At 48.0% G+C, this 71,423-nt stretch overlaps 1 protein-coding gene and 1 long non-coding RNA gene across 4 annotated transcripts; one reads left to right on the top strand and one right to left on the bottom strand.

The window, feature by feature from the left end:
* Positions 1-35,519: 35,519 nt before the first annotated feature.
* Positions 35,520-62,773, bottom strand: HS3ST1 (heparan sulfate-glucosamine 3-sulfotransferase 1). Of its 2 annotated transcripts, none has more exons than XM_090267070.1 (2): positions 62,386-62,773; positions 35,520-36,903 (listed from the first exon to the last, which is right to left on the bottom strand). In XM_090267070.1, the coding sequence occupies exon 2, from the start codon at positions 36,792-36,794 to the stop codon at positions 35,868-35,870; it is 927 nt and encodes a 308-aa protein (XP_090123196.1). In that variant the 5' UTR covers positions 36,795-36,903; positions 62,386-62,773; the 3' UTR covers positions 35,520-35,867. The 2 variants fall into 2 exon arrangements, with proteins under 2 accessions (XP_090123196.1, XP_090123197.1); XM_090267071.1 differs by lacking the exon at positions 62,386-62,773 and adding an exon at positions 61,818-61,934.
* Positions 37,266-40,932, top strand: LOC150020354 (uncharacterized). Of its 2 annotated transcripts, none has more exons than XR_016509127.1 (4): positions 37,266-37,475; positions 40,070-40,144; positions 40,590-40,653; positions 40,786-40,932. It is a non-coding gene; the product is annotated as an uncharacterized LOC150020354 (long non-coding RNA). The 2 variants fall into 2 exon arrangements; XR_016509128.1 differs by lacking the exon at positions 37,266-37,475 and adding an exon at positions 38,680-38,830.
* Positions 62,774-71,423: the final 8,650 nt, after the last annotated feature.

Below are 71,423 nucleotides of genomic sequence, written 5' to 3'. Positions count from 1 at the left end.
CTCTTGCTGCCCCCAGGACTCTGTCTTTACCTTTCACCTTTGGCATCTCAATCATGATGAGTCCTGGTGTGGTCCCTTCTGGGTCCAGCTTGCCTGGGATCCTCCGTGCTTTCCGGACCTGTATGTCCATCTCCTTCACAAAATTTGGGAAGTTTTCCTTATTTTTTTCAATTCTTGCTTCCTCATTCTGCACTGGTTGACTGTTTTTTTTTCTTCCTTATATTCCCAATCATTGATTTGAACTCTGGTTTCCTTCCCTTCATCATTGGTTTTGTGTGGACTTTCCTTCATTTCACTTAGCATAGCCTTCACTTCTCTTATGCGTTTGCCGTACTCAAGCATATCTGTCAAGCCTGTGACCATCTTTATTACTAGTGTTTTGAATTCGGCATCGGTTAGGTTGTCTATCTCCTCATCTGTTAGGTTGTCCATCTCCTCGTTGCTTAGTTCTCCCACTGGGACCTTGATCCATTCCCCCTTTTGGGCCATACTTCTCTGTCTCTTCATTCTGACAGGCTCCTGGGTTTGTTTGCCTCTGCATCCTGGGTAGAGCTGTCACTCCTGTAACGTTGTAAGGGGCGGGGCCTTAGGTTTTCTCGTCAGTAGAGGGCGACCTATATCACCATGTTGTGGCGCTGTGTGTGGGGGAGGGGTCCGAGAGGGAACAATGCTGCCTGCCCAGCACTCACCCCTTTTCCAGGCACCTCTCCCACTTCTGCACCAGACTGGCACCCCTCTAGCTGCGGCCCTGGCTGCTATTCCCAGAGTAGGTGGGTCTGCGGACTCTTTAGGACAGTGGGGGCCCTTTAAACAAGCGGACTCTGCTGAGACTGGCGGTGTCTGCCTCTCCCCCCAACCCCCACTGGTCTGCACAGTCAGAAGCAATGAGGCTTGATTTTCCCCTGTGCTGGGACCGTGAGCTGCGAGGTCCACTGAAGAGCTGGGAGCGTTCCCCAGGTGTCCCTCCTGACTTTTTAAAATGTGTGACTGTGCTTTCTGCCAGCCTGCCGCTGCCACTGCTACCACCACCACACCGCATACTCTCCGCCCCGGCTCTGCCCCTCCTACCTGTCTGGGTGAGTATTTCTTCTTTATATCGTTGTTTGTTGGACTTCCATGCAGCTTGATTTTCTGGAACTTCTGGTTGTTTCTAGTTTTGAGGTAGTTGTTTTTCTTCTTAGTTGTGGAGGGAGATGCAGAGTGTCTGTTTACACCTCCATCTTGGCTGGAAGTTTCTCAAATGTAGCTTTAAAGCATATAAAACAACAGTAACTAAGAGCTTTACATGTGCATGAAATGGACTAAGATATTTAAATCCTCGCAACCCTATTGGACAAATGCTGTTAATACCTTGGATTCTACCATATAGATGTCAGAACACACATCCAAGGTTGGACAGCTGCTAGGTCTGAGTGAAGCCTGAGGCTTGTCTTCCTCAAACGAAATCCCTTACTCTTAACCTATGCATTTGGACCTATGTCTTTAAAAGAAATAAATGGAAATATGCACCCAAATAATAATAATGACTATTTTTAAGAGATGGGATTTGGGATGATTTATTATTATTATTGTTACTATTATTATCATCATAATCATCCTCAATATCATCTTATCTTCTTGTATTTTCTCAGTTTATTTAATGATTATGCATTCATTATTAATTAGTTTACATTTTAGGAAAGTGAACAAAATTGAGAGAAAAGTAAGTTTCTGGAAGGAATTCAATTTCTAGACATATGAGGAGATTTACAGAAAGTATTTTACTTGCTCATGGGAGAGATGAGGTTAGTATCGTGACTCTCGGGTCTAAGGTGACAAAATTGTCCACCTACATAGATTCACCCTGTGCCTCACTTTCACGCCTCCTTTCACAGATGTAAAATGAGGAGGTTGAACTAGGTTATGGTTGGGCAACCTTCCAACTATGTCATCCCAGGATTCAAATTGTTTCATTTAAGTGCTAATACTTATTGTCCCTCATAGCAATTCATGTTGTGCCCCAATCATCACATAATTATTTCTCGACAGTAAAAATCTTCACTTCTGGAAAATGAGCTGGGGGTTCTTATGCCAAGGCGTTTTCCTCTGTGTGTTCTGTAAATTAAAACCTCAGTCACAGAAAGGGATGGGCCTCCAAGTGTTGATTCATTTCTCCCCCCCCCCACCTCAAGTGCCCATCGGGAAGCTGCCTGCAAGGCCCTCTGTTTCGTCCTCACTGGGGTGACTGTGCTTCCAGGATGGGTTAGAGAGTCTTGTGGGATGTAGTAGCTTCCAGGTCGGTCAGTGCACAGCACTGTGCTCTTATTAAGGACCATATACTATATGCTTGCCCTGGCTGGTTTAGCTCAGTGGATTGAGCGTCGGCCTGCGAGCTAAGTGTCGCTGGTTCGATCTTCCAGTCAGGGCACATCAGAGAAGGAAAACTCTGACTCCAAAAAACCTCCGCTGCCTTGCGGCATACCTCTTCAGGGGAAAGGCTAAGGGAGTAAACCCCGACAGAAAATCCGGAGCCGGAGTCCCTAAGGCGGTTTGACGTTGTAGTCAATACCGGCAACTCCTGCGGCGCACCTGAAGCCAAGCTGTATTGACTCCGTCTTTCCATTGGACCCTTCAGCTGCGAAGAGAGGGGGGGTCTGCTGCATGGGCAACAGCAGACCCTCCATATCACCCTGCCCAGGCTCTGTAGCTTCAGCGTCATCACAAGATGTCGATTCAACACGGGAGGAGACAGATACCATGTCACTCCCGAGTCGGACTGCACAGCCATTCTCGGCGGTGCAGATAGACTCTTAAGAAGCTACACCATCGTCTCTCGAGATGGACGGCTGCCGCCGCCGACGACGACTATATGCAGGGGCTGGAAGACATTTTCAAATATGCCTTGGACATGTCTGTGAACTTCCTGCCCCTGAGGCCCCCTTAGTGTTTTGTTGACACATCTTTCTTGGCGTTGAATGTGCAGTGGGCTGTCAGGTGTCATCTGAGCTTTGGAGAAACAAACCCCTATTAATGACCCCAAATAAACTATTTTTTGGCATTTGGTAGGATCTTTTCCACTAAACTATTACTGTGAGTTCAAGGAACTTCCTTTCATCTTTCTACAATTACTGTAAATGGGCGTTCAGTAAAACAGACGCCCTAATGTTGTCAGTCATGCTCTGCTGTCCCTGTTTATGGAGAATGTGCATTGAATGCCAAGTAGGAGAATAAAGGATCCGGAGCAGGTTCACAGGGGAAGGCTTGAGACCTGCTTTGACCATGCTCAGCATGAGATGCTTGTGAGAAAATCCAGGTGCAGAGGTTGGGTGGGCAGTCTGGAACGCTAGGTTCAGGTCTGGGGTTGTCAGGATGTGGGTGGGTGGCTTTTGGGACTGGTAGTGGATGAGATCCCCTAGAGGAAACATACAAAGACAAAAGTATTCAGAAAAAAAGTCTTGAGAAACTCCAATATTCAACTGTGAGATGCAGGAGGAGGAGGCACAGAACGTGGACATAGAGAGGGCAATGGAAGAATATAAAAGGAAATACAGCGGTCCCTCTCTCTATCGTGATTCACTTATCGCAGCCTCACTGTAGCGCGGGATTTTTAAAAATATTGTATTTAATTATTTATCGCGGATTTTTCGCTGTATTGCAGGATTTTGCGGTACTGTATATGTATGTTGTTAAAGTTACGTAGGTTTAAGAGTGTAGAATATGTTTAAGAACATAAGTAGTGTTTATAAAAGTGGGGAAAGGTTAATAAGGGAGTGGGAAAGGTTAATAAGGAACTGAGGGTGGTTTATAAGTGCGTGGGAAGGGTTTATAAAGCCTTAAAATATATATAAATACTAAAATAAATGTAAGGTTCCTACTTCGCGGATTTTCACGTATCGTGGGGGGTTCTAGGACATAATATCTGTGATAAGTGAGGGAATGCTGTATGTCTCAGCCTCCAAAGAAAGGCAATATTTAAAGGGGATTTGGTTATTTGGGTCACTATTGAGAAATCCAGTAAAATGAACCCTGAAAGGAGTTCCTTAGGTTTTGCTACAAAAGCATTATCAGGGCCTGTGGTAGAAAACTACTGTTTTTTTTTTTTTTTTTTTGCACTGTCTCCCTCTTTCCTGGGAACTGTTCCCTTCACCCTGGCCCTTTGTGAACCATCTCCTTTCCTCCCTAGTCAACCTGGATGTCCCTCTGGGACTTGTTCCCTGGTACAACTTCCTCCCATCTCCTGGCCGCAGTTCCTCCATGATGAGTATCTGGCCCAGAACATGTCAGTAAAGATACTTAGCTGGCAGTTGGATATTAAATTAATATTCAATATAAGCTTGGTTTCTATAACTTACGAAAAATTGAAAAATCTTTATTGTACTTTTTCCATTATCATTTAGTCCCCTTATATTCTGCTCCCCCGAGCAATCACCACACTGTTGGCCACGTCCATGAGCAAAAAGGAAAAAAGGTTCATGGTTTCTGTCTTAAACTGAGAAGAAGTAAGCCAACAATGTGTTGACTAGGGCCGCGTTTGCTCCATGCAGGCCACAGGAAAGAAAAAGCCCGTCTGCATAAAGAAGAACGAGTTGCGGTGTGTGAGCGCGTGTGTCCAGTTTTCCCCATGTTCTAGCTTCATTCTGGTCTTAGTTTCCATAAACTCATGCCATTACAGTGTATCCTTCCTTTTGCCTCAGTGTGTTCACATTTGACTTTGGTGTTTGTAAAAATATAGTATTTTGAACAAGTAAATGATTTTATGCTAACACATATTATTAAAAATGTCTCACACTGTTTAATCTCCTTAAATCCTCACAATGAACCTATCATTAACTCCATATCATAGATGAGGAAACTGAAGCACATGGCGGCCAGGTAACTTGTCTAAAGTCATACAGCCTATGGGTAGTAGAGCTAGGACTTAACACATGTACTCTGGATCCGCACTGAAAACGTAATGACTAAAAACAATATAATTTTCTGGTTGTTTATTCTGTAGCTTGGTAATTGGGGCTGGGTTCATCCAGATGATTCTGCTTGGTTGAGCTGCTCTCACCTAATATGTCAGTGGTCAGCAGCCAGCGGGTGGTCTGCTGGGGATAGACAGTGTAACATGGCCAGATTTCACGTATGATGCCATCTAAGGTGCTAAGACAACTGGACTACATGCATGTTATCATCTAATAGGCTTGTCCAAGCGTGTGACGTTCAGGTTCCTAAAAAAGGGAAGAAAGCAAGCCCTAAGGTGGAGGCATTTTTCAAGTCCCATGTGAGCTGCAAATTTTTGACCAAGACAAGCCATGTAGTCAAGCCTGGACTCGGAGTCATTGTAGGGAGTGCCGTTGGGAAGACATGAACAAGGAGGGACCATCACTGAAGCCAATCTACTACAAGAGACTAGTGAATGAGTAGAGAAGAATAAAATGGGATAACTGTTTCAGGTGAGTATATATAGCTTTCAGGTCCAATGTAGCTTTCAGTTAAAACAGAAGGAAGATTTGCTACGAGTTCAACAATTCAAAAAGCATCATTTTTGGGGTATTTCAAATAAAATGTCATTGACTAATGCAGTCTTTCATTTTCTTGGACTCCAATCATTTATTTCTCAGGGAAGGATTACAATGCTGAGAAGTCTTCCCTTTTAGAAGCCGGGTTGGCCCCGTGTGCTCTGCTCAGCTCCATAATGACTGTTGTGTTGACAGAGGTTAAATATTTATGGAGAATGTGCTTTTTTAAATCACGCAGTCTAGTCTTTAAAATTTTTATTGAATTCATTGGGGTGACATTGGTTAATAAAATTACATACATTTCATGTATACGATTTTATACTACATCATCTGTGTATTGTATTATGTGTTCACCACCCCAAGTCAAGTCTCTTTTCCTCACCATTTATCCTCCAAGTCTCCTCCCATCACCATTTACCCGCATTTACCCGTTTTTAACTCTCCCCATTCCCCTTCAATCACCATACTCTTGTCTGTGTCTGCACGTTTCTTTTTCTTTGCCTACTCTCTTCACTTTTTTCACCAAGTCCCCCAACTGCCCTTTGCTGACATTCAGTCTTTTTTCTGTATCTGTAAGCCTGTTTCTGCTTTGTTTGTTAGTCTCTTGTGTTCATTAGATTCCACATATGAGTGAAATCCTATGGTATCTGTCTTTCTCTGACTGGCTTGTCTCACTTAGCGTAATAGTCTCAGGTCCATCCCTGCTGTCACAAAGGGTAAGAGTTCCTTCTAATTTTTAAACTCAGATCGTCTAATCTCATTGAGGTGTTAACAACCCATTAAAAAAAATTGTTTCAACTTTCCTTTAGGTTTTTTGACAGGAGTAAGAGATCTTTTTGTTCTCATTTATTTTGTAAAGGATGACATCGTGGTGGGCATGATGACTGCATAAAAGGTGTTGCCAAGAATGGGGAGTGGAAGAAACGGACAAGAACCTACTTTCAATCCACTGAAAGAATTGTTGTTTCATGAGACATATGTTGGTTAGTTAGAGCAGAATAAACAGTACTAGAGAAAGGATTTGCATAGATTAATTATGACAGTAGGTCTGCCTTTTCTTACCATTGTGACCTTTGACAAATTAAACTTTCTGAGACTTATTTTCTTCATCACTAAAATAAAGATAATTTTTTATACTTGGTTCCATGTGTTAGCTTCCTATTGCTGCTGCAAAAAATTACTACAAAGTTACTGGCTTAAAACAACACAATTTTATTATGTTATAGTTTGGGAGGGCAGAAGTCTAAAATGGACTGACAAGGGTGGTTCTTTTCTGGAGGTTCTAGAGGAGAATCCATGTTCTCGACCTTTCCAGCTTTGGGATGCTGCCCACATCCCTTGGCTTGTGGCCACAGATCAGTTCAACCTCTGCTGCCATGATTCCTTCTCTAATTCCATCCGCCCTTCCTCTCTCTTATATAGAAAGACCTTTGTGATCATATTGGGCCCACCTGCATAATCCAGAATGTATTCCCTTCTCTATATCTTTTACTCGATCACATTTCCAAGTCCTCTTTGCTGTGTCAGGTCACCTATTTATATGTTTTGAGGATTAAGACATGGACATCTTTAGGGGCATTGTTTTACCTAATAGGTTCCATATGGTTGTTGTAAAGATGGCAGCATCCTTGGAAAACATTTCACACAGTGCTTGACACACAGTAAAATGCAAATAAACACTGCTGCCCTGCCTTGCCCCGTGGTTATTCACCGAATCCTCCTGCATCTGCAGGAAACTGTCTCAGCTTCCTGGCACAGCCCGGAAAGTGCTTAGAGACTCATCCTGATGCTTGATGTCTTCAGCTTCATGCTCCTTTCACCCAAATTTGATTGTAGTCCATTTTACTCCCTTTCTTAACATTAGAGTTTCATGCATTTGTTCAAACTATCTCCTACCTCTACTCACAGAATAATCTTCCCATCTTGATTAGATGGTAAATTTTTATTAGTTCTACAAAACTCAATTAAGGCATTATGTTCTTCAGGAAGCCACCCTGAAGCCCACATGGAAACTATATTCTCTTATCCAGCTGCGCCAGGCCAGGTGCCTCCTCTGAGCCCTATAGACTCCGAACTCTCCCTTCCCTTCTGTTTGTTGTAGGACTTCTCACACTGTCCTGTGATTGTTGATTACAGGTGGCCATGTTCTCGGTGAACTGTGTTTTACTGGGGACAGGTCATCTCTGCACCCCCAAGTGCATTTCAGTGTTTGGTGCACAGTTATCTCTCAACTCAAGTTTGTTTCTATTAACACCCTCAGGGCAGTGATGTGCTATGCTCTCCAAGCCACACTCTAGACAATAGAACGGTAGCAATGGTTCTAGATAATGACAGAGACAGCACTGGGGATCTAGACAGATTCACCAAGCTCTTTAGTACTGAGACAGAAAACCCAAAAGACTAAAGCCAGGCAATATAAGACATAGGGACTGCAAGAATGTTGGCTGAGAGGCAGATCACCTTCAGAATCACTGGGTCAGTGAGGAGGATAGATGGTTTTAGACACAATGTAAGTCAGTCTATGGATGAACAAGATGTGGTTGAACACTCAACAGTATATCCTGCTTCCCAGGTAGGCAATCTTTGCCTTCCAGGTGTCTATTGCCCCATTGAAGAAAAGAAATATGCATGCATTCCGATGGCAAGCAATGGTCCTGTGGTCGATGCAAAGTGTTTACAACCTTAAAAAGGGCTCTTCGCACTCCCCAGGTGATTATTCTCTGAGATGCAGCCGGAGAGTCAGGACGCGGGTTCTGAGCCTCCCACGAGGACAGGGGTCTTTGTGTTTGCCACACTGCTGTGCACAGGCATGGGAAAGGGCAGGAAAGGAAATTAAATTGCATTCCAAGTGTCCGCCTCCTGGGTGCACTCTATTTTCTAGATTTGGAAATGCGAACACAATTAATTCGCAGAACAACCCCATGAAGGGGACATTTTCCTGTGGATGATTATAACCATGATGGATGATGAAGACAATGATGACGATGATTCATGGTGATGGTCTCCATTTTATAGATGAAGAAGCAGATCCAGAGGTTTTTGGCGCTCAAAGAGATAAAGTCACCTGCCCAAGTTCATAGCTACTCAAGGCAGAGCCCAGGCTGGAGCCCACAACTTTGAATCACAGGCTCTCATAAAAACCTCACTCTGTTTCAAATGGAAGTCTGCTAAATCAGTGAGTGAATGATCCACCTGACAAAGCCAAGTCTCTGACATCTCAAAACACCTGTCCTTTCCTAGCCAGGTCCCCGGACCCCTGCGCGGGACTCCGTGCCAGTGAGAACAGATGAAGATGCTCAGCAGGAGGGCGAAGAGTGTGCAATGCCATTTGTTTCTCTAACGGTCCTGTGGCACCAGTTTCTCATTTTCTCACCGAGATGTTTCCCATTGTGTCAGCAGAGCCACGAAATCACTCACACTTCTGTTAGGAAGGGAGCAAAAGGGGGTTCTTCACTGACACAGTTAGGGGCTCCTGCCAAGGGCAGACAGCATTGGATGGTTACTGTTCCCTCCGTCATCCATCCTCCCCTGTCCCGCCCTGCAGGACAGGCCACCCGCACTCTCCTTTTCCTGCTTTCAGTGAAGAAGACAGAGCTCTGTCCTCACCCGTGTGCATTCCTGGGCAAGTCACTTCCCTTCTCTGAGCTTATTTTTTCTCATCTATAAAATAAGAACAACTATTTTAGATAACGTGATGATGTTGAGGGTTAAATAGGATGACTGATAAGATGCCAGGTAGAAAGTTCACTCAGTCATGGTGCTACCTTGTCGATTTGGGTGATTTTTGTTGCAGGCATTAGTAAATAGGGACATGAAGGGAAAACTATGGGCTTAGAGCCAGTTCCGCACCAAGTTAAGTTCTAAATCTCACTTACCAGGTTGGTGACATTGCCACCTGAGACTTCCCATTTGTCTCAAGGGAGCTACAGCATGGCCAGCTCTGGCCCCTGTTGTCCTGCACTTCCCACTGTGAGAACTAATGGCTCTTCCACCTAAATACAGGCTCACCTCCTGGCAGGGTCCCCCCTCAGGGTCCAGCACTGGGGCAGCTGGATGGGGCTGTGCTCTAACCCGCAGCCCACTGGGTCCCGGGGTTACTGCAGCGTCCCCTGTGACTCAGCTCATCAAGCACAGCTCCCCCTTCCCCAGAGGGTACAGTCCTGCCCGGCTCTTACTGTCTGAGGATAATCATTGATGAGCTCATGGGTGCCAGTCACGGGGGTGCAGAGCTTGACCAAACGTAGTGCCTGTCTTCAAGATGATCCACTGTTAGGGGAGGAAAGTAGAGAGGAAAAATGGCAGCTGTTCACTGAGTGCTGACCGCAGGCCAGAGACGAGGCCAGCCCGTCCCTCACAGCCAGTTCTGACACAAAGCCCATTTGGCTTTGTCGGGTGTCCGTGGATGCGTTTGGACACCACGGCTGCATCAGGGAACACTTTGAGCGGGATGCCATTTTTGTGCCTGTTTAGCTGAATCTCGTCCACAAGAAACACTGGTAGACAAACAAAGAGCCCTGCACCCGCGTGAATGGAGGCGAGCAGGAACCCTCCAACCGTGCCCGTGCGCACAACAGCTCACGCGACTCCCAGCCACCTGGGCCGCCGCGCGTGTCAGGGCCCCCGCCCCCCAGCACCCCGCGTTATAGCTCTTCACCCAAATTCATGTCACTCCTGCCACCACTTCACGACTGCTCACGGGCTACAAACTCCAGGTCCTTAGCGAGGCCAAGGGCTCTATTTACCGAACCACTTTATCTCTCGGCCACTTTCGTGGAGACCGACACCAGCCTGAGTCAGTCCCTCTCTGTTCCGCTTCCAGGGTGTCCGCGCTGAAGTTTCTGAGCGCTCTGCCCACAGCTCCATTCCCCCCTTGGGCCCAGCCGTACACAGTGCGATGCTTTTCAGCAACTTACGTGTCACGTTATAGCATAATTGACGGTACGTAATTTCATTTCATTTCACTTACTAGTGGCAGATGCGTCTTCTGTTGGTATTTACTACGTGGCGGTTATTTTTGCTGATTTACGGATGTGGGAACCGACGCCCTGGTTGATCAGGTCACCGTCCACGACACAGCAGAGCTAAAACGAAAACCTCAGTCGGTCTGATTTCCATGGGTAGCTCTTAGCCCTGGTGCTTCCAGAACTAACGAAACCTACCTTTCATGGCTCAGGACATGCACAGCATCAAGGCCAGCTTTTCACAGAGCACGTGAAGATTTCCAATGAACAGTGTTCGCGCTCGGATGCACCCAGGGAAATTTAAAGCGTGACATGGCCCGCTGCTTCGGTTTAAAAGCAGTCGGCACCTTAGGGAACAGAATCCAGGTTTCCCACCTAGAAGAATGGAGGTGTTCATTAGTTTCTTCCCCCAAGAGGTTCACTGTGATTCAGGCTCTCAGATGCTGAAGGAAGCGAGCGTCTCCTGTGCCTCCCTCGGGAGGGGAGGAGGAGGAGCCAGGCTCCAGGAGAGAGATACCAAGGAAGCTAAGAAAGGGACCCTTCACATCAGGAGGAGTTGGGTAAGGTCAAAGGCTGCTGGGCCCTCCTGGGAAGGAGATGCCAACATGCAGAGAGCGTGCGTGAAGACGGGGGTGGGATGCTGGAGAGGAGACACCGAGGCAGGCCGTCTGGGAAAACCCTTGGAAGCATTGCACTAACAGACAGAGAAGTGTAACAGGTGGGGGCACGAGGTACAAGATCTTTTGTTAGAATAGAGGGAAATGAAGCTGTGTCATTGCTAACAAGAAGAAGGAGACCAAAGTCAGTGGAGAGCACAGTCTGGCTGGGAGAGCAGGACAACACCCTGTGAAGGTGGAGACCGGGGTCCGGGGGATGCTCTGGGAGCCGGAGGCGGCCGGCAAAGCACCAGGAGATGAGAGTCGGGCATGGAAAAGTTCTTTCTCACAATCTTTGGAAGGAAGCAACCCAGCTGACACCTTGACCTTGGACTTCTGGTCTCCAGAACTGTGAGATAGTAAATATCTTGTTTAAGTCACTCAGTTTGTAGCTACTTTGTTATGGTGGCCCTGGTGAACTAATACGGCAGGATTCAATCGCAGCTCTGTCTTGAAGCCCAGAACTCATCACCCACCTACCAGCAGGATAAGAATAAGAATCGGTATGGAACACGCACACACACACACACACACACTTCCACACCCTTTAAATTGCCAAGAAATTTCAGCAACTAAGGTTCACATACAACTCTCAAAGGACTATGAATCAGGCCAGCAGAAGCATGTGTTAAGTTTTATTTTATTCACAGTTCTAACCAGTTTGACAATGTATTATCCAATCAAGGAAGAGATTAAAAGGAAAATAAACTAACACGGGCCAGGTATTGCGTTTACAATTTATGGTTCCCAGGGACCATTTCCATTGGGCAAACGTCTCTTACTTCTATTGCTCACATACTTTAACATGCATGATCTCTCCACTATCATAGAAAACATGAAACCAACAAACAAACAACTGAAATTCCAAAAGAATAGAAGCTCAGAATGACCGGAGGTAAGGAGCTGTTTCCATAAATACATCCTTGGGGTCCTACTGCATTTTAGCGCTACACGTGGACATGAACATCATTTTCCAAGAATCCTGTCATAGAACATAGGAAAATGTGCTTTGTCGCTCCAAAAGAATCCATCAAAATATATAATTCTAAATGTGAGAGCTTAAATGAGCCACATTTTACTAATTTCAAGATATTTAGTCACTCTAGAAAATATAATTCCCTGGGATTCAGGAAGGTAAGCACTGGGTGAAGTTACCTTACCATGTTCACGCCTGTGATATTACTGAGTCATGGCCACCAGGTAACAGGGTAAGAAAACATAAGCGACAGTGCTTCAGCTAAGGAAAGTCTCATGTTCCAAGGTCTCCAAGATACCGGAAAGGGCAGCTCCTTCAGTCCACGTGGCATTTGGAAATAAAACATAACCCCAGTGATTCTCTTTTACAAAGGTTTTTTATTTGACGAGTTATCAGAAACTACCAGTAAATGCAAAATCAAATAGCAAAGACCGTGTTGATTGCTTTTCCTAGAGCTGTTTCTCGACGGTTTGTCAGCTTCAGAATGACCTTTCTCTTAAGCCCCTATTGGTGCACACATTCTGAGGAGCAACCCTGTCAGGGCCAGTAGAACTTTCCGTGAGTTTCTTGAAGATTCCTTGCTCCGACCTGAGCTCTTTGCAAGGGAGATCCATAAGTGCTCATTAAGAGCCTGCCCCAGGGCAAGCGCTGTTCTGGGAGTGGCTGAGAGCGAGACCCAGGGCAGCTCTGGCAGGAAGATGCAGCTGGTGCTTTGGAAACAGAGGAGGAGACTGGATTAGGGTAGGTATGGGCAGGTTGGGACAAGATCCATGAGCCCTGCTGTATTAGTTTTTGCTAGGGCCATTGTAATGAAGTTCCACAGACTGAACAGCTTAAATAACGTAAATCTTTGGTTTTGTAATCCTGGAGTCTAGAAGCCCAAACCCAAGGTGTCGGCAGGGTTGACACCTTCCCAGGACTGTGAGGGAAGGATCTATTCCAGGCCTCTCTCCTTGGTTGGTAGAGGGCCCTCTTCTACCTATGTCTCTTCACATAGTCCTCCCTCCATGCTTATCTGACTCCAGATTTTCCCTTTTTGTCCAGTCACACTGGATTAGGCTCCCCTAGTGACCTCATTTTAACTTGATGTCCTTGGTAAAGACCCTATCTCCAAAAAGGTCCCCTTCTAGGGTATCAGGGCTTAGACTTTAACATGTGGATTTGAAGGGACACAATTCAACCCACAGCACATAGTAAGGAGTGTAGAAGTTGGTCTAGACTTAGTAGGGATACACTAAGAGTCCAAAGTGCAGGTGTGAAGGGTGGACAGGAGGAGATACAGGAAGATGAGAGAAAGGTCATCTTTTTTGAAGGAAGCATTTATGATAATTTTTAGCATTTAAAAAATTTTGAATTCCCATCAGTTTTGTCTGGATACTTATCACACTAAAGTTATGCATGTTATTTTCTCCCACAATAATTGCGAAATTTACAAAATACTCAAAACTCAGTTGAGTGAACTGAAGAGAAATGGAGTGAAATCAAGTGGTGGGAACAATTTCTTACAGACCACAAACTTGGGTGCAAAAATGGAAACTTACTTTTTTTATAACTCAACTTAATTTATGTACCTTTGTACCTGGTGGCTAAAAATTCAATCCGGCACTTCCACGTAAACACTGTTGTATTAATTCCCTGTGGCTACTTTAACAAAGTACCACAAATAACAGAAACTTATTTTGTTATAGAGGCTAGAAGTCCAATGTCAAGGAGTCAGCAGACCTGATTCCTTCTGTTGGCTGTAAGGAAGGTATCTGTCATGGGCCCCTTTTTTTTTGGCTTGTAGATGACTTGCTTTGATAACTGATCACCAAGATTCATATGCTGAAGTCCTAAACTCAGCACCTCAGACTGCGACATAAGGTCTTCAGAGATGAAGCCATATGGTCGACCCTGATCCAATATAATTGAAAGAGGAGATTAGGAGACACACACACGAGGAAAACCATGTGAGGACACAGGGCGAAGACAGCCATCTCCAAGTCAAGGAGAGTGGCATCCAAAGAAATGAAGCCTGCTGAGACCTGCAGCTTCGACTTCCAGCCCCCGGAACGTTGAAAAAAATAAATCGCTGTCATTTAAGCCACTCAGTCTGTGGTGCTTTGTTACAATGACTTTAGCAAATTAATTTGGCATTTCCTCTCTTTTTCTCTTCACATGGCTCTCCCTCTGGATGTGTCTGTCTCCACGTCAAAATTTCCCTTTTTATAAAGACACCAGTCATATAGTATCAAGGTCTACCCTAATGACCTCACTTTAACCCAATTCCCTATACAGGTCTGGTCTCCAAATAAGGTCTTGTTCTGAAGTATAGGACTTAAGACATGTATTTGGGGTGTCACACTTCATCCAATAACAGCTGTTATTCCCGCTTTAGGCATCGATGCAAGTATTCCTTGTTTCAAGCAACTCAAATGGGCCAATAAAAACCCTAGGAGGGAGGGTTTTAGTTTCCTTATTTACAAGGAATCGAGAGGCGTGAACATGTAGATACTGAGCTCTGAATTTACGTCATCCACAGCCACCTTTGCTTTCCTTAAATGCTCGCTTTGCTCCTATTCTAGAAAACCAATCCAATTGTTTCCAGTTAGCGACAAGGAGATAGCCCTTAAACTTTAGTGCAGGGCAATTCTAGTGCGATCAAGCCGTGTTCATGTTAGTGTGTGGCTGTGGGCTACTCAGTCTGCTTGCTCATGAAATGAGGACGATAAAACACCCAAGAATGGTGTCACCAACAGCAGGCTCGGGCAGCAAGTCTGTGACCAGAGGCGAAGGCCTACAGGACAGATTTGTCTTCTGAGTTGGGCTGACGCCCATCTGTCACGCCTGCTCCCACTGTTGATGTTGGTGCCAGACAGGGCGTCGGTGTGGGCGGCCAGGCTTCAGAACCAGACGCCCTTGGCCAAGCCCTTGATCTCCAAGCAGCTGAGGGCTTGTAGCCCTGTTCAAGCCAATTAAAACAAGTTAATGACGCCTAGCCCCACCAGGGTTCCTATGACAACTAAGTGAGATATATTTATTGATATTTAGTAAACATTAAAAACAACCCCTCCCCCAAAACCCCAGCAAAACAAAAAAATGTGTGTTCTTTCCCTGCTGTGCCATTTGGATGAGAGTCTTCACTGAAGCCTCTGTATACCCTGAAGGCAATAAAAAGGAAAGGAAAAAACACCTTCCTTTCCTCCGCCGTCAATGTTCCTATATTAATAGTCTTTAATGAGGAAAGATCAGTATAATAAGCCATTTAGTGAAATTCATTTTTAATGTCAGGGAAGCTGATTAATTTGTTGCTGGATGAGTGTGCTCACTGGGTAATGATTTCGCAGCACGGTTACGTTCTGTACCTGCGCAATGAGGTTTTATTTTACGTGTGTTCACTGAGCGCATTCATTTAGTAAATTTCGCTTTATGAATATGTATTTAGCAGAGGCTCACGTCTCCACATTTCAATGTATTCCATGCCCTTATGTGAATTTTGGGGTTCTGTGGGAACCCGTAAGAACAGAAGCAGTGACGCCTGCTCTCTCCAGACTCTCAACATGCCCCAAACCAAAACCCGGGCCCAGGGACCGCATTCGCACAGTGACTGCTACGGGGATGAAACAGTGAGCACTTGCAGGGGACACCAAGGTGGGGTTCTTAAAAATCAGGCCCAGCATGTTGTGTACAAACTTTTATGTATATAAAATTCAGGTTGCACGTATATTAATAAAAATTAATACCGCCCATGGAATTTCACTGAACATGTAACATGAATTAACTCATGTAATCATTACACACTGCTAATGATGGCACGCGAGCCCTTTTATGGAAGAGAAGTGGAAGTTACTGATGAAATAAGTTTCCAAATTCACTAAGCAGTGGTGAAGCTCAGCATGGCCCCGTGAAGGCCAATCCAGTCTGCGGGCCATTGCGTTTTGTACAAGAATGGGACAGGCTTGGAGCAGAGTCCATGGGTTTTTGACTCAATAATGTGCAAAATGGAGAAAAAAAAAAGATAAGTTACATTTATTGAAAGTTTATTATGTGTTGGGCACTTTACATGTAATGCCCTGGCTGGTCCTCCAAATAAGCTATTAAAATAGGTATTATCATTCATTTTTACAGATGAGGAAACTGAGGCACAGAGACATTAAGTAACTTGCCCACGTTCTAAGAGATAACAAGCAATGGAGACAGAATTCCAGCATCACTGACACTCAGCTAACCTCCCCCTGGGGTCGGGCGCTGAGGTCCTGACACATCTCTGCCCTGAACAGAGGTCTCTCAGACACAGCGACAAGTCTTGTCCTGAAAGAAGTCCTGGAGTCCCTTCAGGAGCTGGGATGTTGGAAAGGCAGTTGGAGGCCTGCGCTCATGGATTCTTCACAGGACCCTGACATACCATCTCATGTGCCCTTTAGTTTTTTTGCTTTGTTTTGTTTTTCGGGGAAGACCCGTGTGGAAGGGAAGTCTAAAATGGCACACCATGGTGTGTAGAAAAGCCATTAGCACAAACGTATAGTTCACGAAAGACCCCAATTATATCAATAGCACAGCCATGAGGCCATCTCCCCGTGATGCAGCCACCTACTCAGGGGCCACCCCCCTTAGTGATAGGAAGGGATCGAGATACATCAGCTGCTCATGCTTGTCAGCCTCAAAGCTGGTCATTCCAAGAGGCACATTACAAAGTGAGCTAAACTCTTCCGTGCTGTTGCAAAAGGTAGGATTTCCTTCTCTTTCTTTTATGGCTGAGTAATACTCCATTGTGTAAATATACCAGCCTTTTTAAATGCATTCATCCACTTACAAGTACTCGGGCTGCTTCCAGATCTTGACCTGGAGAATACCGTGCTAGGTGAAATAAGCCAGTCAGAGGAAGACGAGTACCATAAGATTTCACTTCTCTGTGGCATCTAATGGACGAAATGAACTAACAAACAAAGTAGAAACAGCCTCATAGATGCAGAGAACGGACTGGCAGCTGTCAGAGGGGAGGGGGCTGGGGGCTGGGTAAAAAGGTGAAGGGACCACCCCAAACAACAACAGCAGCTCAGACACAGACAAGAGCATGGTAATGACTAGAGGGAAAGGGGGGGAGGGTGAAGAGGGTAAAGGGGGGATAATGGTGATGGTGGGAGACACCTTGGAGCGGTGAACACACAGTGCAGTGTACAGATGGTGTGTTGTAGAATTGTCCACCTGAAACCTGTATAATTCTATTAAACAAAGTCACCCCAATACATTTAATAAAAAGAAAAGAAAAAGGAGTGAGCTAGAGAACAAAAGTTAAAATATTTTTAGAAATAATGGCATATTCAACAAAATCACTATTAAGAAGATATTTCAATATGGTACATTGTCCGTCAGAGAATAATACAATCCTTCCAGAACTCAGAGTAACGGGAAACAGTACCTGCTGTCTGTATTTCACAATGCGAGTCATAACCAAGGGAAAGTCCAGTGGGACTTTCCAGGTGTTCTAGCATATTCCAACAGAGACCTTTCCAGATAAGCAAGGAAATAAAGTCAAAGGAATATTATGCACGACCTAAAATTTGATTTTTCCACAAAACCTGTATTGGATGAAGAGAATAATTCTTTTTACTTAAAACAAAACAAAGAAATTACGAAAAGGGACAAAAACCTAAAGCAGTGTCTACTGATGATATTAAATCACGAATGGAACTTCTAAGCTCTAACACACCATCCTAGACTTCACCCAAAGGGAAAAAGAAAAACTTCTCTACTATAAGTTCTTGAAAAACCTGAAGAGCTTCAGACACTCATCATTCTGGAAAGGGGAGAGCAGGCCTGGGTAACCAGCGGATGAGAAGACCAGGCTCGCACATGCGCGGTACTCATGTTGGTTGCTGAGGTGCTTCCGCCTGTCTGCAAGGGAGCACTTGACATCCTAATTTCTTTTAATCTTCACCACAAGAAAGGGAAGGTCACTCCCATCCCCCCGTTGCAGGAAGCAAACACAGAGAAGTTAAGAAAATTGTCCAAGACAATGCAGCTCATTAGCAGCAGAAATCCTCACCTGTGTTACTCTAAAGCAGTGGTTCTCAACCTTCCTGATGCCGTGACCCTTTAATACCGTTCCTCATGCTGTGGTGACCCCCAACTATAAAATTATTTTCGTCGCTACTTCATAACTGTAATTTCGCTACTGTTATGAATAATAATGTAAATGTCTGATACGCAGGATGTATTTTCATTGTTACAAATTGAACATAATGAAAGCATAGTGATTAATCACAAAACAGCATGTAATTATATATGTGTGTTCCGATGGTCTTAGGTGGTCCCTGTGAAAGGTTCGTTCGACCCTCAAAGGGGTCGCGACCCACAAGTTGAGAACCGCTGCTCTAAAGGTTATTCTAGTCCCAGGGTAGTACACACTTTTCATTTACAAAAAAAAACAAAAAAAAAACTTTAAAAATTGCTTTTTTCTTTTATAGGTGGATTCAAATAACGGATGATTAGATATAGTTGAAAAGAGTGTACTTTGTTGAAGATCAGATTGTAATAAGAAAGAAAGACCTTCTTGGCTCATTTCTTTTTCTTGGAGAAAGCAGCTTCTGACCGAGGCTATGATGATAACACAGGTTCTAGCTGGAACTTGACTATGAAGTTCATGAAAAATTCTGGGAATGAGATAACCAACCTGGGAAACCACCATGTTTTCTCATTCACATGAAGCAATGTCAAATCTAGGCAGAATTTCAGAATGGGAATGTCCAGATATGTCCACCAGAAATCTCATGATGGGAAAGGACAAGGAAAGGCCTATCTTGACACATGAGAGTATTTCATGCACTTCAGAGCAGCATAATCATGAACACCTTCTACAAATAACTCAAAAGGTGGTTCCAAATAGGGGTGGGACATACTATTTATAAAAGGCTGCATGTACTCCTAGGCTCCTAAATGCTCACTTGGTCCTCCGAGGGACCCGCCGGTTAGGAATGGATATCCCTGTTTTATACACAATTACACGAAGCCTCTGGGCGAGCACAGGGTCTGAGGTTTTATAGCCAAGGGATATCAGACCCCATTTCCTCTCACATCTGCCCGCCTTGCCCCAGGAGAGTGAGCGGTGAGAGCAAGGCAGCATCCGAGCTCTGGGCCACTGCGAGGACTGAAAAGGTCCAGAAATGTTTGGCTGGGGTGAGGTCTTGGGATGCCACAGAGGTCTGACTTCCAGGTAGGCAAAACGGAGAAAAGCCAAAACGCTTCGCTTAAGCGAGGAAGGATAGGTGTTCCAAAAAAGTGCTCCTAGGCAAGTTAGGCTAGTCAGCAACGCCGAGGGCCGTGTAGCTTAGTGAGTGAGCAGGCAGAGCCCTGAGTCCCGCTGCCTTGGCGTGAGCCCCGCTTTGCCACGTCCTGGGTCTGCGAACATAAGCAGACATCGGAACTGCTGATGGTGCCCGAGCTAGTTTGGGTCCCCTGAGAACCAGGTGCCAAGGTGGGACTGCCCAGGTGAGCATGGGTTAGCATAAGCTTGAAATACCATAACAAAGTCCTACAGGTTGGGTGGCCTAGAGAACAAAAAGTTATGTTCTCCGAGTTCTGGAATCTGGGAGGTCCAAGGTCAAGTTACCAGGCAGTGAGGTTCCTGGGGAGAGTCTGCTTACTGGCTGTCAGATGGCAGCTTCCTCACTGTGTCCTCACCTGGGGAGGGAGAGAGAGAGAGAGAGAGAGAGAGAGAGAGAGAGAGAAAGAGAGGTCTTCCTCTTTTTATAAGGCCCTCATTTTATAGGATTAAGGTTCTATCCTTGTGACCTCATTTAAATTTATGTATCTCCTAAGGATCCCATGTCCAGATGCAGTCACCTGGGTGTTAGGGCTTTGACATACAAATGAGGTGGGGGGGCCGGCACCGTGCGCAGCGGGGAGGAGCTGGAGAAGGTCAGCAGAGCCTCCAGACCTCTGTGTGGGTCTGATATCTGTGAGAGGAGACAAGGCGGGCAGGAGAGTAGAGTAGGAAGGATCTGTGATGGCAGCCCACTTTCGAGCAAGGTTTAGCCAGGCTCATAGGTGTTCCTGAGTGGCCACCCATGAGAGGGGTCCTCATCTCTCGGGGCCAGGGGTGCAGGGCCCTGCCAGTCTCCACCATTGGGCTGGGAGTAGCCTAAGGAAGTTGTGGCTTTAGCAAACATGGTAACGGGTGCAAAGGGGTGGCAGCTGGGACCATCAGCATATTGTGCTTCCTGCAGCAAGAGATACGAGCAGTGCATGTCCCCGGCTGCTTCTGGGCATAGACAAGGAGATATGGCGACTAGTCTATAGCTCAGAAGACTCTTGGCAGGATTCAATGAGTTAATATAAAGTGCATGGCTCGGGGCCCTGGCCCATACGAACGCTTCATACACATGAGCTCTTACTACAATGTATTTCTCCTACACCTGGTCTCAGGGCGACAGAATGTAGAGGACTCTAATTACACATTCATCTCAGGTGCGTTTGTTGATCGTCAACACCCTTACTTCAATTAAATATACCATTGGTTTTATTGCTTTGTAAAAATCTTTCACAGATAATCACTGTGGATGCTTGAAAGGGTTATTGCTCCATAAAAGGGATAAAGTGCTCCGTTTTCCTGACTCCAGGCTGGTGCCCGTAATCCGCAATGGCAGTTGCCTTGCTTATTTATATGTTTCCGGTTCAGCGGAGCTACCTTAAAATTACAAAGTCTCAGATTTAAATGGAAAATTTTAAGCCATCTGGTGCAAACTCCATGCTCTACCTGGAAGTTTCCAAAGAAATAATGCTCCGGCCTCCCTTTAGCAATAGTCAGGCCGGCAAGCGCACCGTTTTATAAGGTCAGCTGTCCCTCGTCTGGACCGTGCTCGGTCCGTCTTCTTTCTGACTCTTGATCCACACTCCGTTTGTCTCTGCCCTACACCTTCCTCCACGCGGCTGACCTCTGTGGACTACGTTCCTGCTTCCGGCTGCATTGAGCCAATGTCCAGCAGGATATGGGTGGATGGGAGGAGAGAAGTCAGGTTATTTATTTCCTTGGGTCTTGTAGGACGGGTGGGTCCCTGAGTGAAGTCATTGCTTCCCTCAGGCAAGTGGTTGCTGCTACCTGTCTCATCTTATTCATTTTATTAGGCCGGGTGTTGGCATTACCTTTGTGGCTCTTCTACAACCACCCAGAGCTTTCTAGTTAGTTCCATCGATAAGTCCGTATAGAGTCATCCCAACTTCAGTTTGCCATCCGTTTCCGGTCCATGCCCTGACTGTCACAGACCACTCCTAAGCAATTGAAAAATCTTCCTTATCAACAAAACAGGACCCCTTGTTTCATCCCTTGGAGTCACACAGACAAGTCCCACGCCTCCCTCCAAGGAGTAGCCCTTTAAATGTATAAAGTAGATCTTAACAGAGACCTAAAGATCTGGACACAGCCAGATCTTTTATGACAACAATGAAGCTTTTATGACAACAATTTTGAGAGGCATTCTGTGGAAAATGTAATTCAAAAGCCTCGTGTTTTCCCTAAATATTTGACTGAGCTCAAGAATCCTTTAGACACCTTCCATTGAAAACAGTTCTCCAGGTCCTTTCATAACCTGCTTATACTTTCAGTCCTCACCTCTTCCTTGGAAAACACACTCTTTCTGTGCCTTCCTTTTACAGTACGAGATGGTCTCTCTGAGTGTGTTGAATGAGGTATTACAGCCTTTAGTTTGTCCTCAACTGACTGTGCTCAGGCTGCCCCTGAAGACTCACTGTGCGTCTTTAATGCTAGTATGTTTTTATTTGTAAGTGATCAGTGAAAGAGCTGGGGAGAAGGAGGTGGAGTAGAGGGGAAAACGGAGAAAAAAGGAAACACAGAAATCTGCAGCCTCACCCTGCAAACCGCCAGGTCACAGTTTTTTATGAATAATTTATAGTCTTCTTAGTGTACAGAAGCATATTTTTCTTACTATGGTAATTATATACCCCTCTTTAATCCTACATTTTCCAATTTACATGATACACACTGTCTCGTGTGCTCATGTAGCTTTCTGAGAGATCCTATGTTAAGACTGCACGATGTCCAGTTCCATACCATTGCGCGTCTTGGCCACTCGTCACCTGACCACACCCCTGGCATCTGGCACGTAGGCTGCTCCCGTTTGATTGGGTGATAAGCTTTGACTGTTATTATAAATGCCGCTGCAATGAATATCTTTGGATGTTAAGACTTGCCGTTGTCATTGCCCTTTTGAACATTTTTCTTCCTTAAGTTTCATTCTCGGAGTTAACCCTAGATGTCAAAACATTTAAATAATCGGTATCATGGAGTGTGTAAGAATGTCCGTATAGCTGCATCTTGGCCAGCGAGATGCTGTCATGGATATCATCCCCACTTGTTTCAGTTCTAACCCTTCTGACGTCATTTGTGGAATCGTTCAATGCTGAAGCAGTTACATAAGTGATTATTGACCCAGAGACTTATAATATCCAACATGAGAGAGTGTTTCCCTCAGACCAGGATTCGTTCCTGACTTAATGCCAGAAGGCTGGTACTTGTAAAATATTAAGCGAGCTCTGTCATTCTCTATGTGTTAATATAAATAACTTTTTATTCTTATGTAGAAAATATAGCATATATGTCCTAATAGATCGTTTTGTTGCTTTCAATATCACTTTTATGATATAAGTACGACAGTATCACCTGAATGCAACCTTTGCTCATAAGCCTCTGCTTCAGGTATTGCAGTTTCCTTAAAAAAGATTTATTGCAGCAGAATTAGTGAGCAAAAGACCCGAGTCATTGTTAAGGACCTTGATACGTATTGTTCAATTGCTTTCTAGAACGTTCTTACCATTTGAACTTGAAGTATGACCATGTCTTATTGATAAATGCTTATATCGGTGTTAAACATTATGCACATACAGATTACATGTATATATATTTAATAATTTAATAGGTGAAGTAGTCATTCATTTTCCTTACAGTTAACTTAAAATATTCTTAGCATCTCTGAGCAATTATCTTTTTTTTGCTCAGTAATTATTTTACCTTTTGGGAGTATACATCTTTTCTCTCCTGCTCCAAGTATTCTGGGCCTTGATAAAAAGGATCCTTACTCTGCTCATACATTTCTTCAATTTGACCACAGAGCCCCTCCATTTCTCACTTTTCAAAATGCAGAAAACAAATTTCATGGGCACAGCGGAGGGAGGGTGCCCAGCTGGCATCTGGTCCCTGGTACAGGTGCGCCCTGCTATAGTTCCGGTTCCCGCCCCTCTGAATTGTTTGTGGTTCTTCTTGTGCTGAGCCAGCTACAGAAATGGCTACTGACCCAGAGATTCCAGGCCTGAAGGGCAGCCCGCTCTGTGAGATGCCTTGCAGGTGGGTCTGATACTTGCAAAATGTTCAAGCAAAATCTCACATCTATCGATCAGAGTCCCCGAAAGTGCCTATGACAAGTGGGCCCATGTTTTCTGAAAGGCATATGCATCTAGGGACAACATGAGATGCAGAGAGGAGAGATTTTACTCTTAAAAATTCCTGTTAAAAGCTACTTAATTATCTTCCTTCGCCTCATTTTCTTTAACATCTAGCACTGTACGGAAAAGGCAGTCTATGTGGAGTGACTTCCACGCTGCTTAGCATCTGCTCGGCGCTTAGGGATGGGCATCGCCACTGCACGACTGCGTGAGCACAAGGAAGAAGCTCAGCCTTTCTGCGCTTTCACTGCCTTATGTGTTACATCCAGGTGCCAGGTGAGGTGATGTTGGTGAGCTCTGGGACCCGGACCCAGGAGCAACCATGGCACAGAATGCTAAGGCCCGTCCCACAGATGATACCTTTATGAAGTTGGGATGCTGTGGAGGTTCTTGGCTCTACCTCTGAGGGCCAGGGGATGTTAAGTCCAGGAGGCAGTGTGTCGGCTGGGCTGTGAGACTCACGGAGGGCCGCTGCCGAGCAGCAAAGAAAGGAAAATGTTGTGAGCAAGTCACGGAGGCATAAAAAATTGTGACCTGTTTGGAAAGCCAGGCTAGTGGTCCAGCAGTACTTTTGTGGCTTGAAATGTGGCCAAAACGTTGAGGAGTGGAGGAAGAGGACAGGAAAGTGAAGCTGGACCACGTTTGCAAAACCAAAATCCAGAAGGCAAACTTGCCTGCTGTCCATGGGCAGCCATCAAAGCACAAGTGGGAGTGCCCTTCCCTGTGAAGACCCAGCCAGCCCCACAAACCTGAACTTGTGCCCACACCAGCCAGCTACAGAAGCGGCGCGCCCAACGTCACCCATATGCTTCCCACATTGACGTCCCCATCCTTTTTTAACTGCCATGTATCTTACCCTCCAGGAAACATTCATCTTTATTAATGACTGACTAGAGCACGTCACTAGTGCGACATTTAAAAACGTGAGGTTGTTTGAATTACAAGATTGCCGAAGACACAAAAAAATTCACCCGCTTATGAAACGCTTCCAAGTCCACCAGCCCCCATGGCTTCCACACAAGAGCTCAAAGGGTTTTCAAACTCCGAGCATTTTTTGTAGGAAGCGGAACCAATCAGGAAGTGTTTCAAATATTCACTGCTGTTTTGTACACAGAGAACATGTCAAGGTCTTCCACAGGAAAGGCCCATTACGTCTCGTGTAGTGAGAGCCAAGTACCTAACGTGATATGACTGGGTGTGTATTAAAACGCTGCACAGGTGGGCACAGGGACCAGCATTTTAATGTGTGGTTAGGGGGAACATTGGCCACAGCGTGAGACAGTCCTGGACTCAAACCCCAGCCTGAGGTCCAGCCCCCACCCCAAGGACTCATTGTTAAGGCCCAAGGAGATAAGAATACACTGAAGACCCTAACACTGTGTGCAAACAAGGTCACATGTGCAGTTAATCAAAAATTACAGTGTCATCAAACCCTCCTAGCTTGACAGCAGGGTCTCGGGTTCCCTCATCTTCTCAGTTCCAATTCTTTCTTGGGTCCCCCTAAGGTGTATGTCATGTGCCCACAATGATCAACTTGTTGTCACTGCCTGTGGGTTGTGAATCTGGTTAAGTTCAGGGTGCTTCATACAACCTAAGGTTTCTACCATAGCACCACCCCAGAATATTAAAATCTTCGTACTCCAGAATTTGATTCTAGCTCACACAAAATCCACAGAGACAAGGTGACCTCAGCCAGCTGTCCCCAAGCCACCTGCCCCCACTCTCTGTATGGCTGCTGCACTGGGAATTCCACAAACTATCTCCTGAAACCAGCTCCCTCCGCTCCCCCTTCCCTGTCTTCTCTCTCGGACGCAATCGGAGAAAACGAACTTTCAAAGATTATCTCCATGTCTACAAGGATGACGTTCAGGTTTCAAAATGTCCTAAATCAGCCTCGTCTCAGCTGTCCCTTGCCAGGCCCCAACTCGAGACCACGACCACCTGACTCAGTGTAACGTGTGAGGCACAAAATGGGTTTACACCGCTGAGCCCCTCTGCCTGAGCGGCCGGGGCGCAGGGGCTGATGTCCCAGAGGTGAGGTTTGTAGGCCGATGGCCCCCAGGGCAGAGGAGACGTGGCTGCAGAGGAAGCCCCCGGGTTTCTCCCATACGAACATCATGCAACGGTTACGGCTCAGAAGGGGTTATTTCTCTGGCTTCTGCCCAGAACAGCCTCAAACACTTAAGGTATTCATTGCAGTTAGAACAGCCTGTTACTCAAACTGTTGGCACATTGAAAGGAGAAGAAAGAAAAAGGAAAAAGACAGAAAGGAAAATGGAGGAAAGAGGGAGAGAAAGAAGAAGGAAAGATGGGAAGGAGAAAAGCAAGAAAAAATTTTCCTTTTACTTTTTAAATTTTATTTATTTTTTACCTAGGAGAAGTTACAATGAACTTGCCAGGAACTTAGAGGTCATCGAGCTCTATGACCGTCTTCAGAGAAGGGGGTCTGAGGCTCGGAGGTGAAGATATTTGTCTAAAGCCCCCCGCTAGCAAACAGGCAAGCTGGAATGTTGTGCAGTGCATGCGCTACCCACGTTGTCTAGATAAACGACCGCTTAGATGAGGGGAAGGGCTTGCTGGGCGACTCTCTCTCCCAGAGACAGAAAGCCAGAGAGTTCAGCCGCCGACTCATACAAAGTTACTTCGTTTCTGTGAGGAGAGACTCGAGGCTGTTTGAGCATCTGGACACCTTCCAGAGAACCGGGGCTCTGGACAGAGCTCCGTGGGGATGGGTGGGGGAGAGCAGTGAATTGGAGGGAGGCTCCCAGCTGGGGGTTGGGGGGGGGTCCTTGGCTTTCCGCTGAGGAACGCGTAGGACTCCTTCACAGCACACAACTGAGAAATCCCTCCAGGATGGTCAGCAATGGCAGGTGCCCAATTGCTGGCCAAGGATAAAATACTGAGGTGAGCAAGAAATCAATTGAAGGCCCTACTTTGCTTCTCTTCTCCCCTCCCAAACCTTCTTCTCTTTCTTTTATAAGCCCTAGGTGGTATGTTTTTTTCAGGTATCTAAACCCCTGGGTGCTCAGAAACCCCAGCGTCCCTTTTGCACGGAGTGTGTGGTGCAGCCCACGGTGTAGAGACTTTGTACGTAACTGAGGAATTTGCTGACCCTCTCTTACTTCGTCTGGTCACTAATCAGTGTGTGCTATTTATTCTGGACAGATAGAGTAGACAGAACGTGGAACTGGTGGTCCGACAGACCTGGATTAGGATTCAGACTCTGTCCCTCTCTGGCTGTGTGTCCATGAGGAAGTTACTTGATGTCTCCGAGTCTCATGTCCCACAGCTGGCCAGGGGGACAAAGCCCAGACCATAGGGAATCATGAAGGTGACATATGAGAAGCATTCCATCACCAGCTCTCTGTCAGTAAGAGACCTTCAAAGTTTACCTTTCTTCTCTTCCCGGTGTCAATTTCTATGCACCAAATAAAATGATCATCTATTTATTCCCTCACTAAGTTTTGATAGCATGTGCCGGGCACTGTCCTGGGCTCTGAGGATTCAGGAATGAACTGAAGAACACAACATCACTATCCTCATGGACCTGGAAGTCTAGTGGAGAAGATCAAAAAGTTAAGAGCAGAAGAAAAGCTTCATGATGGAAAGAACTTTGTCAGTTTATTTGTTGCTCCGTATCCAGTCCATGAACAGTAGTTGGCACATAGTAGGTGCTCAGTTAATACTTATAGAACGACTGAACAAATTACATTTGGCAAAAGAAATTGGAATAAGGGGGAAATATTTTTTAAATGAAAATTAGTTATATGAAGAAAAATAGAGTAAAAGAAATAGGACATTATAGGGTAGGCAAAGCCCCTGCTAGGGAAATGATATTTGAATAGAACTCTAAGTTAAAGTGAGGGAGCAATGCAGTTAACATTTATGATCCACATAATTAAGCAAGCACAGTTCTTAGAATTTACCGTGTGTTAAATTATTCAGCTCTCCAATTGCCCAGTGAAAGGGTGCCTTTGTCACTGCCACTTTAACACCGACATCACGAGGCTGCGGGAGTTAAGTGACCTGTCCCCGGTCACACAGAGAGAAACAAGAGAGCTGTGCCTTCAACCAAGGTGGGTCACTGCCTCGATGCCATCAAGTGGGGATATATCCTCACACCTTGGAGCCCTACATCCAGATTTCAGAACAAAGGTTCAATCATTCTGTGTGTTTCAGGAGCATTCAAAACTTTTTTTTAGATTCCTGAGACCCAGCTTCACCCTGGTGCATCAGAATCTCCTGGAAAGGGAGCCTGACTGTGCTTCTCCGTAAGTCCCTCTGGTGATGGAATGTATACACAGTCATCATTGAGAAGATCTTACAGAGCACATTCTAGACTCTACTGAGGAATAGGGGCTGCAGCCAGTGGTGGGAGGGAAGCCACCTCAGGTCAGATGTCCCTGACCTGCCATGCCTTCCCGGGTCCCGGTGACCACAGGCCTCCTTGACCCTCCCGCCTCTGTTCACCGCCCTGTCAGGGCCTGCAGGATGAACCTCCGCCTCCTTCGTTCAGCCACGCGCTCCTGCAGGAAGGGACTGTCTGAGCCACTGGCCTCTGTTCTGTGCACATCAGAGGCCTCGGGCACGTATTGAAAGAACATCTAGGAAGGCACACATTAGATTTCGGGGGTGCAGACAGAAAGACACAGAACAGGGAAAGGGAAGACCCGGAAGAATGATGTGGGAGGACAGAGACTGAGGGAAGACCCGCCTGACTTTGCCAGCCCACCTCTCAGAAGCTCTGTATTTATTAAATAGCACTCTTCATTACCCTCTCCCTCTCCAGCCCCCGACCACCTCTAATTTACTTTTTGTTTCTATGCTATTCTTCTAGATAATTGGAGTGATATAATATTCATCCTTTTGTGTCTGGTTTGTTTCAGTTAGCATGTTTTCAAGGGCCATCCATGTTGTCGTGTGTGTGTGAGAACAGCATTTCTCTCCATGGCTGAAGAATGCTTGCTTGTACGGATGGACCATATGTGTTTCTTCAGGCATCTGTGGGAGAACAAGGGTTGCTTTGACCTTTTGGTGACTCTGAATAAGAATAAGTTTGAATTTTAATAAATGGATGGGCATGGCCAAATTATTTCTTGAATTTGAAAACTCTTTTAGGTTTCCTTTTGCAAAGTTGCTATAAGCCTGGGGGAAGGGGAGGGAAACCTAGTAAGACATGGTACATTGAGAGAGGAGAGAGACTGAATCTTAAAGGAGTAATTTTGTTAAAAATGAGAGAAATCACAGCAAATTGAAAAATAGTCATTTTATGTCCTTAGAAAACAGTTAGGAGCCTTCTTTACCAAAACAAGAACATTTGCAAATGATTAGTAGAAATTTTCTTTCTATTCAAATTACCTTTAATCAGCGTCTGTCATGGGTAGAGAAGAAAGGAACAAAGAGACTATTCAACCTTTTCTTCTTCACTATTTGAATATTTCAGAAAAACATAAAGATCTTTATTATCCAGATAACTGTCTCAAAAATTGTTTGTCAAAGGCTTGGAGTTAAATGAAAGTTTATGTTTACAGGCACACACACACGAAACCTCATTGACGTGGAATGTGCTGGCCTTGACATTCACAATGGGCGGTGATAGTTGAAGGACTGTTCTAATACCAGTAGTGAGTTCCTACTCACAGACCCTGTGGCTCTGTCCACAGAAGGTGCACTTAAAAGACATGAACGCACATGTATTATGTGCCTGTGTGCTGGCTGCGCAGATGTGCAATGATTCCTTAAATAAAGTCATATTCCCACCTGACATGTGAGTCGACTGACCCTCTGAAATGGTTAATCAAATGTGTCCAGTGTTACCTACATTTTAAGTGATAATGCCAAGATTCAGAACGCAGCTTTCTTACTAGGATGCAGATAAACAGAAAAAATGCAAATTACAGCGGAATCGGATACTTGAAGTGTAAATTAGAACTAGGTACAGTCTTTAATTGTGTGGAAAATGTAAATTGCTGCTAAAGATAGAACTTCCAAATTACAGAAGGCAGAAATGGAATCTGCCAGGCATTCTTTTTTGAACTCCGTACTCAGCTTTTAATATGCAGTGGAAAATGTCTCAGTCACGTTCTTTCATGTCTGACGAATTATCCAAGAGGTCCTGTAGGCCCGCCAGGTGTGTGCCGACGCAAGGCAAAGTTTGCCAAGCGGACCCCCGTACAGTTATTTTTCTGACAGTACCTTTTTCTCCCATGGTTTGGGTGGGCTTGGAGAAAACACAGGGAAAGCAACACAGGGTCTGTGCCTGTATTTTACTTACAGAACAAAAGATGTTTGCAAAGTCACGTACTCACCGTCACGTATGATCAAGTGATTGGACTGAATACAGTCAAATGCCTTAGGTCAAAAGAGTTGAAATTACATAGCAGGCCCAATGGTTTATGATAATAATAGCTTACATTAGGGTAATGGACTCATGAGAGCTTACACCTGTATTAATCTCTTTTTCAAGCATGTCCATCAGCTGGATGTTCTGTCCATTTTATTGTCAAGGAACAACCAAGTATGGGACCTAGTCTCCCAGGAGGGCCCCCTGGGGACTACATCTCCTATCATTCAGGCCTTCACGAGGTCCTTTCCCGCACTGAATCTGGGCTGCCCCCCTATGTAACACTTGCGACCTCCGCTGTGGGCTTTTGGAACATTCACTCTGGGAAAGCTAGTACCCATATTCACAGTGCCACCACGACCCTAAGTCGGCCATGCTGTGAGGAAGCCCAAGTGGGCCACGTGGACGGAGAAAGAGAAGATGGTGCCTAGGCGGCCCCCAAGTGTTTCAGTCACCCCAACTGAGGCATCAAACATTTAATTAAAGCGACCATCTTAGACACCCAACCCAGCTCAATCTCGAGACACCTTCAGTCCTAGCTACCATTTGGCTACAACCAGGTGAGCACCCAAACAAGACCTGCCTACCTAGACCCAGTCCCCCACAGAACTATGAGACAGTAGGTTGTTACATTAAATCACTGGGTTTTGGGATGGTTTCTTATACAGTCACAACTAACTGGAAGCCAAGTTTACCTAACTTTTATCATTTCCCCACTGCACCAAATACACTGCTAAGTGAGGGATATGACTTCAATCGGCACTGTCCACTGGTATTTTTTATATGCAAAGAGCCACTGATTGCTACCTGGGGAGCAAACTGTCCAGTGGGGAGTTAGTAATTAGATGACAAATATATAGCATAGAAAGTATTCAGGAGGAAGCTCTGAGTCCTCATCTCTGACATTCAGGGAGAATAAGACATTTTTGCAAGTTGACTATCTTACATTGGTTGCCCTAGAAGCAAAGCCTGTGATGTAGATCTGTGTTCTTGGGCAAGTCATTTGCTGGAAAGAGGATTACAGGAGATATGGGTAAAGCAATAGGGACCTGGCAAAGGAGAATTCTAGCCTCAACCTGACCCACAAGGAGCTCTGGAACACGGGTTGTACCACAGAGGTTGTCCCTTCCAGACACCAGAAGGTGGGGTCACTGCTCCACAGCCCAAACCCCCATCTCCCCATTAGCCACAGGCAACCTCAAGGAGGTGGAGGACAGGGTAGGCATAACTTCCCAGGCACGTCCAGGTACGGCAGCCCCTGGCAAAGAAAGGAAATTCCCCAGAAAACAGTACAGGGTGAGCCATTAGCCGCCAACTCTTCTGGTGGCAGGCTGGCTGGGGTCGCTTCCCTGGTAAATGGAATCTGGAAGGGACACTCCTAGCAATGACTGCAGCCCCATAGAGCTGGGACTACATGGGGAAACAGAGGCAGTGGTTGCCTGCTCTCTGGTTCAAGACCAGTTTAGGTCCGTCTGCCAAAATCCTAAACCCTCTTAACCATGACATCACATACCCAACAAGTTGACAGTTTCTACCTACTTGAACTTATTTAATTTCCCCCCAAAACAGAGTTAAACAAATATCAGCCCGTTAAGATTGACAAGGAAATTGAGGTTCTGAGAATATGAACTTAAGGCCCCACAGTCAACAGTTAATCAGTAGAGTCGGGACGCACCCCCAGGTCTCCTGGCTCTCCTTGCTTTTTCTCTCAGGCTACCTAACTGGGAAGGCAGGAGACCATGGGTCCTGACATCAGAGTGACGAACTAAGGCCATTTCCTACATCAAAATACTTCCCTAAAGCAACTCAATCAGAGTATCTGTAGCTTGGTCCTCCTCGTTGGCCCTTTGGAGAGCTCAGCTGTGTTGGCCTGCTCTCTGGCCCAAGTTTGGGCTTCCTCCGTGAACTGCTATGAATAAGGAGTATGCTTTGTCATGCACCGGTTGTATCCAGTCCTGGCCAGTTTTGTGCTTGAAGACAATGTGATTTAGTACAGTCCTTTCTGTGCACCCCCACACCCCAGCTATCATTTCCCTTGTGGGCTCTGGCTAATAGACAGATGCTCATGTAATCCTTCTTCCGCCCCTCACCCATGGGTGCATAGACTCTATGGTAGCAGGGCAAGGACATTGGAGACTAAATTTCCGTTATAACAATCAAAGGCTCTGCCATCATGTCCAAACCCTTTGATTTCAGATTTTGAGTTTCTGTCTCTGTAAAATTAGTACTGTGGCATTTCCTATTTAGAACTGTCATGGGGATTAGAAGCCCCATATTTAAAATACCAAGCACATAGCTGGTGTGCAATGAGTGATAGTTATTTTTATGTGACAAACACACCTGCACAGGAGACAGAGACGCATGGGTGCCTGTTAAGAAATCTGCCACTAATTGGAAAGCAGATGCCAAGGCCACAACTCTTTGATTCTTAGTGAGGTCTCAGTGCATTCAACCTGTTTGCTGCCCAACAAACCAGTCTCCGGACTGCAGGTCCCCTTCCTCCTGTCCCCTCCCCACTACCACTGTATTGATTCTTCAGCCTGTTTTTGTCCCAGATGTCCAGCTCTGGTTATATCCTTTGCTCTCCGTGCTCTGGCTCCCTAGCGCATCCTGCAAGCAGCTTTCCTGTGGCAGTGGCAGGGTCTCTGTGGCCCATCAGTTCTCAGTGACCTGGGTCACAGCTCTGCCATATGGCCTTTAAGAAGTTTGTTCACCTGTTACTACTCCTGAGTAATGGCATTATGAGTGACGTCTCTGTCACCTCTCGCCCTCTGTTTATGATCCTTAGTGTCAATATTCATTCCCCATTTCCAGGACAACACTTCCTTCAGCATAAGTAGCAGTCCTCTTTCTTTGAAATCAATCAAAGTAGGTCCATTCCTCATACCTCAGTTTCCTCCTCTCTATAATGGAGCTAGTAGTTTCTAAATTAAATGAGAAAGTACTGGCGAGTTCACAAGATCATTTCCCCTGCCTTTCTGTGTTTTTAAAATTCAAATCCAGAACAGTTAATAACTATTAGTTCTTCTTGTTGCATTTTATTTTATACCCTTAAGGGCTTAATAACTAGTTAAACACAGAGCAGGAGCTCAAAAGAAAACTCCATTGTTAATGACCGTCTATACGCTTGGTCGTGACCTCTGATGATTTCCCTGTAAGTCGCCTGGCCGTTGATTTCTTCTTCCTACTCCTCCCTTTAGCCTCCTGGGATAGAAAGAGCAGCACCCTGCACTCAGAGGCTCAGCATCATTTCTGCTGGACTTGCAGATTTCATTACCAGCGTCAGCAGGGTTTCAGCACTGATTCCCGGAGGAAAGGGGGGTGCAGGGGCTGTCTTGATTCAGAAACATCAAGTTACAAATGGAATAGCTGAGGTTCCACACAATTGCTCTCAGCCGCCTCTCCCAGAGGACCTCACCTAGCGGCCCCTTAGCTTGCCCTTAGGCTTGGACCAGTCTGGGCAGGAAGCTCGCTCTATCCAGCCGGCACCTCTCTTTGTTAATAGAATTTGTATTGCATGTGTTTGGGGAGGGACCAGGTACCGATCTGGCTCCTGAGTCATGGCATTTGGGCGCAGGTCAATTGCAGGGCATCCCCTGAATTTGGCAGTGTCCATATGAGATCTAAGTGCCTGGGCTAGGTCTAGAATGGACGTTTCTTATTCCTTGTACCTCCTGAATAGACATACCCACTAGAAGAGACCTCCCCAAACACATCCTTAGTCAAGACCCTACATCCCCAAATCAACAGTTATTGAATTTACACTCAGTGCTCCTTTTACACTGGGCCACCCCTCATCCACTGCGCCAGCACAGCCGTTACATCATGCCCCTGGTGCTTGGTCCTTCCTCCATTCCCACCTGCCTCTCGCCTTTTGCCCCAACACTCCACGCCTCAAGTATATCATCCCCATCAGGACACAAACATTCATAGGTCTTTTGCAAAAGCCTTCCTCTTCAGAGTCAGAAAACTCACACTGGGGTCTCCACTTTGTCACCAAATTCCTGGGCAGTCTGGGAAACTCGATTTAACCCTTTTGGGCTTCTCATTTCTTCAGCTCTTCAGTGAGGGTGATCAAAGAAAGATCCGGTGCTGCAGGAGGAAGTCTTGTGCAGACTGCTGCCTGGGGGGGCCGCCTGCTTCAGGGGTTTCTGCCATGCCCTCCGGGGCGCTGGTTTTTATTGACAAGCTACAGGGCTTCTAAAGAGTAAGGTCTCCTCTCTGCTTTCCAAACAGGGCCTGGGGTGGGGCGTGGGCTGGGCCAAGGTCAGGGCAGGCTGCAGATGCTGAAACAGAACCAAGGTGACTCACCGCCCCCTGAGCCCTGCCGAGAAGGCAGGCTCATTCTTGCCCGGCTCCTCTGCGGCGGGCACACCTCTTGGGGTGGAAGACCTTTGGCACCAGGGAAGGAATCTATCAGGTTCAGTAGGGAAGAACTGTCTCTGAGTCTAGGCCTTTTATTTTGGGTTCTAAAAGAGTTGTGTAGAAAGAAACAAAATATGTGCTTTCGCTACACGTGGACTCCAAGCCCCGGCGTACTTTTAGTCAAGTTGAACTTAGGCACGTTCCTTATCTTCTTCATGCCTATTTCCACCTTTTTGAACTTGCCATAATGATCTCTACTTCCTGAGGTTGCTCCGGGAAAACTTTCAATGCGTTCTTGTATGGACAAAACGATCAATAACACCCATTTCACGCCTCTGCCCTAAGTACAAACTCTGTCAGGGAACGGCTTTATTTTGCTTGTTTGTATTTTTCGTTTTCCCGTAATGAACATGTTTTGCTTTCCTGAGGAAAAAGTCCAATTTATTTAACCCTGTAAAAGGCTGCCTGAAGGAAGACAGCTTGAGAAGACTGAGGCTCCTCCAGCACAGAGCGCTGTGTGGTGACGGCCAGAGGGAAGGGGGTGTTGGGTGGGGGCGGGCACAGGAGACGACGGGGACATCTGTAATAGTGCCAACAATAAAAATAAAGTTACAGAAGAGCTGAAATAAGCCTGCATATGGCATTTCTTGTCTATAAATGCATACTGAGCTTTCAAGACAGAGCTAAACAGACACCAGCCAAAGCAAAAAGGTTTCCCCTGTAGTCAGCTTTTCACAGAATCTATAAGATGCCGCCACACATAGATTTCGTAATTCCTCCTTTCCATTCTAAATCGCTCTGCGGAGACCCATTGCTGCCTGGGGCAGTATACACAGTCCCAAGGTCATTCTGAAGGCCAGTGCTTTAAACCCCTTTATTGCAGGATGTGCCCCCCTAGATTGCGGGGTCTGGCCCCCTGCTGAGATCGGGAATGCATGCAAGCACTCTCCGAGGCACTGGGGTATCACGGGGCGCTTCCCGCCGGTTATTACCTGCTCCTCCAGTCTTAACATTGCTTTGCCCACCTTGAGTTTCCGTGGGGTTACAACCCACACTCAGGTCCCTGCTGAAGGTGGGAGGGGGCGAAACTGTCTCCTCCAGGAATAAGAGGGGGTCTCAGTGAAGAGAAGTCTTACAATGCGAGAAAAAAATAAACCTGATGACCACAGCGAGACATTAAAAGTTAGAAAGAACACTGAAGAGTGAGAGAAAGAGGAACATAATAGCATGATTTTTGTTTTTTTTTAGTAACAAAGGAATATGGATTCTCCAATGAGTGTAAGTAACACAGACAGCTCAGCTAGTTTGAGTCAGGGGCAAATTATATTTAAAAAAAGACAGCGTCTCCAGAATTTTTTTTTCTTTTTTTTCTTTTTTGCAGTGAAATCTTTTAGATCTTTTAGTTCCTTCATATAGAGACATATTACACAATGTTAACAACCATGAAAAACAATACAAAATGCCCTCCATTTAACAAGTAGAAAAATATAACTAGTATATATGGCAATTGTGAATCTAATACTGTACAGAAGTAATTTATGGATTTTACAAATAAATTATAGCTTAAATGCCCTTTTAAAATTACTCCCCCCTCTAGATGTACCCCAGAACTTACAGCAGGAAAGGCTCCGAGCCTAACCCGACCGCACCTCAGTGCCAGTCAAATGTTCTGCCCACAAGCTCAAAGAATTTCTTATTTGGCTCGTGAAAATATTCGTGCAATTTGTGGAGGAGTTTGGGGTCCACGTGCGGGTGCGCCCGGCCTTTGGACTCGTGCAGACAGCGGTCCCGCCCGCTGTCCCGCAGGCAGTAGAAGCCCTTGGTTTTGTTGAAGTAGAAGTTCGAGGCGCTGATCTGCGGCGACAGCCTCAGGAACCTCTCGACCTTCTGGATCTCGGGGAAAGGGTCCCTGATGAGGCGGTCGCCGTCCACGATGTGGATGTGGCGCAGCGGGAAGAAGCGCAGCCATGCGCGCATGTGCACGTGGTAGAGGCTGCGGTTGAGCGCCTTGTAGTCCACGTTGAGCCGGCCGTCCCGCACCAGGAACTCCTCGATGGACGGGTAGGGCTTGCGCTTCTGCACGTGGTTGTACAGCACTTGCGTGTAGTCCGACAGCACGCGCTCCGACGGGTCCCGCAGGATGAGCAGCAGCCGCACGGCCGGGTTCATGCCGTGGACGCGCTCAGGCACTTTGGGCGACGTGAAGTAGGCGGGCGTCTTCTCCACGGTGAGCTGGTGCGGCGCGGACAGGGGCATCTGGCGCAGGTACCAGCCCAGGCCCTGGCTGTAGTGCTCCTCCCAGTCGAAGAAGTGCACCTCGTTCTCGGCGGCCGCCACGTCGGGGTGCAGGCTGAGCATCTCCAGCAGGGCGCGTGTGCCGCCCTTGCGCACGCCGATGATGATGGTCTGCGGCAGCTGCTGGGCGGAGCCGTTGGGGGCTACGCCATCCGGAGCCCCATCCTGGAGGGCGGCTGCTTTCCGCACCAGCCCCTCCTGGCCTGGCTCGGCCCGGGGCTGGGAAGGCACTAGCTGGAGCTGCGCCACCAGCAGCAAGGCGCCCAGGAGCAGCGTGGCCATGCTGGACACCGCCGTGGCTTCCCTAGGCTGGACGTCGCTGGGTCATGAAGCGCTCCCGCAGGAAATGCCTCCTGATCAGTGACACATGGGTGTGGCCGGCAGCCAGTTACTAGGAAACAAAGAAGGGAAAATATTAGCCCCAAATCCACAGGCTTGGGGGGGGGGCATGCACCTCCTGGGGTGCTCTCACTTTCCTGATCCAATAAAGCAGGTGGGGAGGTTGGGGGGGCGGGTAGCAAAGTTTTTGTGCAGGGCCAGTTGGGAAAGGTTGAGGCTTCAGGGACTTAAGAGTCTCCATGACAACTCGAAGTATGCAGTTCTGCTCTAAAGTAGCCATAGATAATACACAAAGGACTGGGCGTAGTTGTGTCCCAATAAAACCTTATTTATGGACACTGAAACCTGAATTTCACATAATTTCATGTCATTAAATATATTTTTCTTTTGTTTTCCAACCATTTATATGTTCTCTGCAGAGACAGACAGACGATGGAGAGATTTGGCTCTGCAGCCATAGTTGGCCAAATTGCTATAAAGGAAAGGGTTGCAAAGGTCTTTTGGACCTCAGCAAACATCAGTGAAATACCTACTAGCTGTCAGCCCCAGGCGGAGGGGCAGGTGATAAGGAGCAGACATTGTTCCCGACCCCCTCTCCCAGGAGCTCCTGATCTAATAGCACAGGTAAACCTGTATGAAAGATTGATTGCTTGGTTCCAATTCTTCACCCCACCGTGCATCCCGTCCTTGCTGTGGTCTCATTGTGAAGGGAATGTGCTTCCCAACCATTTGACTTGTGTTTGGCCAATGGCACGTGGGTAGAAACAGTAATGCACCAGTCCCCAGCCCAGGCCTTAAGAGGTCTCATGTGTCTCTGCTTGCCCTCTTGCCGTGAGAGGAACGCGCCCAAGTCAGCCCCTGGTCCCAGGGGGAGGATGAGAGACAGGTGCACTCGGCTCATGGATGAGCATGCATCCTGGTGGCCTTCAGCCATTGAGTTTTGGGGTGGATTGTATAGCAGCACGAGTTTGGGAAAGGCTCACCGATGCATTGACACAATGCAGGTTATGATCATAATTCAGGCAGGGCACCGTGAAGGTGTATGTTCATTCATTTATGTTCATTCATTTTGCCTGAAACAGTTGGGGAGGGCTTCACAGAGGAAATGTTTGAAGCGGGGCTAGAGGGATAAACAGGTGAGGTTCCCGAAAGCAAAAAGCCTTCATGCGTGCAAAGCCTTACTATTTATAAAGTGGTCCTGCAGTCTGCTCAGGTGACTTGTCACCACAGCCCTACAGTGTAAGACAGGAAGGCGGGACAGTTACAGATGAGAGCCTGGCCTAAGGACACCAAAGCTCAGTCCATTTCAAAATTCAGAGCCCACACTCAAAACTCTAAACTCGGGGCTGTCTTTCCACCAACCGCCTCCCCTTCAGCCATCTGGGGTTTAGCACAGTGTGTAGGCACTGGGTCCCTCCGGCACACGGGCACTGCTGGGCAGGATGGCGCGGGGTTCCCAAAGACAGACGAGTTATGGTTCATGTTTTCTGGGTGCTGAGGAACAGCCCACGTTTGACCCTCTCCCAGAAAGAGGAGATTGGAAGCTGTCTTTTAAGCAATTCCTGTCCAACTGAACACAGTTTGGGAGGCTCAAGGCCAGGCCAGGCTTGCGGACTGTCGGATTCCCAGAACCAGTAAAAATATTCTCCTTCAAGGGGGCCTATCATCTTCTTTAGACCAGGTTTAAAATTTATTCAATTAGTTTAAAAACTGGTCCAGAATATACTAAAAAAAAAGAATCACATCCAGGGCTTCCATTTTCATGATTAAACCAATTGATCTATTTCCCTCAGAGAGCAACCGTATTAACTGCTTGGGAAAAAAAAAAAGTGCATTAAAGAACAGGCAATTAAATAGCTGGAAACTTTTTGAGAATCACAGAATGCCGGCGAAGAGACTGGCAAGACCGAGTGGCATAATTGTTTTGGGAAAAAGAGGGAATGTTGGAGGATGGCTGGCCGAACAAGATGCGGTTCAAGGTTGGTTCTACTGACTGGATGAGCTCAATTTAATGGGCCGTTAGCTTTAGTCAGTTGAACATTTCAGTATGTTTCAGGCAAATTCCATTTCCTTCTCAACTGCTCATGTGGGTCTATGGAATGGACCAGCTGTGCTTGCCTCGTCCATGTCTTTGTGTGTGTGCACACGTCCATGTGCATGTGTGTGCCTGTCTGGGTTTGTGTGTGTGTGTGTGTGTGTGTGAGCATGGGCACGTGCATGCACCTGTGCAGGGGGTGGGGTGGGTGAGGTCAGGGACAGGGTGGTTATGCCCCTCCTACCTCTCTGTGGCGGGGGGGGGGGTGCTGCCCCTCCCTCGGTGCTCTCTACCGAGACTCAGGAAACCGTTACAGGTCCCAGTGCCTCAGCACCAGAGGAATGGAGCCAGGCCAGGGTCTCAACGCCTTATGGTCTGAGTGTTCCTCTCACTCGGAGTGTTCCTCCCACTGGTGAGCACAGTGCACATCTGAGGTCTTTTTTCTCTCACAGAGAGGAGAAACTAAATATAGTTTGTCCTTTCAAAAATAGAAATAAAAAAAATAAGCTGGGACGTTAGTAGTTTAAAAGCTCATTTCTACATGAAACTTTCTAAAAATATATTTGCTTATTGTCCACTTTCTGCATTCCAAAAATATTTAATATTTGAGCTATATGGAAAATAAAAGCTTGGGAAAGTCTCATATAGGGAGAGAGACAGACAGACAGAAAGGGAAACAGAGAGAGGTAGAGGCACATGTATATGTATGGGCCATGTAGAATGAACTACATGTATAACATGTGTATGTATGAAACTTTAGCTATGTTATACACACACATATATATCGTGTGTATATGTACACACACATATGCATGTCTAAATGTATGTATGAAATATATCACACACCCACACTCATCATGGCCATCAAGAGCCAGCTCTGTCCTGTGGTAGTCTGCTAATTTGAATTTCTCAATGGCATAGTCAGAATTTCTGGGCCTTTCAGTAACACTCGCAGAAAAGCAAAGCTCTCCAAGCTCAGGTGAACCTGTAAGCCAGGACATCTGAGCCACATGGATCTTGACAATGGAATTATGAGCATCAAAGCAAAAGAGGGTCACTGAGTCCAAAGGTCGGTCACAAAGACAATCCAGGCCTAGAACTTGTGGCTCCTGAATTCTAGTTCTGTACTCTTATCTGCTGTAACCGCTGCCTCCAACTAATGGCAATGTTTTTGGGGTCTTAGACAAGAAAGCTCCCCAAACCTACCCAGCAATGACAACCTCCTGGCCACCAACTCCAGAATCAGCTGATACACGGGGTACGTACAGCATAGTGTCAAACTCATTCATTTGTTCTATTCACTAGAAGAGTCAAAAGAAATTACACATACCACAGAGCCAGGAATCCTTCTCTAGGTGTGACTTAAGCTTTCCTAGCTCTGTCCTCTTATCCGTAAAATGGTAAGAAGTCTACTCCCTCAATGATTACCTTGAGGCTGTGTCTCAGTGAGCTACTGTGTACCAACAAGCTCTGTCCAATAGAAATACAGTGTGAACCACGTATGCACTTTCTTCACTTATCAAACAAATATTAATTGAATTTATGGTACACAACTAACATTTTAGCTTAGCATGACGATGAATTCCCCATTTTTGCCAATGCCTTCTCTCTCCCGTAATGCCAACCACGGCTTCCCCCTTAGCAATGACATAGCAGATGAATTGTGTAGATAAACATATAACACGGTCTTTGTACTTTCTCAGAAAAACCCGAATCTTCTCAGCCAATCAAGAGACCCCATGAAGGTAACAGCAAACCTCCCCAAAGGTAACAGTAATCACTATTTATTTATATGTCTCTGCTACTTAGTCAAATCTTGCCCAATGACAAGTCATGTATTGTTATCACTTTTATTATAAATGTTAAAATGACCCACATATGCACTTTAAAATTTTCCAGGACCCACACTAAGAACAGTGCAAGGTACAGATGATGGATTCTAAGAGTGTACCCTTGAAACCTACATAGTTTTATTAAACAATGTGACCCCAATAATTTTTATTGCATTTTATTGCTTATGCTACTACAGTTGTTTCTGTTTTTCTTCCCAATAATTTCATACAATTTAAAAAAGAAATGTGTAAGGAAACCCAATATATCCAAAATTTATCACCAAATAAAATTAAGAATGTTTTGCATTTTGTGTGTGTGTTAAGTCTTTGCATCCAGTATGTACACATCTATTCTTCCAGTCCATCTCGAGGCCACGTGTGGTCGGCAGCAACCGAGGCGGACAGAACAGAAACACAGAGCACCGCGCAGAGCGGGGATTAACCTCGAAGCCCTTAGAGTGTGCAAAGTGCTCTCACACAAGCCAGATCCCCGACCCCGTCACAAATTAGGAGTTTCCCAACCAGGAAAAGGACCTGGGAGGCAAGTTTGGGTCTGCAGGCGGCGCACAGATAAATTCATTATTTTCCCTCCAGAAGCGAACCCGGTAGTATTGAACGAGTGGAATCTTCTGAACGTCTGGGCCCTGGGCTGGCAAGGACAGGCACGGGGCACTGCACGGCCCCCGGAACTCAGGCCATGCCCCTCACCAGAAGCAGTGGAGGCAGCTGCCGGCTGTGGCCCTTGCTACCGAGCAGACTCCAGGCGGGAGGCTTCGCACGGAGGGCCCCGGGAGGCTCGGCACAGGTCCTCAGGAGAACTGACGGCCTTACAAGGCAGTGAGGCTTAAGGGGAATTGAGTGAGCAACCTCAGCCTGGGCAGGCAAGGCCTCGCCCCCCCCCCCCACCCCCCCCCCCCCCAGTCCTTGGCGATGCCCAGTGCGTGCAGCAGTCGGCGCCGGGCTCCTTGCTGGGGGCGCCTGGGCCGATTGAACCTCCATGCCTGGCATTGATTCTCTGATGAGAGCCAGGATTTCTTAGAAGGCCCCAGACTTCCTGGGATGAACAATCTGAACCCTCTCCTTCTCTGCATGCATGTGTGAAAAGGCCCCAAAGGACGATCCAGCCCCCTCTCTGTTTCCTCCCCTGGACAGGGAGGCTGTTTTCTTCCTCCTGCTGTGATAACAAGCCCTAAGTTTCAAGAACTCAAAAGAACGGAGTCTTCCCCGTCAGCAACACCATGTCTCCTTGGGTCCCAGGTGAAGCTGTTGACCACCCGCTAGACATGGGGGACACCAGGGAGAGGCCATGGGACTTTCTAGATGGAGCTTCCCTTGTACTTGGAATCCGATCCGAACTCCTTTCCAGGCCCTGGAGGCCGCTAGGATGGGACTTGTCTGCCTTGCAGCCCTAACCCGCTCAGCCTCACTGACCTTTCTGTTCCTCTGGCCACGAGGGGCTCACACCAGCTCTGGGCCTTGGCTGTCCCTCCTTCTCCCCAAGTTTCTGGGGACGGCCCTTTCTCGTCATGCATATTTCATTGCAAATGCTGGCAGTCCCTGCCACAGCAGCCCACCTATTCTCTTTTAACTACTTTCTTAACATCTTCCTTTTTATATCCCTCATATGCTCTCTGAAATCATGTCTGCCTGTTCCCTGTCTGCCTCTCCAGCTGACATCGGTGCGGTGCTGGCTTCTGGTCGGGGTCCGGGCCCCTGCTGCACCCCCAAGGCTTGGTTTCTGGGACACAGTGGGTACTGAACTGCCTATTTGCTCAACGGACGTGTCAAATGTAGCAGCAAGGAAGGCAAATGTCCGCAGACACTGAGAAGGGCTTTTAATTCAATAAAAAGGGAAAAGATGGCATCGAAAGGCAGCAAGTTTTCTGTCCCTAGGGAGTCAAGCGGAAACCAGATGTTGAAAGGGGGGCCCGACATTTCCAGTGGCAGTTGGACACCAGGTCACCTGAGTCTAGGAAATATTTTAATTAAAAAAGGAGGGAGAGCAGTGAAATAACCCTTCAAACATACTTTAATTTCGTCCTTCGGTCTTCTTATTCCATGATTCACATCATGACCTAGATCTCAAATGTAATTAACTACCATATATTCTCCAAGTCCCACCCCTTGAAGACTCATGGATACAATGAAATACCAAGAGAGTTTCACAGGAGGGACATTTAGGGCATCGGGGACAGTGGTGTCTGTGATCCATCTGCGGGTACAACATGAGAGAGAGACAGAGGGGTCCCAAGCCAGAGTGTCTTCCAGAACAAGGATAATCAGAAGAGGCCACTGCACTTCCTTTACGGGGTTTCCCAGAAGAATTGGAAAGGAAGGGATGACTTACTGAGCGCACACGGCACGCCCGGTGGGACGCGCTCACGTATAAATCACCGCCTCGGACACTTGCAACAGTACCAAGAGGTGGCTCCTCCCACTTTACTGTTCACGTTTTAAGCAATGAAAAGATAGTAGGCAGTCGTGGAAAAACAAAGACTTTTTTGCAATCAGACAGATCCAGACTAGAGTTCCTATAGCTAATGGACCTCCGATGAGCTTCTTCCTTGTCTGGGTTCAATGTTCATTTCTGCAGAATCGGTTAAACTGTACTTCCCATGGGTAGCTTCGTGATTAAAGAAGATTCCCCAAGCCGAATGGTACAGTGCCTTTCTCCCCGTGACACACAGGAGAACATGCTCTTCAGGTGGGATGACCTTCTCAAGGTCACAAACCCAGCAAGTGTGAAAACTAGAATTCCGCAGGCCGCCTCTAAAGCCCTCTGCTCTTCTCCTCCCGATGGGGAGGCCTCCCCTGGGCGGCGGAGGTGCGGTCCAGACTCGGGGAGCTAGTGGAGAGGACCAGAGCAATTCTACTGAGAGGCAGGCACTGCCTCTCCCCAAGCTTCCCAGGGCATGGAGTGATGTAACTTTCTGGAATGCACTGCAGCCTGATTAAAGACAGTTCCAACACCAGAACTTTCCCTGCCCTATCCAGCTGATTTTCCGAGCAGTTGGCAGTGTAAGATCACTTGTTCGCCTTTAAGACTCATGCAGACCTTCCCTTTCATTGTGGCACCATGACCTGACCTCTGACCCTTTGCAGTGATGTCAGGTTCCCTTCCTGGCAGGTCATCTTGGAAACCAAGACAGAGGAGACATATCTAGCTTGTGCCTGTCAGTCTTGGAAAGGACGGTGAGAGCTCAAGACTCTCCCAAGTAGTTATTTTCCAGTAACTGCCTACACATGACACTCTTCCACCAAGGCCGACATCTGCTGTTGTTTGGATTTACTTACGGTAATTGCTGTGGGGTAGAATAGGTGGGAAGGGTTCAGAGGAGAAGGGACCCAAGGCCAGTCCACATTACGTTCATGAGTGTCCCTGAACCACATTTGCTGTCTTGGACAGGGAAGCGTGATGGCCCCGTTTTCCCCTCGGAAAAGGGGTGGACTCTCTGAATGCACCCACACAGTGCTGAGAGGGTCCATATTTACAGTAGGGTAACTGGACAATGAACGTATCTCCTTAGGATGGCAGGAAGGAGGTACCTAGGCAAGCCAGGGAGGGCAGTGTGGTGTGGGGACAGACGCGGGGACTTGGGGCCAGAAGAGATAAATCGCAGCGTTGTTTCTGAGCCTCCGAGCGCTCCATGGTACGCTGAGGATGAACGATGTGCCACAGGGGCCTGACGTCAGCCCACGCAGCCTTCGTGTCCAAATCAGAGGGCAGGTTAGGGCAGGAAGACCTGGACTGGGAGCTGCGGGTGGGAAGTGCCTGAAGCCTCCCTCCCACAGCTCTGGCTGCCCCACCCACGGGTGTCCAGCCCAGTGCTTCCTAAACTGAGAGGGGCACACCGAATCCTTGGAGATCTGCTCCAAAGGGCAGATCCCAATCCAAGGCATCTGGGCGAGGCCTGAGTTGTCTGCGTTTCTAACGAGCTCCCAGGGAAACTGGCTGCCCACCCTAGGCCTCTGGAAAGTGAGGGCCCTGCGAGCTTGGACTGTCTGTGCCCATTTGGATTCGGATTCCAACTGCCTTGGCCTTGAGCCGATGTGGCCCATATTCTGTTGGTTTTTGTTTCTTGTTGTTGGTGGGCAGTTTGTTTTTAATTCCAGGACAAAAACAACTGTGGCAGACAAAATCGAGAAGGACTGATCTGGCCACAGAAGTGGTATTACCTCGGGGGAGGGGGAGGGTGGATTTCATAGAGGATTTAGAGCCCCAAATCTGGCTCAAGTCTCAGCTCTGTAACTTAAAATCCCGCAGGCAGCATTGACACTCGGAGCCTTAGATTGAATGTCCTGGCCCTGCATTCCAACTGCGAGGATTAAATGACAGGGTCTATCTGGATGCTGAGGATAGTACCGTATTGTCTGGCCTCTGGCAAGCCCTCAAATCACGGTAGCTATTTTTGTCCCTAAAAGAAGAAGACTGTGTGGTCTACACGGGACCTGGGGGGTGATAATTACTCAAACGCGTTTGTGCACAATCCAAGCACTGCCGTGACTCCACCAGACAGAGAGGCTCACGGAGGAAAGGACAGCGGCCTTTGGACGGGCTCCAGCTCTCTGTCACGAAGGGGCACGCAGTGAGTGGGCCCTCTGGGGAGGCTCGCATGAGTGATGGGCAGCCAGGTGTGTGCGGCCCATGCAGGAACAGGAGAAGGAGGTGTGTCTTGGCCACGTGTAGAATCTGCGCTGCTGTGCCCAGCAGGCAGCAGTGACCTAAATACATCCCTCACGAAAGGCAAATTCACCAACGCAGGCAGCGCACATGGAGCCCCGTGTCAGGAGGGCGGCCGGGCCTCTCTCATTCCTGGGTGCAGCTCCACGGAAAGGGGGCCATACCAGCAGACCGGGAACAGGAGCCGGCTGCCTCGGTGCATGCTATAGTGTGTGGCTTCAGTTCCTGCTCCAGGTGAGACCCACCTGCCACAAAGGTGAGGTGCCCTCTGACTGTGGGAGCCTCCTGGCTGGGTGGAGAGCTGATGAGGTCACTCTATGGATGGGGAGCTCCCATGAGTCCCACGTGTCTCCTCAGAAATAACCAGGAAAGCCACAGGGGGCATCGGGGGCCAAAGGGCCATGAGCCACCGAAGGGAGAACTGAGGTAGGCAGAGAACAGGAACCCCACGGCCAAGCAGGCAGGGGCTGAGCTGAACCAAAAACCAAGCTCCCCTGAAGCCCATCCCACTGGACCCCAATGCACGGGAATCTGTGCTGCTTTTGTGTTGGGGTAGAAGGCATTAAGTGGTTTGTAGCTGAGAAGAAACACGTACAAACCAAAGTTCCCCTGACCTGGCAAAGGGGGGGGAGGACTGGCCTCACTTCTTCAGCCAGTCTGTATGGACTGAGAGTCAGTGTCCCCAAACTGCATGTGTTGAAGTCCTAGTGCGTAGGACCAGGAAATTTGGAGGCGGGGGTTTTGGGAGAGAGTGAGGGTTAGATGAAGTCATGAGGGCAAGACCCATGACGGGAGGGGGGAGGGGTGGGGAAGGGGGAGGGCTAGGGAGACCAGGGCTCTCTCGGCCACAGGAATACACAAGGAGGTGACCGTCATGCGGGCCAGGAGACGGCTCCCAGCAGGAACTGCACTTGCTGGCACCTTTATCTTAGACCCCCGACGGCAGAACTGTGAGAAAGGAACACCAGTCCGGGGTGTGTGGTTACCGCTGCCTGAGCACACACGCGGCCCCCTGGGGAAGCACCACAGCGCAGGCTCTGCTCTGCACACCTTTCCGGGGGCCGGGCTCACCCGTCTGCAGACTCAGGCGGGTGGCTCACCGGTAGGGACCGCAGCCAGAGGCCCCGGGTGGGGTTTGCCTCGAACGCCAGCAGTCGCGGCTCTGCAGACGTTGTTGGAGTGGAGGGAGCAATGCAGTCTGATCTTTGACTTTTACAGGATTCCGCCGTGGGTATGATGTGAAAACCGATTTGTATGAACGTAATAAATGGGTCTTAGTGGCCACGTGCGGTGAACTCGGGAAAAAAAAAGAGTGAAGGGTAAGTCTTCAGAGACTGACGCATGAGCTCTCGGCTTTGCCCGCAGGTGATTCTCCAAGGCGCCTCGGAGGTCTGCAAGACTGTGCGCAGTTGCTGGGGACGCAGACCTGAGGCCACCGCTGCCCGCAGGGGCACCCGTGAAGGGGAGGACACGCTCGGGAGGGGACCGCAAGGAAACCGGCCACCACGTTCAGCGTGAGCCTAGATCCAGCCGCAGCTACGCGAGAGCCCAGAGGAGAGGGGCTGAGCCACGGAGGAGCAGAGAGGGCCTGCCCCGGAGGATTCCCCAGGAAAGGCCTCCAGTGTCCTTCGGGCGTGATCTGGGACTGCTGGGCAGGAAGTCCCCCAGGGACGTGAGTGCTGGTGGACTCTGCAGCAGGCAGGGCTGGGCGGGTGCGGCGGTTGGCACTGGGTACAGTCTGTGGGAGGCGGGGGGGCTACGAGGCAGCACCAGCCAGCAGGGCCCCAACCCGAGACTTAGGTGAACAGCAGACTGTCAGAGTGGCGGCCGTAAAAATAAACAAAAAGAAACAAAAAAACCAACAAGTAAGAGTGTCAGCGAAGAGGAGACGACAAGGAAAGCTTCGCTCAGTGTTGGTAGGCTTGTCAGCTGATGCAGCCACTGTGAAAACCATTGAGCTTCCATACAATCCCTCAGTTGCACTTCTGATACTATTTTATAAAAGAACAACCCAGAAGCACTAATTCAAAAAGATCCATGCACCTCAATGGTCCTTGCAGCATATGTACAACAGCGCAAACACCGAAGGAGCCTAAGCGTTCATCAACCGATGAATGGGTAAGATGTAATATTTCACGCAATGGAATATTACTCAGCGAGAAAAAGGATAACATCTTGCCGTCTGAGACAACACGGACGGACCTAGAGGGCATGGTGCTGGGTGAAATCAGTCAGGTGAAGAGAGACAAATACCATCTGCTTTCCCTTACAGGTGGAATCTAAGAAAACAGAATAAATGAATAAACAAAGCAGAAACAGACCCACAGATACAGAGAACCAGCTGAGGGTTGCCGGGGGGGGGGGGCTATGGGGTGGGTGGGAAGAAAAGAACAAGAAAAACGGTGGAGGGAGAAAGCCCCATGGCCAGGGGATAAAGCACAGCGTGCTGAGCTCGAGTCCCGGCAAGGCCACATTCGGGCTGCGAGCTGGGGCAAGTTCATGGGAACCCGTGGGAACCACGGCTCGGGTTTGGCCCGAGGGATTGGTTTCGTCTTTCCTTTTGGCCATGCGTGTCCTTGGTTTAGCGTGATCACTGAAACACATCAGTTCAGCGAGCCCTTAGTGTTGACACGCACCGTGAAGGGCACGAGGGATGGAACAGAGACCGACACGTCGCTGCCTGCACGGGCTGATGAGAGACAGGTGGGCAGACAATGGAAACGCGGTGCCCTGGCTGGTTTTGCTTTCACATGGCCCGCGTTTCCCCCTTTTCTGACGCAAACCGTGGCTGTTTGCGTGATAGCGCTGGATAACGCCACAGTACCCAGCTCCCCTCCACACACACACACAAACACACGTGGCTGTGACTTCTATTTGTCCCTTACTCGAAATGTTTTAAAAACAGTATTCAAGTGGAATATTTCTAAATTCTTAAGCTCCCAGTTCTGCACAATAAATTAGTTTGCATTTCTCCGATTCGAGCTTTAACTTATCTAGAATGAATTTACTGTAAAGAGGGCATGCCTGCCTTATTCTCTTACTCGTCTTGAAATGTTTAAATGCCCTTTAATCTGTTCAGAAGAACAACACCTGGATCTTGCACCTGACACAACCATCGCTGTGGTCGCCTGTTAACTCTTCTTGCAATTTCAGTATCTTCAACTTAAATATAATAGTATATGTTATGTTAAATCATCTCCAGATTGTTACTTATTCCTTCTGAATGTTGATGCAAAATGATTTATATGTTATATGTTTACAATATTATTTATTACAACGTAAACTATTTGAAACAAGTTGGCATTAGGAGGACACATTCAGGAATCATCAGGATGAATTGCAACAGCTCAGAGGGGAGAGGCTGGTGGCTTAAATCTGGGATCCATCCCTTACTTCTTCCTGGATGGCCAAGAGCAAGTCACATGACCTCTGTGTGCCTCATTTCCTCACCTGGGCTAGGAGTCAGGAGCTGGGGTCTAGTCCTGAGTCCTGGCCTGACTTCTGGGTGACCTTGGCCAAGACTCACACATGCTTGAAACCTCCTTTATAAAGGGGAATGATTGTACCGTAAAGATTATCTACCCTCTTATGTCTATCTAAACCGTGAAGGCTTTAGGGAATTACGAATGTGCTTGTGTCTCATGGCAAGGTACTCTCCCCCAAAATCCCACTGCTGCTACCAGTGAACCCTAAAGTTTTGTCGCTTGTGCTGGTATCAGTGGAGCACTTCATGGGGTAAAGTTTGCAACATGTATTGCATTTCTACAAGGCTGAGATTTCTGTGATGAGGGGAAATAGTACAGCTTCTTATAGGAAAGCCAGTTCCCTCAGGGCCCAGTCTCTCAAACAGCCTTTGCTGTTCTGGTTCTATTGAGACCATATCTCGCCTTCCTTGAGTAAATATTAATTGAGCCTAGGTCATGATTAAGAGGTGGATCGGCTAGATCGGGGAACAATGTGTCAAGGATGGGGAGACATCACCAGAACAAAAGATGCAGGAGAACAGCATGATATACAAAACTTCTCCGTAACAAAGATCACACTCAAGACCTTTCCCTGAAGTCCAGCCTGAAGGACAGAAACAGGAAAACTGAGACATGAGCGAGATGTTGTGGGAGGAGTTCAGTTCTCCTGGCGTCTAAGTCCTCGCTTCGTCGTTTGCCCACGGAAAAGCGTTTCCTGTCTGAGCCTCAGTTTTCCCACCCGAAGAAAGGAAGTGTTTCCTACCGTGCCGGGTGGCTACAAGAATGCACGAAATATTACAGGAAATAAGTAAACTAGCCCGCTTGGCACGACTCGGGGCACAGCCTCAGTACCCAGGAGCTCAATAGGGTTAGCTAAATCAGCAGCAGCCTGATTACATTATCTTGAAGATAAAAGAAAAAGACAATAATAGCAATAATTTAGATTTCACAACCACAGGTCTGCTTCAACAATCACGATAAGAAAGGACCTGCTCCATCCCAAAAATTGACAAGAAAAATGCATTCTTCAGGAAAAGCAGAAAATTATGAATATTGAGTTATGCAAAGAGAGCTAGATGACAAAAAAACAAAAACCAACCAAACAAAAAAAGAGCAGAACGAAAGCATAAAGTGGCTCTGAATGTAATGTTTTTAAAGGACAACTATTATGCGGTCATTAGCCTTTGTACCCACTTCAGCAAAGGCCCATAAAGAGCCATTCAAGTGAGGAAAAGCAGCAGGTGAGGGCAGTTCCGAACACAAGGGGCTGTTTAACTCGGCACAGCCTGGTGGGCTGCGGAACGCGAGCCCCAACAAATGGCTCGATGCCAACCGGAGCCCTTCTGCTGCTCGCAGCCATGAAAGGACAGTGGCTGGGGATCAGGAACAGGAGAAGGCAGGCTCCTCCTTCAAGATGACAACTGTGGACATGTCCCTGCAACGGGGGCCTCCGGGGCTGGGGACAATGTGTACAGAGCCACAGTGAGGGAGTTCGGAAAGGCCAGAACACCGGGTGACGTGCACTTGGCCCAGAGAATGTATTCTCGGGCCGCTCTGACCCCGAGCTGCCCCTCTGAGCTCAAGACGTCTGAACCAAACCATCCTTCCGTCCTCAGAGGATGCTGATGATGCCGTTTACAATAATGGCATTTGCAGTTCCCAGCTCCCGGGACCTGAGGCCATTCACTCTCACGCCCCGGAAGTCTGCATTTTGTTTAGCAATCCCGGGGAGCACCCTGGATCAGGCCAGAGGGGGGCCACGCTCCAAGAGCCCTGGTTTCTCCTGCTCTGGGTTGGGGGGCGGGGGCGGTGTGAGCCGTTCCCTGAAGTCCTAACGATGTCACCTGTGTGGTGGGGTGCGAGTCAGGACAACGGAACACAGGGCCTTACTGTGCTGGGCTCCGCGGAGACCAACACCTCTCCGTGCCTCCGCCCTTCCAAGGCCTGGTGGCGGGACTGTGCTCACGCAAGTCTCTTAGAAACCCCCAAGGCAGAACTGGGAGCATACAGGTTGCGAAGCCAGAGGGGAAGAGAATGTGGGCAAAGCAGGAGTGCCTCTCAGAGCTCCAGGCTAGATGGGACACACCTGAACATGCACAGCCCACGGCAAGTCACAGGGCTGCCCTGGCCTTCAAATCAGAGGGCAAGTACGAGCCCGTGACATGCCCAGAAGAGAGGCCCCGGGTGCCACACACGCGGAATTGTTCATTACGGGCTGGGGAGGAGGTGGATCAGGAGAGCGTCCAAGCCAACCCTGAAAGGACGATACAGCCTGATGAACGATGACAAAGGGGACCGGCGCGGGGGTTGGGGGCCAGGGTGGGAATGTCCACGTTCCTGACGTATCTGGGGAACAATGCGCGTCAGTCCTGAGGTCAGGATATGAGGCGTGTGTAGAGGACACTTGGAAGATGAGACTGTGGCCGCGAGGCTGTGGGACTTGGATTTCCTCATGACTTTCACTGGGAGAATCAAGGCAGGTAATGAGGAGCCCACTGTGAGCACCCCCACCTGCATTCGACACTCCGTGTGAATCGTGTGAGTCGCTGTGTTTAATCCACACAGCTCTGTGGAAAAGGGGGTACGGGGGTGCTCAGTTTTTGTTTTCATTCGACATTTATTTCATGGGCGCCAGGCTTTGATCCAATTCAGGTTTGATCCAGGTTTGGTCCCTCTCAGCTACGTCCCCATCCTCCTACCATTTCACCCACTAAAACGGATTAAACATGAAATCAACAAATGTATAAAATACATAATTAAAAATAATGGAGAATCCGCGGGGTTTAGAGGAACTATAACCTCTCCCATGCGGATTCGGTGATGAAATGGCATGTCTGGGCTCAGAGCTCTTCTTGCAGGTAAGAGTCCTGATTCTGGAAGTAATGGGGATTCATGCGTGGGACATTCCACATTAGGGGACAAGGTAGGGACCTGATTATAAAGTTTTACAAAGTTTGCTCAGATCGTGGAGAGAAATAAACACAGAGAACTACAGGGGTGGGTGAAAGTAGGTTCACAGTCATGAGCCTGTTTTATTATTGATTAGGTATTGTATTATTTTCCATATGAACAACTGTAACCCTATGTTTTGCCCACACCTGTATTGCTGATGGCAAATGGTTGTAACAGTTGTGAAGCTGGGACGGAACACCTGGGAAACCAGAAGAACACGAGGTTTGCATCTCAGCGGGGGACAGCAATAAACCAGACCGTACGAAGTGGCGTGGGATCGATCACCAACGGCGATATCCAAGCATGAGTGTAAACAGCTGCTCAAAGGCAAGAGGGATCAATCCAGGGTTTCCGTGTTCCACTAACCATCCTCTTCCCCTGTTTCAAATATCTGCGTGCCTCAGTTTCCTCTTCTGTAATTTTGGCCTGTGGACATGGGACCATGTTTTGTGGGTAACTGGGCCTACTGGGAAATCTGCAGGCTTTTGAGAAGGATTTGCTCCCCTGATGAAAAGAAGAGAGTCCCCCAACCTTGCTCTGTTCCCATGTTAGCACAGAGACGAGGGGGCTGCCCAGGCACCATGGCCTTCTGCCCAGGTGGACAGGGCCCGCCAGGTGGACAGGCAGGACTGGAAGATGCCCCGCGGCCACACTCTAAATAACAGTCCTGATCGGCTTTTCAAACAAAATCAGGCTTGTCGGAGAGGAAAGCTAATGATGAGTACTAAGTGCTGCATTGTAGACACTCCATAGCAGGCTCTCGAATGGCTCTGATGTCCATTATGACATGTGATCCTCCCAGCTGACGTCCATGAGGAGGTATAACTCCATCCAGTAGGTGAGGCAGCCAAGCTTCGGGAAAACAAACTCCCTTCCCCAACGTCCGACACCCCCGACGGGACACAGAAAGCGTCCTCCTGTGCTGAGTCACCAGGAACTCCTCACTGCTCTGGCCCCACGGGTGCTCCAGCCCCCCCAAAATGGTGGTTCCCTCTGAGGTGTGTGAAGATGGGGCTCAGGGATCGAGGAGGAGGTCAGCATTTCACAGGGAGCAGTCGGCGCAGAAGACATGGACCCTGAAACTCTCTTTAGTAAGAACTGACGATGAATCAACACAAACTTAAAACCAAACTGAAAGAAACAATCCTCTGGAAGCCAGGGGAGGACAGCAAGGGAGACAGTGGCCCAACTTCCACAAGACGGCAGCCAGTTCCCTTGTCTTCAGTGTTTATCCGTGACTTTATGCCATCGGAGACCACTGTTTATATCACGTTCCGTACTCTTTCCAGCGTCTCCATCGCAGCCTCTGGGTCCTTCCCTCGGGGTCATGGGCATGAAGGTGGGGTCCTGGGAAGCCTTGGGAGAAGGAGAGGGTGTGGACTTGAATGGTTGTAGCTCTGTGTGCGGGGTTTAGTCAGGGATTCCAGAAGACGGCCTGGCTACAGAATGTTGCTGGGTTTCCATGCCCCCCAACGGCTTTGGGCTGCCTGCAGTCCTTTTCCTGCCCCAGCTTCTTTGCCAGGTTCTTCCCTTCCCTGCCCTCTTCCTGGGCTCTCTCCCTCCCTCCTTTCCTCTCTGTGCTTCATGTCTTCCCCAACGGCTCTTCCAGACCTTCTCTCCCTTACTGCTGCTAACCTCTTGGCCCAGAAAATGAAATCAGAAGGTTTTCCTGAGTTATATAAATTAAGACTAAAAAGAAAAAAACAACAACAAAGGACAGAGGACAGAGACACTGTCCCATGATTACGACGCATGGGATTCTGCCCAAGGTCTCTGCGCCATGACATTGAGTTTGCAATGGAGAGGGCTCCCTTGCTTTTGTCATCTTATTAATAGCATCTTTAAAAAAAAAAAATGCTGACTCTGATCCAGGCCCTGTGTAAATGCCTGACGTAACTTATTTGGTTTCACGTGCGCTAAGTGACCCTCCGCTCTAATTTTAATGACGTCCGTTTTGCAGAGGTGGCACCTGAGGCTCAGAGATGAGAAGCAGCTCACCTCCTATTGCGTGGCTCGGAAGGAGCAGGGAGGACCCTAAGCAGAGCCCTCTGGCCGGGGAAGCTTTGCCTGCTTTCTGCTCCATAGTCCATCTGAACACGCTGCTAGGAAGCAGCCCGGGTGAAGTGAGGAGTTAGTGACATTATATGCAACAGAAACTGATTATTTCACTGTTGAAGAAAGCACAAAACTCTTCTTTGGAAAAGTTCGCATGCAACCGGAGTGTGGTTAACTTAGTTCCTTGCCAGGTTATTACCTGAAATAAAAACATGCCATTTTCACGGCCATCCTCAGCCCAACACACCCCTGCAGTCTTAGGGGAAATCCTGGTCTCGGTTTACAACCTGAGGTCCTCTCCTCGGGAGGAGCTTGTCTGAAGGGCCTCCTAACAGTTTTATTAGCTTTGGATTCCTTGGAGGAGGGAGCCATTGCAGGTGTGAGTTTTCAGAGCACAAAGTACCCCTTCACTGAGCTCAGTGGGGCCCCTGTGTGAGTCTCGTCTTTCCAAGGCTAGCCCTGCAGCAATGTTTGTGCTGAATGGGGGGGCTGCCTTAGTGGGCGGAATGGGGGAACACTGCCCTGGCAGCCTCACAAGTTTGAAGTACCTTCTTCCCGAAGGGTGCCGGGAATGATCTGTGCGTGCCTTCATGGCCCGAGAGAAGATACGGCTCACTCGTTCGATGCACTGAACATTCTGGTGTGGTCTGCAATTCTTCTGTTGCTTTCAGCAGAAGTTAAGATTGCCTGAGCTGGATCTGTTACTCAGCCCATTAGAGGAAACAACCCTTCCTTTCCTCCCCAGACCAAACCCAGGATAAGTTATTTCACCGTCAAGGTTACTGAACTCTCTCCTCGCTAACGTCTTAGGATTTTAGAACTTCTACCAAAGTCTTTGCTCAAAACTGTCACCACAAGAATCAGGATGCTTAATGAAGTACAGGACTTCCAGTTAAATTTAAATGTCAGGAAAAAACATAAGTAATTTCTTAATACTTAGTGTCTGGAATACACCTATACTAAAACATACCAGGTTGTTTATCTGAAATTGAGACTTGAATGGGTGTCCTGTATAGTTCTTTGGTAAATCTGGCAACTCCACATGAGAAGAATATAAGTGTTTTTGAGCCTGATGCAGGACATTTTATATGGGCAGTTTCCTTTAATCCTCATTAGAATGTAGGAAAAAAATGAGCTTCAGAAACATTGTCTATTCTTAAGGATGATACAGTCAGTAAGCAGATGAGAAATTCAAACAGACGTGGCTCCAAAAGCCAGGCTGGCTCCCCACAAGAATAATCTGGAAATCTGTAGTTGACACCTTCTCCCTCCGTCCTACCAGGGACGCTGGGAAAAAATCTGGTTTAAGACAAAATATAAGTCAAGTGCAAGCAGGTTTTCCAGAGGAGGCACCCAGACACTTCCGCTCTGCGCCGCGGGAGTGTTTATTTTTCGGGGCACAGCCAGGCGAGCTTGCCTTCCCATTTCAGCTGCCTCTGCAGTCCACCTTCTCCCACTGTATTTTAACTGCTGATACAGGACTCTGATTCACTCTCCTCGACGAAAGAGCCAGGGCACTTACAGAAAACCGCCGACTGCATGGCGTACCTAATCTGCAGGAATTCTAGGGGAAATTCAACAAGACACCAAATGCGTCTTGGAAAGTGCTGAAATGGAAGTTCTTGATGAATACAAGGAGACAGAGGTAAATGTTTTAAATCTAAATATATTTCTTCACTTAAGAGAAAATGTGGGCCATTTGGTCCTCGGGGGATTTCAGGAGTCCCTCCACCTGGAGTCTTCCACTCCTGGCAGGGGGAGTCTCGGCCCCGACTCCTGGCTCTGCGGCCTTCATTCATTCTGAGGGTCTGAGAAAAGTCGCTTCACATCCAGACCTCAGTTTCCTTACGCATAAAAGGAAGAGGCTACGAGCTTCCACCTCCCTGGAAGGACCGCGTGCAGACGGAAAAGGAGGCGCTCGGTATTCCCACACTGTGTAAAAGGAAGGAATTATCACTTTCATCCTTCTTATTTTTATTTTTTCATGGTTCTTTCACTGGTTTCATTCTTTGCATAGCAGAGGGCTTTTGCATGGCCAGGACCTCGTCAGCGAGGGCTTGCGTTACTGTGTACGTCATACACCTGGGCGAACCATGTTGGGGACCCCCGAAATGGACAATGAGTTCTCAATAAGGGTCTGGGGGCCTCCAACAGCTTTGACTGGTTTGATCACCCCTCTTTGGCTTTTCCCTCCATGCCCCTCTCTCACCTTAAATATTCCCCCCACCCCCATGAAGGCTTCCCAAGTTCCCCCAGCCCGAAGTGTTTCCTCTTGTTTATTTTCTGAGCCACTGACGACTGGAGCCAGACCCTGTGCTCCAGAACCCGGGGTGAGAACCAAACACCCCCGTCCCGACCCTGCCTATTGTGAAGCGGAGCTGAGGAGGTAAGAAGATAAACGGAATTGTAACAAAAAGCCCGCTGTGGGAGAAAGGAGGGCAGTTAAAGAAATTAACTGGTGATTGGAGGGACTGGGTTCTCAAGGGAAAGGTCTGCCCAAAGCCTTATGCATTTATCCCTCCTCCTGAAAAACGCGCTAATTTATCTGACCGCCCCCCAAAACTGTAGGTTCTCCAAGAAGAGCTCTGTCTCACCTTGTACACAGTTTCCCTGGCAACAACACCCAACAACAGAGCCTGGGGCAGACCGGAGACAGGATGTACCGGGGTTTCAAGGGCACAAGTACATTTCACACATAGAACACATTTTTTAAATACTTCAATTTTTTTGTGATACAAAAATGAAATTTCATCATAATACAAAGCGTCTTTGCCAGTAAAGAAATGAAAGTTTCAGAATATCTTCAGGAATGATAGGGCCAAGGTGCAAGGGGGCTGAGGAGCACAGATCTAAACTTGGCTCAAATCAGACGCTCAGTCAAGATGCTAAATGTCAGAGTTCTGAGCATCAAAACTCAGCCTCCTGCCGAGGCTCCTCATTCGTCTCAGTTACCTACTCGCTGGTGATCACGCAGTAATGTCTTTCATGCTGGTCTATGACTTCCTTGAGGACTGGCCCTCAATATATTCAATGTATTCTAGCACTTAACCCGGTGCCTGGCACGTGGTGAGTTCTCAATACATGTGCACAGGGGTTCACCCAACAATAGCGACTCCCAGAATATAATCAAGCGTCCAGACTCTCATACCTTAAAATCTTTCACGTTGGACCATGAAGCTTGACTTTGGTTGTACTGATTCCGAGGCTAAACTTTTGAGATCCCTGGTTTCACCTTACCCCACCCCTGACATTTCATATGGCCCTCTACCAATTTATTATCCTTGGCACATCACTGTCCAATACAGGACAGGTTTTATCTGTCTCCTCCACTAGAAGAAAAGCACAAGGCAAGGATTTCCATCTATTTCACTCCCTCTAGTATCACCAGTGAGTGGAACATCACTTGGTACATGGCTGCAACTCAATAAACATGGATAAAAAGACCAAATTTGATCACTGTAATCCCTTACCAGGGCAGGGAAAAGAAACACCGCAGACTAAGATACTGTGAGTGTGTGAAGGTTAACTCACCGGAGCAGTGTCTGTACGACACTCCAGACACACCCTTGCCTTGATAACCTGGGTAACTGATTTCACTGCTTCACATTACAACCCATTTCTTCTCTACCCACCCCCTCCCCCAACCTGAGGCCATAGATCGGAGGCCTGCGGGACAAATATGAGGCCTACCTACGGTGGTGTTCTGTTTGGGCCACATGGTATTATTTTAAAATATTGAATTAGTTACTGGTACTTAAGAGTCGGTAGATTCTATATAAAATTGTGAACTTACAGCCTTTCTTGAAAACAAACAAATGAACAGACCTGGCAAGACTGGGCCTGAAGTCCCACTAGTGACCCCTGTGCTGGGTCTGAGAGGCAGCTCGTCCTACACCCAGGTCCTGACCTTGGCCCTGGCCCCAGGCCTGCCTCCAAGGCTGGAAGGTGCCGGGCCACTGAAATGCAATGCATTTGCACGTGCGACCTCTACTGGAAAGCTACCAGAAAACATGCAGCCTGGAGGGAAAAAATGTCAAGAAAAGATGCCCACTGGGATCTATTTCCATTATGTGCAGGCTATTCCTTGGAAAACTAATGTATTCATTTTTCTAGAACTCTCACGGTTCCACATAACTATTGACAAATTATGGCCCAGCAAGTATTATTTTAACAGGCCTGAAAAAGCTCAGAGCGTATTTCCCGTGGGGAGAGGAGGCTGAGAATCCCTCATGCCGGAGGCAGGCCTGGAGAGGAAACGGAGAGGCCGTACGTCAGCGGGTTACAGATCAGGCCAACGCAGAGAGAAAGAGGCCTGACTCAGAGACCACGGGTTACCCCCAGGGGTGGGTGAGAAGGGGCAAGGCCGGGCTTGGAAAGTGAGAAGGATGAGGGGGACCCAGGCACCAAGGGACATGCCAGGACCACGCCATGGGAACTGCACTCCTGGGACATCCTGGGACATTCATGCTGTTGCACATGCCACCTGATTCATGACTCAGCGGTGAAGAGTAAGCACTCAACTGCCCTTGTATCCTTTCAGTGCTCCCTCCAGGTCCCAGGTCCCAGGTCCCAGGGGAGATCACCAACAGAGCCCTAGCTTAGGGCCTGGCCAGATGGACAAGGAGACAGCCCCGCTTCCCACTGAAAAGTGTTTCTATGGAGGAGGGTTGTGTCCCCTGAAGAAGAGGGCTGTGAGCCTGCTGGGCACCTTCCAAAACCCGAAGTGCACGTGGGTTAGGAGGACCCTAAGTGGCGCTGGGAGGGAGAGGGCCAGCCAGCAGCAGCCGGGACAGCGGAATGAGAGCAGACGGACCTGAACTCCAATCTGGGATCCTTTGTACCTTCAGAACATTAATTAACTTTTCTGATTTGCAGATTCCAAATCTTTAAAATAGAAAGGATGCCATCTGCCTGTGCACAGCACAGGGTTTCTGCAAAGATTCAGTTCAAGCGTCCGTTCATTATTTCAGAAATACTTACCAAACCTCTATTAAGTGCCCGACACTTAGCTATGGCCTGGGGACACATTTTGAACAATGCTGGAAATACAATCAAGAGCCAGTACTTTACACTGATGACCAGGGACACCCAGGTCATCTCCTGAGCTGGTCAGGTGTCACTCTCCTCCAATGGATACACTCACTCATCTGCAACTTTCCTTTGCTTTTTCTGATTAATTAATAGCAGGCCCCTTCTTCCAAAAATACATTATCTTAAGATGTTCAAAATTCATTAAGTTAAAAAGAAAAAAAAGAAAGCCTCTACAACGTTTTACTCTGACCCTAAAAACCAGAAACTAATCGGAGAAGCAGTGAGCCCAGGTGCCGGTGGGGTTCAGGGAGACGGCTCACAAGGAGTGGCTGGGCATTGAATGACATCCTCTCCTTCATTTAATGTTCAGTCTGTGTCATTCATACACACACACACACACGCTACAATGAACATTAAAACAGAATGAATGAAATTTGCAGGGGAAGCAAATGAAGTAACCCTGTCCCTTATCATCAGAGTTTTAGAAATTCCAAAATGCCCTTCCTGTGAACTTTTTCACTTTCTAACAATAACCTCTCAGTCTCTGTGTTGCAGAGAAAGGGTCTGGGGCTCAGGGAGAGGACAGTCCTTAGCCTAGGTGCCTCCAAACGCAGCCAGCACCCCTCTGTCGTTCCCGCCCTGGGAAAGGGCAGCCAGGCCGAGAGCACCGGGTCAGGAGTGAGATTCGAAGGAAGGCAGATACTCACGGCCAAGTGATGGGGAACGACCCAGGTCTTTTCCAACACCAGCTGGAAAATTACGGCTTTCCACAACAGCTGGAAAGTTGTTGCCTTTTCCACCCCGCGGGGAGAGCGTTGTGACTCCTTACCCCTCCACCACTGTCCCTCACGCGGGCACCCTGGTGGAGAGGCACGGCCTGGGGCCTGGCGTCTGAGCTGTGACCCTGGGTACCAGCAGGTGCAGCTCCATGGTCAGTGCATGTTACTGCCCCTCCCTCCGAACTCCAGCCTCAGTAGAGAGCATGTGGCTGGGGACTCGCAGTCGGTATGTGGCGCTGTGGGTGGGTGCTGTGGTCGAGGAACACAGGGGGCACTGACCAAGCAATTTTACACTAGCCAGTCCTTCTTCGGAGTCCCGTTCTAGTCGCCATGACATTTTAATAATTAAAAAAAAAAAAAAAAGAAGCCATCCAGATTGCAAGAGCTCAGTACTTTTCCAGTAAGAGAATGTCTGTCTTTGACAACAAAAACACAAAGCCCCACTACACTGCGGAGTCCAAGAAAAAGCGTTCCTGGATGTCCACACTGTGCCAAACACTGATTCAGACCATGGGACTGAAGGCTTCCTACTAGGCACACCTACATCAGAGCCAAAGAGCCCTGGGCTTTTCCTGATGCCATCTGCAAGTTCAAGGTAGCACTTGCTCACCAGTTTTCCAATCCAGCAACAACAACAGAAAGTCTCCCCTCTTAAAGCGACAGTACGTTGTACACCAGGTAGCCTTGGCCTGGATCCGCAGCCCAGAAAAACACTTAAGCCTCAGCCAGGGAGCCTAATTCAAAGCTACTGTCCTAATTAACTGCTGGCTTAAGAGTGCTTAGTCACGAAGTTGTCAGCCTTGTCAAACTCGGCTGAAAGAGTTGGAGGGACCTACTGACTCCTGGAAAAGGCTTCTCCTTGATCTTGTCTGCCTAGCGCTGGGGAAAACCTTATGTAACACAACGGTCCATTTCAATACGTAATTTCTGCAACCCTATGGGAGGGAAACATCTAAGCGCTGGAAATAGAAAGCGTAACGCGGGGATTTGCAGCTGAAGCGTTCGTCTCCTGGAATTTCACTAGGTCAGGCTTATTGTAATTGTTCCCAATTGTCACTGAGAAAGCAGAAACGAAATACGGTGGGGCTTTAGAAACGCAGGGAGGCAGAAGTTGGGTTATCTCCCACTTCTATTTTGAAAAGATGTAGTTCCTGAAATTAACCCTTGAGTGGAAGTTGGTAATTACTGTCAAGTGAGAACGCACAAGTCAGACCCAAAGAATCCTGCGTGCGCACTGGCTGCAGCGACAGAAGCCGGCAGAGCGCCGACGCCCGAGATGCGGGATACGTCCACGGACAGGATCCCCGACAGAGTGGCGGGCGGCACAGCGGAGCTGGTGGTACCGGGGTTCTCAGAACTCTGGCTGCTAGAGGAGGAGCAGGCTCACTGTGCTCCTCTGCTATACCTTAGCTGCTCCCTGCTAGCCGGGGACCGCTTCTGGAAGCTCAACGCGAAGGCAGTGGGTTTTGATTTCCTTCCCCAGAATCAACCCCCACCCCCACCTCCACCCCACCCACCCCCACCCCCAGCATCTTGGTGCTAAGAGTGGATAAAAATAGCCGGCGCATAATGCTGGGGGAGGAGCGAGACTCGTGCAAGGCGAAGCAAGGATGCGACTGGTCCAGCAAAGTAGGGGGCAGAGGAGGAGGGGTGCACTTCCCCCGGCCCTCCGGAGAGAGGGGCCTGTGTGTGCAGGGGAGCGTGGACGCCGGCCCCGGAGAGCCCTGGAGGCGTAAGACGTCCAGCGCCGGCAGCAACCGCGGCGCTGAGCACCCCGGCTTGTGATCCCGCAGCTTCCCCATCCGGTCCCAGGCTCTCGAAACCGGCGCTCCGGCCTCCCGGGAAGGTGGGACCGAAAGCGGAGCATCGCGCAATGTGTCTCCGGGCTCGAAGAGCCCACCTGGAACTGTCAGGTTCTTCGAGGGTGCGCTTCGCTCGGAGCTGGGGGCTACGGGCTCCCACCTCGAGTTGGCGCCCCAGCTCCCCTCCCCTTCACCCGCGGCCGCCATCGGTGGTGTTCGAAATAGAAATAGAGGCAGGAAAAAAAGTGTGTGTGTGTTGGGGGCGGGGGGGATAAAAAGTAGCAGGGAAAATCAGGACCGTGTATAACTGCCATTCAGGGAAAGAGGTTACTTACTGTCAGGCCTGGAGCCCCAGCCCCGCTGCGCCCGAGAGTCCCGCAGCCCATGCCTTCTCCACTCCAGCCGAATGCAGGGGCAAACTAGACCCAGGCTTCCCTACGCCGGGTGCTTCGTGGACCGGCTGACTTTGCTGACCGCGTCCCCGCCCCAGTTCCCAGCCCAAGTGGTACCCGGCACCCGCTGCGCGCCCTGCTCCGCGCTCCTGCGTCCCCGCACGATGCCAGGGGGCAGTGGCGGGCGAGACCGAACCTCCGACTCCGCTAGGGGTAAAAATGCAATCCCCTAAGAGTGAGAAACCGGATACCTGCCGGCAAAAAAACAAACAGTCCCTCGGGACTTGCCGAGCTGGGGGGTGAGGGTGGGTCAAGGCAGGAGGAGAGGACAGGAAAACCCCGAGTCTCTCCTTCCTTGTTCTCCTACGCCCACTACACTTGCTCCAGCCGGGACTCACCTTGAGCTCTGCGCTCGCCCTAAGTCGGGGACGCCAGGTCGGGGCACCGGGACCGCGCCACGTCCTGCCACTCCCCAGCCTGGCAGCCCCAGCCCGGCGCGCTCGGCACTCACCTGAGCGGCGCCGAGGTCCAGCCGGTCCGGCGCCCGAAGTCTGCTCTCGGGCTGGGCCATGGGCAGCGCCGTCGAACGCCCGCGGCAGGCGGAGGGAGCTTCGGGACACCCCGGGACAGGCGGCAGAGAAGGGGCGCGGGAGCCCCGAGACCAGGCAGTGGCAGCGGCTCCCGGCTGCCCGCACACCGGCGACTTTGCAACGGGGAGACTCAGAGCCGAGTCCCTCGGAGGGGAGGAGCGGGAGGAGGAGCAGAAGCGGGAGGAGGGGACGCAGGAGGCCTGGCCCCGAGGGAGAGTGCGGAGGGCAGAGGAAGATCTCGAGCGCCCACTGCTGCCTGGCCCGCTCAGGTGCTGCCCCGAGTCGGGCCCGCGGGGCGCTGGGCTCGCAGCTCCGCGCTCGGTGAGGCCGGGCTTCAGCCTGCAGGTATAGGCGGAGTCTGTGCCACCCCCTGGAGCGGGGGCTCCTGGGGTTTCAGTCCCCCCGGGGAAGGAACCCGCGGCCAGGAGGGTGGAGCCAGTCGTGGATGGAGTGACTGTGCCTTCGCTGCAACCCTGGGGCGTCCGATCGGCACCCCAACCCTGCTGGGAAAGGGCCGGTGCGAGCCCGTGGCCACCTCTCCCTCCGCTCCCCAGTCCCGCAAGGTGCGCGGCACCTGCGCCCCGCCCTCGCGCGTCCACACGGAGTGCGCCCTTCTCCGCCGGTGACCCACCTTAGGCGCCGACTCTCCCTGCGCCGCCCAGGAAGCGAAGGGAGTCATCTTCTGGAGCTCACGCTGCGGCGAGGCTGGGCCCCAGCGGCAGGGCGGCCCGAGCCGGGGTCTGTGTACGCAGCCGGCTCCTGAGCGCTCCTGGGCGCCATGGAACACGCCCTCTCCCTCTGGCTCGGAGTCTGGCAGTAAATGGCAATTCACCGGGGCAGCGCAGAAAATTCAGCTCGGCTTTGCTGGAGCACCGGACTGCAAACGTCATCTCTGAAGTGAAGCAGGGTCCCCCTCTCCCCTCCCCCAGTTCTGGTAATGGGGGATTTGGCCTTCCGAAGTTCAGCTTCGAATGAAGATTTCCAGGGGCGTGGGGCTGGCATCTCCTTGGAGCGGCCGGTCCGCCTGTTTACCTGCCTGTCCAAAACAAAGGACCTCGCTGCAGAGGCAGGTCAGCAAATGTGTTTTTTTTAAAAATGCCAAAGGAACATCAAAGTACATTATTTATTCTTTACATGAAATTTCAGTAGATCTTCCATATCTTAAATATCGGAACATAAACATCTGGAAGAACTCGAATATGTCACTTAAGTTTTGAAAATCTTTCCTTAACTTTGTTAAAAAACACTCTCCCATCTAAGGAAGGGTACCCATAGGAAATTTACCTCTTTACTCCAGTAATGCACCTGGCTGTCCTTTCAGAAAGCAAAGCAATGACCAGCATTTCCTGGCTGTCTGATGAAGCCAAAGGCAGAAACATCAGTGAGGCCAAGATCAAGCCTTATTTTGGAAAAGAAGCTTTTAGGAGTTTTAATGATGCTGGCTACTTCTTCGACCCAGACTAATATCGACATGCCTATTTTTAAGATATAGATGAATTTTATATATATGTGTATACATGAATTTTTAAAAGTCAATTTAAAGCCCCACTTTGAAAAGTCATGGCATTTAAATTTATATTAGCTTTAAAAGAAGTGCTTTTTCCTCCGTTCTATGAAGTCATGTAAAAGCATGTATGAGGTTGTTCCAGGTGAAATGGCAGTCTAAGAGAAACCTTTGCCAAGCACTGGTGTCTTTTTCTGTCTTGTTTTGTTTTAAATTTCTTTTTTTTTTAATTGGTCTTCTATTACAGTTGTTCCCGTTTTTCGCGGTTGCTCTCCCCTACCCTGCCCCCACCAGTCAATCCCTGCCCCGTTGTCCACGCCCATGGGTCCTGTATATGATACTTATTCCTTGACTAGACCCTTCCCTTTCTTTCCCACCTCAAGTACTGGGTCCTGCCCTGGCTGCTGTGGCTCAGTGGATTGAGCATCGGCCTGCGAGCCAAGTGTCGCCGGTTCGATTCCCAGTCAGGGCATACGACTAGGTTGCATGTCAGGTCCCCAGCTGGGGGCGCAAGTAAGAGGCAACCACACAGTGATGTTTCTCTCCCTCTTCCTCCTTTCCCCTCTCTCTAAAAAATAAATAAATAAATAAACAAACAAATAAATTATTAAAAAAAAAAAAAAAAGTACTGGGTCCTTAAGCTCCTGCCAGCAGCTACGCCCAGTGCAGGTCATGGGTTCTTCAAAACAGGGCGAGACTCTGGTGTTCTAAGTTGCTATGATTACCATTCCATGAGGATTCGAAGTGCTTTTGTGACCCTCAAATGAATCCCACAACTCATTTTCCAAAGACACAGGGAGGGTGGCGGTGGGACTTGCACCCACAGAGCCAGAGACAAGTTAACGGATCTGCTTAGTTCCCAGCTGAAGTCCTGAACCCATGTCTCAGCCCCCAGTCTCTGTTAGAAGCTTCGCTGGCAAAGGGTGACACCAAGAAGATCCGGCAAGGGACTAGAATGGGATGAGTGGAATTTTAGCTTCTCTTTTTCTTTCATTTCATCCCACATTCATTGACCAATGGTCAGTGTCCGTATGTTTAGGTAATTAAGACAGTACTAATGGGCTCTTTTGTTCTTATTCAGTTTTATGTCATTTCTCTTAAACCCCCTTCCTTGACCTCTTGTGGGCATGAGTTAGGTTTCCTTGCAGGCCCTTACGCGTCACCGAAACTCAGCTCTGTTATAACACGAACGTTTTATTGAAAATATCTGCTTAGCGACCTGTCTTCCCCACTAGATTAGAAGGGATTTGAGCTTGGGGACCATAATCTAGTTATCTCTCCCCAAACCTCATATGGTGTACGAACATAGTACGCTCTCAAAACAAAAGCCTTCTAAACTGAACTTCCCTCAAGGAGTCATGGTTTAGGTTACACATGTTTCCTTTTCCGAAAGGGGGCTCATAGGTAGCCAACCAGAAAGAAATGTGGCCATCACTCTTCGCTTTGTTGCCTGAGACCCTCCTACTTAACTGGAAAATGAGAGGGTTCAATGCGATGACCTTTAAGCTGCTTTTATTCTAACATACCAAAGACTTTATTGGGCCCCTACCATGTGTTCAACACGGCGAGGTACCCTGGAAAGTTAAGACGTCGCCACTGCCCCAAGGACGCAGAAAATCAGATCTCCAGGGAAAACAGGGCAGACACTCACAACCGGTTACTTACCGCCCAAACTCATGGACATCAGTTAAGTTGTAAATCATGTTCTGCAGAAGATACAGGCTGAAAGAGTGAAATGGGAACAAAGCAACCGACCCGTGGATTTGATAGGTCATAACACCAGCTGAAAGGTACCCAAGGCTTTTGTGCCAGGCACTGTGTGCAAAATGCATTTCACGAGTTGCCCATTCTGTCCTTGCACCAACCTTGTTAGAAACCATCATTTCTTCATTTTACAAAAGCAAAGCACAGAAGTTTAAAGCGATGGCATCAGTGAGTTGGAGTAATTAGGGCACCAGAGTGGGAGGTAATTTATCCAAGTAAAAACTAAATTTCAAGTGCAATGATCTCTGTAATTGAATAGGTTGCTTATATTTTCTTTTGTTATTTCTGATTGTCTCCCCCCACCCCCCACCCCCGGTATGTGATGGAAGAAGGAGATCAGGAGAAGGGGAGTTGGGAAGGGAATGAAAAAGAGAGAGTTTGCTCTTCGGGCAGATGTCCAGAATCCACAGTCACCCCACCTGCCTGAGCCCCCTGTGATTTTATCTGCAACTCCGGTCTGTGGGGCTTGCCTGTAAAGCGTTTCCTCCCATAATGGCTGTTAGAATCTTTCAGGTTAATAGCATGAATATTAAGCAGTCCAGTGGGATTTTTTATAAGCAGAGGAAATTGGGATCAGGTTAAAAATCGAATTTTAATAAACTTTCTAAGTCCTGATTTAGATGGTGCACTAATGGCTCTTCCTGCTGAATCACCTGAAAAGTCAGGCGCATTTTTAAAAGGCCCTTTTTGTTTGGGGAGCTTGGCGCATCTTGTCGAATGGTAATTGTGCTGTGCTACCCGCCTTCACAGATGAGCGCGTGTGTAAAACTGATGAGAGCAGATACGAAGTCCCACTGTCCATAGACCTGTTTGGGCACAGAGGAGGGAGTTGAGTTTGGAAAATATCTTTCCCTCTTCTGACCAAAGCCGATGACGCTGGGTGAAAGTGGTATCTTCGAATAACTCCTTTAATTTGATGGTGCTGAGGTCTAGAATTCTTTCTATTTCTTTTGATTTGCTAATTAGCTAGAGCAGTAGACGTGTGAAAGAGAAAATGAGGGTCATATGCCCAAAACATGTGGTTTGTGAAGGATTGGGGTTCCTCCCAACTCAGCTCACCTGTCACATGTCTCCCCCCACCGGTCCGGCCCGACTGCTCCACCTTCACCTGTGTGTCCTTGAAACCAATCCGGCCATGTAGGATTAATACATTGCTTGACGTTTTTCTGAAAACGGGATTTTTATCCCCTTCGTGACACCGATCTACTGGGTGGAGTTACACCATTTGCCTCTGTGGCACCTGTTCTTCACCAAAATAAATAAATCAACTGAAAAATACATACCGTGACTGCATTGCTGTAAGCATGACATATTGTTATTTATTTAAATAGTTTCTGAGACCTAGAAGCTCATTTTTCTTCTGATTTCAAAAGAAATTAAGAAATTTTGGAGAGGCCCTGAAAGTACCTGGGGCCTCACAACATCTGCTGGAGAGGCTGGCCCTCCGTGGGTGGAAGAACGCTTGGTTGATTCGGGTAAGATGCGTGGTGAATGCAACGTCATAAACAAGCCTTACAGTCCCTTTGTTGTGTTGGGTAAACAGAACTAGGCAACACATGGCTTTTATTTCTGACCCCTGTCCAACTTCGCCCCAAATTACATATATCAGTGTTGCAAGAATTGCAATATTGCAGGCCTGAAGTGGCCGCCTCGTTCAGATTATTTGACCTTGGCAAGTGCTGGAATGCTTCAGAACCACAAGAAATGGTGGCACATGCTGTGATTCCAGGTTTGCTGGGACTGAAAATGACTGATGTGGTCATGAGCAGGTCTGGCTGCTTTTCTCTGTTAGGCCTTACCCAACGGGACTGGGGGGTTCAAACTCTTCCCTTATACATCGCAGCCCCATGGTAGGTACCTGGGCAAAGACTTATGAAAATAAATGGAATAGATCACATTAATTATTTTATTAAATTTAATGACGTCTAATCTCTTACCTGAAGGAGCTCCCAGACTTGCAAGAACAGAAAGATTACAATTGGGTCTGAGAGTTGTGTGGAGCTTCGTCTTCTGTGAACTAGGAAGGTCGAAGGAGCAGGTGGACTGAGGGTCTCACATGCTCATGTTCTGCCCTGAGCTCTCAGCTTCAAGCCCCGTGGGACTGTCCTAGCAGCTCTCTCCTCTTGGAGTCCCCACGGAAGTCCTCTAGAGTGTGGTCCTGCTGTCCTTGAAAACTGAGTGTTGCCTTGTCCTTTCTAAGCCCTGGTGTGGTTCAGGTTTAAAATAGAGCCAAAGTTCTAGGAAGTCTCTCTTTCCCCATTTGTGATACCCTTTCCTTACGAAAGGGTTTACAATGATGCTCACAGGAGCCAACTATATATAGTGTTTTTCTCCTTTACGGTCGTAATGCATATTTCACAGAATACATTCAAGCTTAGACAATGTAGCTCTTAAATGGGGAAAAAAAAAAAAAGCATTTTATATTTAAAGTGACCAAGTATCAGTATTTATTGTGAACTAATATAATTTTCCAAATTCTGGTATTTTATTTAAATGCAATCATACAGTATTCTTCTGCACTCAGTCCTTTTGTTCAGTGCGGTTTATGAAATTCAGCCACGCACTGAACGGAGCTGAAGTTCATTGCTGCTGTGAAGAGTGTCACGTTGTATGTGTGAGTACACCAAGTGTTCTCAGGCGTTTGGGTGGTTTCCAGCCTAGGACCTTCCCACGTCATGCTTCTGTGAGCGCTCTTGGGCACAGGTGCAGATATTTACATTTGCTCTGCACTTGGGAGAGGGATTGTCACTTTGCAGGACTTGTAAATGCCAGGCATGAGTGGTTAATGCCAAAGTGTTTTCCAAAGAGGTTAAACCAACTCACTCCCACCAGGAGCGTGGGAATTTCCGTTGCTCTGCTTCTTCCCCAGCAATTGGAAGCTTCGTGCATTTAGTTTCAGGCACTCTGTGAGGGAGTGGTCTGACACTTGGTTTCAATTTGGACTTTCGTGCAAATGAAATTGAGCACATTTTCCTATGTTTAATGACTATTTGGATATCCTCTTTTATGAGCTCCCTACTTATGTCTTTGGTCCCTTTCTTCATTGTGATGTTTATTTTTTTGTTCTTGATTTATGAAAGATCTTTATATATTGGGGAATGTTCCTGCGCCTCCACTTTCTCATCTATAAAATGGGAAGAGTAATAATGCCTACCTTCCCTAATGTTGTTACAAGGGTGATCCGAGTCAGTACATGTAAGAATCTCAGCTGAGAGCCCTAAGGGGAGCCTAGCGAGTGCTCAGTAAATGTCTCCTGAAGATCACAGTGCCAGCAGGTTGTGCACACAGAGCCCTAAAGAGGCCTCGTAACATCCCTTCCTCAGACTTTGCCTTGGGCGACAGCGACTTCACACACCCAGAAGGACAGGAACTCACCCTGGTCACCCCAAATGGTGCCCACCCAGGGCCCCAGGGGCAGCTTTGTGGGGAGAGGCTGTGTGATTTTCTTACCATCAGCACACTGCTCTTAAAATGCTAAAACTGTTCTTTGCCCTCTGGGGAGAGCGAGGCGGTGTTCACATTGAAAATGACTGGAAAAGCATTCACCTCGTGACCACTGCATGGTGCAGTTGGCATTTGGCATATTAATTCCAAAAGTTTTAACAGAATGATGTTGAACCAGTAGGTTAACAAAAACAAAACCTCTCTGAACTCAGATATAAAGTGTATTAAAAATTAAAGGCCCTGCAATGGGAACCATGAAGCATTCTAGGCTAAGTGCCCATTTCTGCCTCATCCAGCGTCCCTTGGTTTGCCAGCCACGCTTAGGAAAAAGGGGGCCATTTTTCTTTTGCCCTATTGGGAATGGCTTTGTTCATGGTGCCCCAGGCAGTAAGGATTTCTTAAAAACAAATACACAAACTGTAATCAGCCTGTTTTCACTCCCTCCATCTGTGAAATTTTCACAGATCGATTAAATAAATTCTTTTTTGAGGAGGGACACGTGAGGAGAAGCCTAATGTAGGACTTTCCAATCCAACGTGACAGTCTTTCATTTATTATTCCTCACGGAGCACAGCCGCTAACAGGGCCCTTCTAGGTCCCTTCCTTAAATTCAGTTTCTTATATTTTTCTCTTGATTCACTCTCTTCCTTTCCTGGATTAACCTAGTTTTTCACAGTTGTAATTTCTCAACTGTTAAATTTCATTTACCTCATTTGAATGTCTATAGATTTCCCTCCCCAAGTGATGAATGTGTATGTATCTTTTTCTGCTTCTATCTCCAGGTCAGAGCTAACTAATTTACAAACCTTCACACTGAAAAGTATTATCCCATTAATAAGTATACACGCATGGGCAAAAGTAGGTTTACAGTGGTGAGTATGCAAAACACAAGAGTTTATTCTTGTATTATTCATTTATTAAATATTATATTATTTATTTGTATTATAACTGTAAACCCCTTTTTGCACACCCCTGTATGTATGAATAAAGAGTGGTTGACCCAAGGCGCGGTCAAGACAATGGTCTTCTCCATCCAAGAAACCTCTTTGAAAGAGTCACATCTTTCAAAAAATCATGTCCTCTCAGCTCCCACAGGGTGTCTCCAAGGGCATTGTGGGAAACGATGCTATTCTCAGCGTTACTTGCTCTTTCTTCCCGGAGGGCCATTCATCCGTGCCTACTGCTGTGTGGCACCCCTGTGGCAACACTGCACCTCTCGGGCCATTGATCTTGGGACAGACCATGGGACACGCTTCCGTGAATGAAATGTGAGCCATTATCTAAGGGGGAGCTTGCTAAGGCATCACAGATTTCCACCAGCTTTATTTCTCTTCTCCCATCTGAAGTTCCTTCATCCCGGTTCCCAGAATGAGAACACGCATGGAACCACATGTGATGTGAGCAAGAAATAAGTGTCTGAGGCTTGGGGCGTCGTGGTCACTTCCAGTCTGTCATTGGAATTGTTTGTTCACTTGTCTTATTCAAGGGACATCCTTCAAGAGAGGGAAGGCACCTCCTTTTGGTGCTTGGCAGTCTGCAGGAACTAACGTAAGTTTGCTGAGTAACTAAATGACTCAGTGAAGGCCTCCTGTGATAAGTACCCTTCCTTCACTACAGCAGCTCTGCCTCCTGGGAGACTTTTGTCACCCTGAGCAGAGATCTGATCCTCCAGGGCTTCCGTTATGGGTCTTGCTCCTATTCCTTGGGCTCATATAAAGATTCGAATGCCTCATCTGTAAGACAGCCCTCTAGAGTTCTAAAACAATGCTACTTTCCACTGCAGGAGGTGGCCTTTGCAGATGAAATACGCCTGTCCTCATCGTCCTGCTGTCCTCCATGGTTCAGCCCCCCTCAACCTCCTGCAGGCTCTCCTTTGCAGGTGCTCGATTTTACCCCCAACTGTCCTAGCATGTGGGCTATGGGAATTAGTGCCAGGCTGCCTGGGTGGACAGACGCCCAGCGAGACAGGGCCGTCTCCTTTGGGCTCATCCTCCATCTGGACTAATTACACGAAGTCGAACACAGCCTTTGCTATTTCTGGCAGCCATTTCTTGCTGCTGACTCATATTGCGTCCACCGAATCCCTTACGCCGTCTTCACAAGCCTTCATTACCAAGCTCTGCCTCGACTGGTGCGGCAGGTTTAGGGGGCCCAGATGTCGATCTTCACACTTTTCCTTGTTAAATTTTCCACCTCATTTCACCTGACTCATGGCTCTCGTCTATTTGGGGAAAAAAAGGCTTTATT

The sequence above is a fragment of the Furipterus horrens genome, unplaced genomic scaffold, assembly GCF_987537825.1.
Source record: "Furipterus horrens unplaced genomic scaffold, mFurHor1.1.pri manual_scaffold_2, whole genome shotgun sequence".
Classification (NCBI taxonomy): domain Eukaryota; kingdom Metazoa; phylum Chordata; class Mammalia; order Chiroptera; family Furipteridae; genus Furipterus; species Furipterus horrens.
The sequence above is the reverse complement of the archived record's forward strand: the minus strand, read 5'-3'. Positions and strand labels throughout refer to the sequence as shown.

Bases quoted from the DNA above. Each gene is read 5' to 3' on its own strand.
- HS3ST1 (XM_090267070.1), bottom strand. From the start codon at position 36,794: ATGGCCACGCTGCTCCTGGGCGCCTTGCTGCTGGTGGCGCAGCTCCAG.